This window comes from Peromyscus eremicus, chromosome 8b (assembly GCF_949786415.1).
Source record: "Peromyscus eremicus chromosome 8b, PerEre_H2_v1, whole genome shotgun sequence".
NCBI classification, from domain to species: domain Eukaryota; kingdom Metazoa; phylum Chordata; class Mammalia; order Rodentia; family Cricetidae; genus Peromyscus; species Peromyscus eremicus.
Genome location: NC_081424.1, coordinates 21425052 through 21497140, shown reverse-complemented (window position 1 = coordinate 21497140; position 72089 = coordinate 21425052). Strand labels below are relative to the sequence as shown.

Here is a 72089-nt window from a genome sequence, read left to right as displayed (position 1 = left end):
TTAAATATTGAACATTGTTAGGACATTGGGATGGCAATTTCCCCATGATTAAAAATGTTCCCTCCATTCTTAACACTTTAATTTCAATCCCTATCCCTCAGTTTTCACTTCACTCTTTAAGGAACAGCTCAAGGTTAGTGCATGTCTTTGGCAAAGCTCATTTGTGATCTGGTCTTTGTTTAATCAGTGCTCACAGTCTTCAGTGTTTTCCTGTAGGTGAAAAATATTCTAAATGTAACAGCATGAGTTCCCCATGAAATCCATCAAGGCAAAGAGTACCTAGAAGTGTGGCAGATATGTGGATTTATTTGAAAACCAAATGAATGATTTCATTGTGAGTCAAAAGCAGGGCCACTTGACAATGTTGGTGATGATCAATATATCCTCAGCCCAGGGGAGGTTTGAAGATAAGCATGTATGCAAACAAATATGCATTTTTCATTTTTTGCCTCAGCTTTTGCTTAAGCTATTTGGAAGCAATCAGTTTTTCTTACTTTATTTCTTAATTTTCTTAGTAATAGTTCTCTTCTCTCAGCTTACTTTGCCAACACCTCTGTACATTTCTCGTACTGTGTAGGGTGCTGATACATCCTAAAATGTGAGGGTACCCCAGAGCGGCCTGGAGTGAGGCAGTCCTTCCGACATAGGGCAGGTGCCAAGACCTTTAAGTGCCAAGGCTCTGTTCCATTTCTTTCAATCCCTTGAGAACCTCTTAACAATCGGGGCAGTCTTTTCTTACACAATAAGACATGGCAGTGTAAATACAGCTATCTTAAGAGAGTCAAACTTTGAAGATTAAATTTAAGCTAAAGCATTCATGACTGATAACGCCTGCGTCTTTGAGAAGGAACAATGTGTTCACTTATCAGGGTGACCCGAGCCTACTCTAATAACAACGGCCCCCAACTACAGTGTTCAAAACAATAATGATTTCCTCTGTGTTTTTCATTAAAAGTCTGTCCGGAAATTTCAGCATCTTCTTATGGACCATTTGACTTAGGTCGAATTATCTAAATGGGAAAACAGACAGCAAAGCCATGTTTTCATTACAGGGAAGGAAGGAAGAACATGTGAGGTATGAGTCACCATCAGGCAGTGTTGCAGGCTTTCTTTTGCAGTGAGAGTGGTCCTTTAGCTGAGACCCTGAGACAGCCCCATGAGCATTAGAAGCACTGGAAATCTGATATGCTAAGCTCCAATCTTTTGGAAGCTCAGTTTCTTTGTTTTAACTCAGAGGTAATAACACTCACTTGCTTACTTTACAGACTTGATTTTCATCATTCCATAATGTTCATGAGAAGGCAACCTGAAATATTAAAAGTTACTGAAGGAAAGAAACAGTTTCTTCATTTAGAAAGCAGTGGATTCATTCGTGTTGCTGTAACAACAGCCTGGGTTAAGAAGGCCGGTAACCTGCTCCCATTTTTTTGCCCACAGGACCTCTGGGTAAAAGGCCTAATGATGTTTGCTGGAAGCAAGAGATCTTGTTTCCAAAATGCCCATAGCAGAAGTCCCTAGATAAGAATTACCTCCTGTAAATAGAACACTACCTCTCTGAGGCACAGGTCCCTGCAGAATTCCACCAAGACTATAGATCTCTGGGAATAGGGAAATAACACTATTACACACACTGACTGTCCCACAGTGTCAGCAATCTTGCAACCATCACTTAGAAGCCTCATCTATCCTGGCTGGGGGACTGGAAGAGTCTGATGGTCCAGACTGTTTTCCACCTCTTCGGAGTCATTAGACCAAACATTTCCTTAGAGTTATACAGCTTGAGGGCAAACATCAATAATTTGTGATTTGATTTAATAATATTTTCCCAGTAGTAAGTTTGCTTACAGTACAACATTGTTGGAGAAGCCCTATCTGTCTGTCTGTCATTTATGCTCATAAGAATTTAAAATTTTGCATAGCATTTGAGAAAAGTGGAAATGAGACTCAGAGTTCCAGATGTGCTCCTATCCTTCTAAGAAGGCATTTTGTCACCTTTGTTGATTTCTCTCTCCTACATCTTACAGAAACTCGGTGGGCCCTTTGCATGTACAAGATGTGGCTCTTGATTCAGGTGAGTTCCTTTAATTCCTGTCAATTTATTAGTGGGTAGGTGTGCACATGCCACAGTGTAGAAGAGGAAGTCAGAGGTCAGCTCCCTGGAGGCTGCTCACTGCCTTTGGTTTCCTGTGGGTTCCAAGAATCGGCTCCTCAAGCTTACAAAGCAAGACCCTTTACTTACAGAGACATTTTACCAGTCTAGTGTAGACTATTAGATTACTTCTACTTTTATATTTTATTGCCTACAGAAAGAAATGTGAGCAGTTAAACATACAACCTTAGACAACCACTTTTAATTAAATATTACAGTTCTACATTATTTTCCAGAAAAGAATCTTTTTGATTCTTAATTAACCAGGTAATACATCGGAGTAAAAGAGTTTGATGAACTGAAACAAGGAAAGGTTATATTAGAAAGACTATTTAGCAAACAATATGAATAAAAGTTAGTAAGATTAATATTTTCAGAGAAATGTAAGAGCTATTATATGGTTGTTCTTACAGGCTGTGACCCATCTTAATATCATTTAAAATTTTTTATTTAAGTGTTTGTGTGTCTCTGTGAGTATATGCCACCATGGGTATAGGTGCCCATGGAAGCCAGAAGAGAATGTTAGATCCCCTGGATTTATAGACAGTTGTGATCTGCTCTGTGGGTGCTGGGAATCAAGCCAGTGCTCTGAGTCATCCATCTCTCCAGCCTCACTATCCTAGTCTCTTACCTGCATTATTTCATTTAGTCTTGACAACTACCTGAGGGTGAGGGTGCAGATGAGGAATTGTGGCAATAAGCAGCTATTGACACAAATCAACATGCCTAGAACAGCAGAGAAAGAGTTAAAGTCCAGCCTTATTTGTAGGTAGTATAGGTTCAAAGCATGGGTGTCTTACCAGCCATGCTCTACTTTCCATTTAAAGAAGCTTTATATATATTTGTGAATGGAATGCTTATGCCTGGGTATGAGTGTGGAGAGTCAGAGGAAACACAAGTAGAAATGAACTCCTCTGATCCACTGCCATGAATGCAAACTCCTCTGTCCATGTCAATATATCCACATGTGTACAGCTGTGAGAGGTACAGGCAGCATCGCAAGGGATTAAGCTGGAAAGAGCTTTAAATGGAAGAACATGGTTCGCTATGTGTGACTGGTAGGCTTCAACTACTGATAGCCCACTCCTGTGTTGGAGCTTTTGGACGTGGAAGAGAGTGTGGGAAGCACTTAGAGATGGCACGAATGTCAGGAAGCAGAAAAACTCTCTCCCTATTATCTTTGACATTTACATTGATTGACTAACAGGATGATCATCCTGCCCAGTCCCAGTCCCTGGCAACCCTGTTAATAAAAGAAAGAAGACCTGTATGAAAACAACCAGCTTATATTTTTGGCATAGAGAACATCACAAACAGTAGGCATTGCTTTTAACTTTTCTCCTACCCTCCACTGCTGTAGGATGGTCTGTATGTCAAATTACTCTGATTGGTCAATAAATAAAACACTGATTGGCCAGTGGCTAGGCGGGAAGTATATGCGGGACTGACAGAGAGGAGAAAAGAAAGAACAGGAAGGCAGAAGGAGTCACTGCCAGCTACCACCAGGACAAGCAGCATGTGAAGATGCCGGTAAGCCACGAACCACATGGCAAGGTATAGATTTATGGAAATGAATTAATTTAAGCTATAAGAACAGTTAGCAAGAAGCCTGCCATGGCCATACAGTTTGTAAGCAATATAAGTCTCAGTGTTTACTTGGTTGGGTCTGAGCGGTTGTGGGACTGGCTGGTGACAGATATTTGTCCTGACTGTGGGCCAGGCAGGAAAACTCTAGCTACACTCCACCTTTTCTGTCAAATCTGATAAAGGAAATAATGAAATAGGAGAGGGAAGGAGGGAAGTCAGGATAATGGTAGATATTATTTGTTTGCTTGCTTGATTTTTGTCATGTTAGCAAAGCATCGAGTGAATGAAACCTGTGTTATTCTAAGTTGGTATTAACCATGAGATCACTGTTGGTTTTAAAAAATGATAAGCAGGTGAAAAGATCATGAGACATGACAAAACCCAGTGTCAGAGCTTTATTAAGAGGAAGGGGGGACGATGACAAAAGAACCAGGCTTGGGGAAGAAGCACGTGCAGAGAGAGAGAGATAGACACACACACACACACACACACACACACACACACACACACAGAGAGAGAGAGAGAGAGAGAGAGAGACAGAGACAGAGACAGAGAGAGAGACAGAAAGAGAGACAGAGAGAGACAGAGACAGAGAGACAGAGAGACAGAGAAGAGATAGTGGGGTATGGAGAACAAAGAAGGGAGGAGGGGGATCTGTGTCTGGCTTTTTAAGCATTTCTGTGAACATGCACAGGCGGGCTTACAGAACTACACCAGGCATGCACTGATTGTGTGACCACACTGCATGCATGTAGTCACCAGTGCACACTGATGATGTAAGACACAAGACCCCTTGCTTAGCTCCTGAACTGCGCATGTGCGATCATGCAGTTGGAGTGGGAGCAGAATTCTAACAGTCAAGGCAGTACTCTAATGTAAGGCTGATATATGCCACTGTGGTACTCTAAGCTGATGCTGATCCTGTGGTCATGGTGGTACTCTAATGTAATACTGGCATGATGTCCCAGTGGCATTCTAGCCTAATGCTGGTCAGAATGTTACTATGGTACTCCAACATGAAACTGACATGATGTTCCTGCGGTACTCTGATCCTGATCAGAATGTTACTGTGGGGGCCCCAAAACAGTTTGACTACACAGCTACCATGACAGGCTTAGGGGCCCAGACATAGCTGTCATTACAGGCTTACTGGCAGGCATCACCTGGTAGTTCTAGGAAAAGCCTTAAGCTGATACCACCCAGAGGCAGGCTAGCATCTAAGGGGAAGTACCTGACATTTCAAACATTCCAACCATTAGATAAGATTAGCTAAGATCACCAGATACCCCTGAGCCCAGCACACACCTATTTTCCTTTTACCAACTCACCCCTAGAAATGTCAGAAAATCCGAGTCCTGAACCCTGGAAATTCCCTTACCTCCAACCTCTACTATGATAAAAACCCTACCCTGCTTGGGCTCAGCACTCTCCAATCCTACTGATGCATCAGACATACAGAGGGTCCAAGCTCAAGCTTGAATGAAGGCTCTTTGCTTTTGCATGTAGATTCGGACTTCTTGGTCCTCTTGGTCCTTGCACTTTTTTGGGGGGTCCTCAAAATTTGGGCATAACATTAATTTAGTTATTTCTAGTCTGATACTGATATGATGTTCTGGTGGTACTCAAGTTTGATATGATCAGAATGTCATAGAGTCATGTCATGTAAGGTTTGATAACCTCATCTCCTTGAGGGTTCACTGAACAGCATGTCAGTTTGAAGGAAACAGAAACTTTCTGAGAAACACCATCCATGAAAATCCATTTAGTAACAAAAGATGAAGACACAGTTGAAGCTTGTAACTCCTGAGAATATATTTGAAAAGGATCATTGAAAACAGAAAAAAAAAGTTACAGGCTAGACAGAGAAAATGGTGTGTGTGTGTGTGTGTGTGTGTGTGTGTGTGTGTGTGTGTGTGTGTTTCTGGGTCACTTAGCCATAACCATTGCATTGGAACACTAAAGGCATAAGTAGCAGGTAACACAGAAGACTTTTGTTTTTGCTTTACTCTGCATTCAAACCTGGCCACTCTAGAACTATAAGCTGTACTCTTAAGATATTGATTGAGTGGATGACTGATGAATTATTAAACCCATGGGATCTTTGATATTTTGTTTGTTCCTTGAGGACTTTTTTTTTTTTCTATCACAGAGGAAAGCACTTCCAGCAGCAGAATGTTCAACCTCAGTTTTGGAGCAATAAATAGCATTCTAGGTACTAAGCTTACGCAAGCACCAATTATTCTTGTACTATCCTGGATGACCTGAGGGGCCTACAGCCTCCTCATATAGCATTTTACAAGTCAAGTTTTCCAGAGAAGAGAATGGAGCTGAGAGCTTTGGAACGTGTGAGCTGATTAAGGACTGCAATGGACACTTCCATGGGGAATGTCTGCTCCATATAATCCTTTCACTTCCCCTTCCTCATGATTTGTCTTAATCCTGTCATTTCCATAAATTCTCCTGTAGAAATCTGGCCATTATTTGTTAAGTTGATGCAGAAGACACCATCCTCTTTCTCTGATATGCTCTTTGAGTTGTTCATGTATGGTATGAGCACAAATAACGTACATCATGGGTAGGGAGATGACTCAGTTGTTGAAATATGCGTGGTGCAAGCTTGGGGACCAAAGTTCAGGTCTCCAGCATCCACAAACAGAACCAGCAGAGATGGCACACATCTAAAAACCCAACACTGTGGAGGCAGAGAAAGGAGGATCGTGGAGTCTCACTGGTCCACAAGTCTGGCCAATCTGTGAACCCCAGATGAATGGAGAGATCTTGACTTACTTCAAAACAAAAAAACAAAGGGGGAAGACAACAGACATTGACCTCTAGTCTTCACACGCAGTATGTGTGTGTTTGTGCTCACGTGCATGCACACACACATGCGCACACAGCACAAAACAAAGACGTTAGCCTTTTTATGACTTGTAAATAAAATTGTGTCTATTTCCTAATACTTTGTAGCACCAGGATTTTAAACAAAAGTTGCTTATGTATTTTGGTTAACCCTGGTCGAGTACTTATGAGTCAATCAATTCACCACTTTACAGTTAAAATTTAAAATGTATTGTTAGTTATGTATTCAAGGTGTAAAACACATTTCACATTTAATAATTAATAATATTATTGAGTGGTAATATGAATCATTGACCAATGGGTATGGTGGTATTGTGTTCCCCAAAATATTGTGTACCTTAATAAACTTATCTGGGGTCAGAGAACAGAAAAGCCACAAGATACTTAGGCTAGAAAATGTTAGCACACGCCTTTAATCCTAGCATTCCAGAGACAGAAATCCCTCTGGATCTCTGTGAGTTCAAGGCCGCATTGGAAACAGCCAGGCATGGTGACTCACGCCTTTAATCCCAGAAAGCAGCCTTTAATCCCAGGGAGTGGTGGTAGAAAGCAGAAAGGTTTATAAGGCATGAGGACCAGAAAACCAGAGGCTTTTGGCTGGTTAAGCATTTTGACTGGTAAAGCTTTCAGGCTTTTGAGAAGCACAGTTCAGCTGAGAGCCATTGGGATGAGGACACAGAAGCTTCCAGTCTGAGGAAACAAGACCAGCTGAGAAGTTGGCCAGGTGAGGTAGCTGTGGCTTGTTCTGTCTCTCTGATCATCCAGTGTTCACCGCAATAACTGGCTTCAGGTTTGATTTTATTAATAAGAATTTTTAAGATTCATGCTACAAATGGGCCATCACTTCTCAGTGGCTCTGCCTCAATTGAGAAAAGACATTACAAACAATGAAAATGATAGATGATTCAAAGTGAAAGGGATTCTGTTCATATCAAGGACATTGTTGGTTTCTTGGCAAAACTATAAACCTTATTTCTGGTGACTTCTTACTAAACCTGCAAAGTAAATGGTTTTGTAGAATAATTTTTAAAGTTTTCTGTTAAGGCCAGTTTGGTTTCTTTGGAAGGACTGGAAATGCATTTATTATTAATTGGCCTCTATAGCTCAAGGGATAAGCCTGCAGAGATTAGAACTCAGTTGGGCCAGAGAACAATAAATAATAATAACAACAATAATAATTTGCATATCTCCAATCTCCTCTAGCTGTGGAAGTCAGGGTAGTTCATGGTCATTAATTAAGCTTCACAAGGGTCCAGCAAGGGAGGTAAATAATGCCTTCCAGATGGGACAAGTCAGGAAGTTAAGTACCCAGGTGAAGGTCATACAGAAGTTAATAACAACAGAATCAGAAACCATCCCTGTGCTCTTGGTTGTCATCCAAAGTCCTTTTGCTAATTTTACTAACTGGTGCTTCTATGTTTATTATGCTCTACAAATATTAAAATACACACTTTGTAGAAAACACTTGTCCTAGTACATCTTGTTGTCAGCACCAATGAGCTACAAATTACTCCTCACTTTTTATTATGTATCTGGTGTGCGTGCTATATGCCAGTTTCCATGGCTATTGAAATGTCTGAAGCAACTTTTCTCTGTACCTTCTATGGTGGTCTCTGAACTCAGAAAGAAACTAACTCGAGAAAAAGTAGCATTTCAGCAGTTTTGAAGGCACTGATATGGATATGAAACCAATCAAGTTAAAATTTTAAAAACCGTAAACTAGATGTGGTATATACACCACCATAGAAAGTGGTGGTGAGAGTAGGCAGCATAAGGGCCTCAAGGTCATCCTTGATTATATGTGGGTCTAAAAAACAAGGAAAAAGGCAAGAAAACTCTTAGTGATATAATCTTCACGTATCAGTAGTATGGCCTAATAGCACATGGATCATATGCTGCAGGCATTACGTGTTCTAAAAGTAGGCACTAATGAGTATGATGAAACATGTTTAGCAATTCATTTATAGAGATCAGAATATCATTTTCATGAGGTGGAGAGGACACTAGCTTAGTAGTATTTCAAAATAAATTATATAGTGGTTCTGGGGGTCTTCTTTAAACAGTGTGCTTAAAGGGGGACTGTTGTTAGGGACATGAGAAATGTGGGCATTCTGCATGCTGCCATTTGTTTCTGGATAGTACATTCTATGATGTCAAGTGAGCACATACATGAAACAATAAACCCTAAATCTGTCAGTTTCATAGTAAAACAGTAAATGCCTCAGGGATCCTGAGTTTTCGTGTGTGAGCTAGCTCCTCTAGAACATGGCTGCTTATGCCACTTCCTTTAACTCTGATTCTTCTGGGAAAGCCAGGTCTCTGTCACCAGCTGCTCTCAAGACATGTTCTCAGCCTGAACAAATACATGTGAGATGTTAAAAAAGGCATTGCCTGCAGTTTGGGTCAGAACAGCCCCATCCTGAGTATTAAAGGCCTCTGAATTTATCAAGGTAGAACATTGTGAAAACATGTTACCCCTCCTAAGTGTTTCTCCTGCAGTCAAAGAAATTAAAGTTGAGCAGCTTGAACAAAATGGATAGTATTTGTTATCGACAGCCGAGGCAGAAGGATGCAAAGTCTCAGGCAGTGGAATGTTTGAGAGGCGGAAGTGAAACAGATTAGCGCAGTCAGAACTGAGACAGAATTCAAGCAAGGGGTCACATGTCTTCACTGCATATTCAAGCAATTGGCTAAAGACAGGTCTTTAGATTTTAGATTTAAAAAGGTACACTTTTTCTGAACTTTTTTTTTCCCCAAGACAAGGTTTCTCTGCGTAGTTTTGGTGCCTGTCCTGGATCTTGCTCTGTAGACCAGGCTGGCCTCGAACTCACAGAGATCTGTCTGGCTCTGCCTCCCAAGTGCTGGGATTAAAGGTGTGTGCCACCACTGCCCGGCCTGAAGTTTTTGTAAATGACTAAAAAAAAAATATGAACTAAAACAAGAGCTGTCTTAACCTATTTATTTGTTTGCTGTTTAGTTTATTATCTTTGGCTGCATGGGGGTTTGAACTCAGCGCCTCTCACATGTTAGACAATTACTCCATCCAGGAGCTACATCCCAGGCCTTTTCTTACTTCATGTTTTGAGATAATCTCTCACTAAGTGGTTCAGGCTGACCTTGAACTCATTTTTCAGGTCAGGGGAGCCTTTGACCTTAAAGCCCGCCTGTCTTAGCTGGGGTTACTGGCCCATTGCTACCTGTCTAGGCAAAACACAAGATTCTATGTTTCTCAAAGGTTTAATAGGGGAGAATAGACATGAATTTTTGCAGTCTCATTTTTTTTTCCAGTGTTGAAAATGTAACAGAAGGTTCTCTCACCCTTTCCTAGATTTTTTAACAAGAGCGCTCAGAAGTGCCTTTGACAAAGAATGCCTTTATACACAAACAGGGACATCTCATAGCTCAAGCAATTATTGTCCATCCCACTAAGGAGAATTGGAATAACCAAATAAATACTTGTCACACAAGACTGTGAATGGATCTATAATTGTATTTCATATTTTCTAAAGAATGTCACAAAGTTTTTTAAAGGGAGTTTGGCACATCTAGTATTTCTCAGAACAGAAATTTCAGCTGCTGCGGAGATTGCTGAATGAAGTTTCCAAGTCCATTCAGTTGAAGCAGAAAAGGATGAGTTCCTTGAGAGACACCATCTCTTCCCACAGTTCTTAGACTTGATTCTAACATGTACAGCCTCACACACTTGGTAAACCCTAGCAAAGAAAACCACTCAAGGACACAGAAGGCCTTGGCTCACACCATGTGATTTAAACCAGCAAGCTAGTCGATTATTGTTGAAGTTTGAGAAATTTTGCTAATCAAACACAATTTCAATTAACATAATAACTGAACTTAAGGTGTACAATGTGATAATTGCACATATGTATAGCATTACACAATGTAGTCATTCATCCATCAGTTCATAGAGTTAGTAATGTGTGTGTGTGTGTGTGTGTGTGTGTGTGTGTGTGCGCGTGCGCGCGCACGTGCGTGCGCGCCAGTCTACTGAATGCATTTAAATTCTAATGTCTGAGCCAATTCATCATACAATACAATAGCATTAACATGGCCACCAGGCTGTGCACTGAGTCCCAAGAACTCATTCACCTCATTACTGAACATTTATACCTTGTGATCCACCTCTCCTCATTTCCATAGCCCACAGCCTCTGGCAAACACTATTTATTCTACTCTGCTTCTACGACTTCAAGTTGTTGATATTCATTATTATATAAGTAAAATAATATAGTACTTGCCTTTCTGTATCTAGCCTACTTACTGCCCCTTAGGCTTATTCATGTAGTCACAAATAGCAGGTCATTTTCTTTTTATGGTTGACTAATCACCCCTCCCTCTGTCCCTCCCTCCTTCCCTGACACCTTTCTCTCCCTCTGTCTCCCTTACTCCTCCCCTCCTCCTCCCTCCCTTCCCCCGTGTGTGTGTGTATGAGTGTGTATAGATAGGTGTGTGTTCCACGTTGTAACTTTTCCCCACACATCCTTGGTCTGGTTGGTTTCTTTAGGTTGTTTCTACACCTTAGCGGCTGTGAGTAATCCTGTAGAGAACAAAGAAGTTCAGACACCCTGGGAAGTGCTGATCTAATTTCCATTGGCTGAGTGCTCAGCACTGAGGTTGCTCAATCCCAAGGCAGTTCTACTTTAACTCTTTGAAGAACTCACTTGTCAAGTTCTGTACAGTTGCATGAATTTATGTTTCTACCCACAGTGAAAGAAGTCTCCAGTTTCTCCACATCCTTGCAGTAATTTTTCTCCTGTATTTTTTCATCATAGACATCTTCACAAGTATAAGTCACATTTAACAGTTTCCTAGCATTTATTTATTTATTCATTTTTATGTGCACCTCACCCTATGTTGTGCGCACATGCCACAGTGTGTGTGTAGTGTTCAAAAGATAATTTGTGGAAGTCACTTCTCACTGTCCACCTTGCATGTCCCAGCATTGAAATCACATCATCAGGCTTGGTAGCAAGCACCTTTACCCACTGAACCATCTCACCAACCCCATATCACATGCAGTTTTGGATTTGTAGACCCTTATTGAGTGATGATGAACAATTTTTCATAAACTTGTTAAATACACATTAAAAACAACTTTAATCAAATTTTCCATCCTGTTTTCTTGTGAATTGTCTTGTTTTTGATGCATGAGTGAGCAGAGTATAGGACCTGCTTAATATGCTAACTCTTTATCAGATTTGTGCTTTGTAAATGCTCCCTTTCTGTTCTATTGACTGCCTTTTCATTGGAGTAATTTTGGTTTTGCTGTTCTGGGAATGTTTTTATTTAATAATTTGTTTTTGTTAGACTATTCCCAGATTTCTTTAGAAGATCAATACATCAAGAAGCATTCATCCTATCCTTCTTCTAAAGGCTTTCCTCCACATTTTCATGGTTTCAGTTCTTATACATAAGTCCAAAATCAAATTTGAATCTTATTTGTGTATGTATAAAGTTATAGCATAATTTCCTTTTTTTTTGTTATAAAAACTCAGTTTCCCTAGCAGCATTTATCAAAAAGAGTATTATTTATACACTTTATGTTTGTTGCACCCTTGTCAAAGAGCAATCAACAATTTAGAAATACAATTTTTAGCAGTTCTTTGTGGATTCTTGGACGATGTATTTTCATCATATTTATAGTGCTCTTAGCTATTCCCAGAGCTACCCCCTTTGACACCCACCCATCTTTGTATCTTATTTTTTTTTAAATACATCAAGTTCAACTTGTGCTAATCATATACCTTCGGGTGTGAGGCTTTCTTGGTCAAACGGTAGTCAGCTCACTAGGGATAACACCCTTAACTGACTCCATCTCTCCCAGAAATCACCCATTGTCAAGAGTTCTTCAGTTAGGGGTCATACCCAATTGCTCTCTCAAATTGGGAGTTTTGTAGGCTTGTTCCTGTACAGGGCTTGTGTATGCCTTCATAACTGCTGTGAGTTATGAGTTACTATGTCCACTGCCCAGCTCTGTCTGGAAAGTACTGTTTGTGGTTATTCCCTCCCTACCTCTGGCTCTTATAATATTTCTGTGTCCATTTCCCCAATGATCCTCCACAGTCTCTTGTCTGCACCTTGTCAAGATGTGGGCCCCTCTGTTTTCACCATTGGAGAGAGATACTTTGATGAGGGTTGAGAGTGCAGTTTGTGGGTGTAGCAATAATTCATTAGAAGATGGTTTAACACGATCGTCATTTAGTATAGTGATCATAGTAAGTTCCTTCCTAGGGTCTATGACCTATCCAGGCACAAATTCTTAGCATAGGAAATGGTGCCAGGTATGGATTTCATCTTGTGGAACTGACCTTAAATCCAGTCAGAAAGTGGTTAGTTACTCCCATGACATCCATACTACTAGTAAACCAGTGGGCATGACTTACCAGGCTAGTCACTAATGTAACTTCCAGTCTTTACAGCTGGGGGAGACTGATTACTAATTTTCGTTACCAGTAGTGTGCATAGCATCTTCCAGAACTATGAATGTTAGCTCATAGGGATGAAGCACCCAGGTGAGTACTAACTTGATTTCTCCATGTTCTATGAGTCTAGCATGTAGTGGCTTCAGCAATAGGTTCTTAGTGTCAAGTTATAAAGAGGGACTAAAGAGCATTGACAAGAGTGTCTAATGCTTGGAGATCTATTGAACCCCACTGGCCAACAACTCTAAAGGTGACAAGACATTCTAGGCACTAAACTGTTTGGTTTTAGACCATGATGTCTAGTAGGGGCTTTGTCACTCCATTATAGGGTAATTAAACTTAAACTCTCTCTCTCTCTGTCTCTGTCTCTGTCTCTCTCTCTTTCCTCTCTCCATATATATATATATGTATATACATACCTTAGGAAGCTTCTATAGTAGTTGGTTTCCATATGACTTTTTTTTTTTAAAAGGTCCTTAGTGTTGATCATTCTTGTCCCCATTTTTTTCCTCTACTGCACCTTAATGGGAGAGCAAATTTAACCCTTCCCATTTGTCCCATCATTTCCCTTTAACCTTTTATATCACGGTGTCCTGTTGCATCTGCCTTGAAAGCCCCCTTACATAGACTTCTACTAATTCTCAGAGCTCTATGGGTATTCCAAATGAAATACATACATCTGTAGATTCTAACCTAACATCCAGAAGTATGAGAAAACATCTGATTCTCATTTCTCTTTCTGGATCTGAGTTACTTTACTCAGGATGATTGTTTCTAGTTCTATCTGTTTACCTAAAACTTCCCCCATTTTTCTTAATAGCTGAATACTATTCCATTACAGAAATGTAATTTTTCTTTATCTATTTTTGTACCTATTCATATTTATCATTTTCATTATCTATGTATTAGTTGATGCATCAAGGTTGTTTGAATTTCTGGTAATGAGAACAAAGCAACAATGATGATTTGTTTTTTTCTGATATAGGCATGACCACCTTTGCTGCCTTTAGATTTCATTTTGCATTGGAGTTATTATTCTTTTCTAAATCTATATGTACCTTTAGCTGTTCTATATTTTATTGGATTTTTAAACATATTAATATTTAAAACAATTGCAGATAGGTCAGAAATTAGATAAATTAGACAGATTACTGATAAACTAGGAAATGGTGCTGTCATGCTGTCACTTTTTTGTTTGCTGTAGTCCTCCTCCTTTCTTCTCTTGTCTTCTTTTGTTATTTGTTGGATTTTAATGACATTGAATTCCTTTTTCTCTATTTTTAATATAAATACAAAGATTTTTATTTAGCATTACCATAAGTACATAATACATTTATAGATATAACTGTGTTTTAAACTAATAGTATCATGAGGATATTAAAGGCCATGCCATTTCCTCCTTGTCCCCTTCCATCTTACTACTGTCACACTTTACAGATGTTTTACATTGTCTACCTACTAAAAATGATCACTGCTATAATATTTTGAATATTATTTCAAAATATTTTGAAATATTTTCAAAATATTTCAAAATATTTTAATATTTTGAAATTTATACTAAATTGAAAGTGATTTCTCTACCAACGTTCGAATTTTCTGAATTTGATTATAAATTTATACCTTCATATATTTGCACATTATTACTCAACACATTCCCATTTCAAGTTGCTGAAGTTTCATGTGTGAAGTACAATATTTACTTGTTAATGCATCATATTTGGAAGTAATTATTTACTTGTACTACATTGATTACATCATCCTGTTCATTGATGACTTATGCAATGTCTACTAAAGGTTGCACAGAGTGTCCTATGCAACTGATAAGTTTTTGTTGTTGCCTAAATAATGCTTTTTTATTTTAAAAGAACATATTTTATTATATTGCATTTTGTAGATGTCGTCTTTGAAATGATCTTCCTCAGCTCCTTTAAACTGTGTGAGTCTGGCCCTCCACATTTCTCCCAGTATTTAGCAAGTTTTCTTTCATTATACAAGCTTTCCTCTCCTTTCTCTTAAAGTTCTCACTAAGACTCTATAAGATGATCATTTTAATTCTTTATTTGAAGCAGTCATCCCCAGCCTTTGAGATTCCCCTGCTAATGCTGCTTTCTTAGTTTCCTTTGACTTGTGTAATTGGTGCTGTTCTTTATGATCTTTGCTGCTTTGCACTCACATCTGGACATTTAAAAGAGCAACATCTTCTCAAGTGTTTTCAGACAAGTTTCAACACTTAGAGACTTCCTTTGACAGGTCCTTGGCCAATGAGAACAGTTACTGCCATTGAATGCCATCTAATCTAGGCAATGTGCCTATCATAGGCTTATAGAAGTGGTGGAGGATGCCTGTCAGTGACTTTGGTGGACGTATTTCCTATTCTTTCCCTGTACAGATGGTATTGACTTTAATAACTTGTTCTTTAGAACTGATACTGGGACTAGGGTCCTCTTCCAGGTTTGAATTTGGATCTAAAAATGGTGAAACTATTGTGAAGTGCATGGAGAAATTCCTGCTGTGTCCCTGGGAAAGCTTTAGCCAGACTATTAGGTACATCCCTGAGAAGGGAAGACCTGCCCCATCTCAGTGTTCCATCATAGAGTTTTCTCAGAGTTGTGGCTGTGAGCAAGTCTGCTAGTCTGCCTCTGGTAGCACACATGGAGATGCCCACCTACAAGTCCTTAATTAGACAGGACCTCTTTTGTCCCATGGTTGAGAGGGTCTGCAGTCTGAGCATAAGACCAGTTGTATATTTTGAACTGGTCCACAGTAGTATGTCTGCTTTGGTGGGATAGGTAATAATCTATGCCGTAAATCTTTGGTCAGGAAGGAATCTCATGGAGTGATTGGAATCGACAGGCATGTGTCGACTTGATCTTTGGTCAGACAAGGCTGATTGTAGGACCTAGAATAGGGTCTAGGTTTCTTAAGACATCAAAGGACCAAGGCTTGTCTTTGGGAAAATACGTGGATATAAATGCAGTACTGTATTTTATATGTTTTTTGAACTTAGCTGGCACAATTCCTAATTTAGTCTATTAAATGCATTTCACATTTTTTCTATATTTATTCTTCAAATTCTTAACACTAGGAATGTTTTATTTGTTGTATAAAGCATCCTCTTTTCTCTGGACATAGTATCACAGTGATGACCACTGTAGCTACTCCCTACCGTCATCACTCCAGCCCTATTATCTCCAGTACACAGTGTCCAATTAATTCCACAACAGGCAAGTCAATTTTCAAACTATTATGATATTTCAGAAACCCTTCTTTATTGTTTTCAACTATATGGAATTTGGAATCCAATTGCTTTAAGTGTCTTTTCATTATCTCTGACCAAACTGCTTTTACTGAATGTATATAAACCACCATGACATCTTATTTTCCAAAACTAAAACAATCTACATTCAGGGAAATATTGATTGACTTCTTTAGGAAATGAATTTAATTGAATTTCCATCAGACTAACAATAAGCACTCTTAGTAGTCAGCTTCTGCTCACTACCTAGGAGAGTTTTATCTCCCTTTTAAGGTTTCTAACAGTTTCCTTTTTTTTATTGTAAAGTACAAACAACTTAATAAAGCTTTAATATTTAAAATACTAATTTGTCATTCAACAAACTTTTCATAGATTTGCATATATATCCAGTGAAAGAATATCTTGTTTTTTTTGGGGGGGCAGATCTTATTCTGCTTATCATCAGCTTATCGATGTCTTTGAGAGACAGCCTCACCCATTTGCCACTCTGCTTTGAACCTAAGGAAATAAATCTTGTGCCATAATAGAATAATAATTAAAAAGTAAATACAATTAAAAAGAAGTAAGAGGCATGGGAAGCTGATGCAGGAGGAATAGTGAAATTTTGAGGCCATCCTGAGCCTCATAATGAGGTCCAGGCCATTCTGGGATGTAGAGGGAGACCCTGTTTCAACTCTCCCTCCCACAAAGGAAGAAAAGCAATTTACCTTTAATATAGACTCTGTTACTAATAGAAAGTTAATATCTCATTATCAAATATAAGAGCACAATGATTCTACATAAAGAGAAACAATTATATTGACAATTAGCTTTAAGATAATAAGCTCAATAATCTATAACAATTATCTTATACATTACCAATAGCAAGATCATTAAAGTTCAATGAATACTGTGTGAACATCTTTAAAACATCATAGAAGAAAAACTGTGTCTAGAATTGCATGTGTTTCTAAATTATTATTTAATGGTAAAAATTAAATCAACTTATTTAAGTCAGTATAATAATAGCTATTTTATCAAACTACTTAACAATGAATAACTAATATATAAGTACAGAACAAGAGGACCCAGAAAGTAAAAAAGAGATGTAAAAGGGACAATGAACAAGGGAATTGGTGAATGTGAGTAAATTTGTATTGAAATGCTTTGAAAAAAACAAAATTATGACGTTTATTATGGGCACTTCCATATACACAAAAGTAAAAATAAATGGAAATATTGACAATAACATAAAAGCTAGGAGGATAGTGATTGTCATTAATGTATTCTAAGACTTGTTATTATTCTGAAAGTAGGTGAATTGATAAGCAAATAGTTGATAGTAAACTGTGAAAGCAAACGCTGTGATCTTAACTACCCACAATATTTAAGTCGGTATGGTTGACTGAGCTTCAGTTGCTGAGTTACCAGGGTGTATACTTCAGTAAGGTTGTAGTTGGTTTGTACTTTAAGCTATGTTGTAATGTATTGTACACAGAGATGTAGCTTGAGTTTTCCTGCCTGGCCCACAGTCAGGACAAATCTCTCTCACCTGCCAGTCCCACAGCCACTCAGACCCGACCAAGTAAACACAGAGACTTATATTGGTTACAAACTGTATGGCCGTGGCAGGCTTCTTGCTAACTGTTCTTACAGCTTAAATTAATCCATTTCTACTAATCTATACCTTGCCACATGGCTCGTGGCTTACCGGCATCTTCACATGCTGTTTGTCATCGTGGCGACTGGCAGTGTCTCTCTGACTCAGCCTTCCACTTCCCAGCTTTATTCTCCTCCTTGCCCCGCCTATACTTCCTGCCTAGCCAACGGCCAATCAGTGTTTTATTGATTAATCAGCAACACATTTGCCATACATCCCACAGCACAGAGACTACATTGAGCCAAATTTATCTTACATATAATATGAAAGTCAACTTATGCGACACTTTTTTTTTCTTTTTTCTGAACATAGGAGGAATCAAAGGAATTACTATAACTTGGATCAAGCATGCAAGAAAAGGAGCTTTTGTCTTGTTTCCAGAGAGGCAACCACTAAACCTTAGGATTTGAAAAGTCTTCTCAATGCTAACTTAGCAAGAGATTGAATGAAGCACTACTCCAACGGCATTCTTTCTAGAAATAGAACAATAATACTGAAATTGACATGGAAATATAAAAAACCTTAACTAGACAAATCAATCCTAACCAAAAAATAGTAAGACCTGAGATATTGGAACCCTTAACTTCAAGCTATACTACCATAGTCATAGTAAATAAAACACATGATAATGTTATAAGAACACCCAACCCAATGGAATAGAATAGGTGAGCAAAAAATAGGTGCCCTCAGCTAAAGCCATATGATTTTTGCAAAGGCACTTAAAAAATGTTGGAGGATGTATAGATTTTTTTTCAAAATACAGTGCTGGAAAAACTGTATAGCTATGTGTAGAAGAATAAAACTATATCACTCACTCTTGCTCAGTACAAAAATGAAAATCAACCAGAGACCCTAATGTTAGTCCATCAACTTTGAAACTTTTAAAAGAAAACAAGAAAAAACACTTCAAGATCTAGGCATAGACATGACTATTTGAATATGATTCCAATAGCCCAGAAAACAATAAGAAAGATTACTTAGTGGGACTGCATTTAACTAAAAAAGCTTCTCGGTGACAAGGGAAAAAACTACCAGATAGAATATGCAGCCTACAGATAGCATTAATATTTGGCACATATAAACAACTTAATTATTAGTCACCAGAAAACTAATAATCCAATCAATAAATGGGCAAATGAACAAAACAGACACTTTTCAAGTGAAGAAGTACAAAAGACCAATAAATGCATAAAGATGTTAATATCCTTAGCTAACAGAATACTGCAAATTAAAGATACAATGAGATTTTACCTTACTCAAGTCAGAATGACTACTATCAAGGAAACAATAAAAAACAAATGTTGGTAAGGACAGCAATGGGGAAGTCTTATATTGTGAGTAAGAGAGAGGCAAACAAGGAATAAAAGACCATGATAAATGAAGACCATATGAGAATAGGAAGAAGCAAAGTGCTAGAGAGGCCCCCAGAAATCCACAAAGATACCCCCACAATAGACTACTGGCAATGGTTGAGAGAAAGCCTGAACTGACCTACTCTGGTGATAGGCTGGCCAAACACCCTAATTGTCGTGCTAGAAACCCCATCCAATGACTGAGGGAACTGGATGCAGAGATCCACGGCCAGGCCCCAGTGGAGCTCCAGGAGTCCAATTAGCGAGAAAGAGGAGGGTTTGTATGAGCGAGAATTGTTGAGACCAAGGTTGGATAAAGCACAGGGACAAATAGCCAAACGAATGGAAACACATGAACTATGAACCAATAGCTGAGGGGCCCCCAACTGCATCAGGCCCTCTGGATAAGTGAGACAGTTGATTAGCTCGATCTGTTTGGGAGGCATCCAGGCAGTGGGACCAGGACCTGTCCTCAGTGCATGAGCTGACTGTTTGGAACCTGGGGCTTAGACAGGGACACTTGGCTCAGCCTGGGAGGAGGGGACTGGACCTGCCTGGACTGAATCTACCAGATTGAACTCAATCCTCAGGGGAGTCCTTGCCCTGGAGGAGATGGGAATGGGGGATGGGCTGGGGGGAGGTGGGGGTCGGGGGGGAGAGAACAAGGGAATCTGTGGCTGATATGTAAAATTAAATTAAATTATAAAATAATAAAAAAGAAGCTGAAGTCATAAGACATACAGTTTGTAATCAAAAAAAAAAAAGAAAGAAAGAATGCAAATTAGTACAGCCACCATGGAAATCAATACAGTAAAATCTCAAGAAATTAAAAAGAAAACTATCATACGACACACCTATACTATTTCTGGGTTTATACTAAAAATATTAAAAGTCACCTAACTATAGAAATCCTTGAACTCTTATATTTACCATGGCATTACACACAAAAGTCTAGTTGTGAAATCGGTCTACATTCCCATTATTGGGTGAATAAAAATTGTGGTTTCTAGTTTGCCTTCTGTTACTGTGACAAAACACCCTGGTCAAAAGCAGCTTGTGGAGGAGTGGATTTATTTGGCTTACACCTCTGGGTCACAACCTTTGACTGAGTAAAGTCAAGGCAGGAACTCGAGACACAAACCTGGAGACAGAAACAATAGAAGAATTGCTGTCTCACTCTATAGATCATTCACTAAGTGCCTTAGAAAGCTCAGAGATATCTGCTCATTGCTGGTGCCTCCCATAGTGGGCTTAATCCTCCTACATAAATCAATAATCAAAACAATCTACCACAGACACACTGACAGTCCAACTTGATAAAGACAATGATTCACTTGAATCCCGTTCCACCTAGGTGATGATTCTAAGCTGTGTCAAACTGACTGTTGATGCTAACAATAGATATCTTCAATTATATATACAATGGAGTTTTTTTTCTCGACAATAAAGAAAAATGAAATTATGCCATTTATAGGAAAGTGGATGGAACTGGAGTTTACTAAGTGAAATAAGCTATCATATCATAAATAAAGGTATCAATAGTACCACCTACAGATGGTGATGGGAGTATTACAGTAAAGGAGACTTTTAGAAATATAGAAGGGAAGGAAAGGCCAAGACAAATGAGAGTAGCAGAGGGATGAATGTGACAAGGCACATTATATGTATATATGAGAGATAGTGTTATAACTATATATATTACCTTGTACAATAAGTTAAAAAAACAAATCAAAATACATATAAAATAAAAAGGAGGTAAGGTTATGAATTTTTTGATTCATTATTTACAATGCAAACACGTATTAGAATATCATATAATATCCATACATACATTTAAATATTATTTGTTACGTTAAATATTTAAAAAGAGAAAGCTTTTCTGTGTGATTAAGCAAGTGCTTCTTAAATATTATGTCTCTAAGTGTTCCAAGTACCCATAATATTAAAAAAAAAGTTAGGCAATAAGAGATTTCTGTGAACAGAGTGAAGGCTACATTTTAAATTTCTGAAGTGATTTTCTGATGAGTCCCGTAAATTTTTTTTTTGCAATAAAAATCTTTCGAGCACTAAAATTGAGAAAATTGAAAGCATCATAAGGGGAGCTGATAGACACCAGATGATGTCAAGGTGGAGATGGCTGGCTTTCCTATGTTACAAAACAATTTCTATCAGAGACAAAATAAGCAAGACTCCTTGCCATTCCGTGTCATACAACTGTAAATGTGAAAGATGAAAAACCCAACAACTATGAAACAAGGCTTTTCAGACACTGAAAATCAAACAGCCCCGGGGCGTCCTTACTCTAACTTGTCAAGGATGCGATGGCTCAGTAGAAAGCAGCTCACATGAGTGACCCTTCCGGAGAGCTTTATTAGACTTGCACTGTCGTTGTAAAAGAGAGCAACAATGACGTCATGAAAGGGGGGAGCAAAACTTCAGGGCTAAAGAACAACCTCATCAGGAGAGATAGCATGATGCTGTCCATTTTGAGGGAAAAGGGGGAATTCCTTGTTTTTAGAGGTTTCTGGGTGGGGTGGGGTGGGGCTGGAAAGTTCCATATCATGTGACTTTGCCTAAGTGCTTAGAGTCAGAGGCAGGAAGGCACTATATAGAAAAGTTGAGATTCAAGGTTGTCTCGGGCTGGGCTGGGCTGGGCTTACAGCTGCACTGAGGATGGGCACTGCAAGGCCAGTGGAGGCTTGCTTTCATGCCTCTGCAGAGAACAGGCTGCAGAGGGTATGGCCTGGTTTCGGGAAGAGAGGAGATAGAGTCTATTATCTGATGGTGATCACCAAGGGCAGACACAAATCCAAAGCCTTCTAACAGCTCCATCTCACTGCCCGCATGTTGACAGAGGAGATAGAGCAGTAGGAAGCAATCCAGGGTCCAGGGTTCTGCCTGGGTGAAGCAGAGCTTAGGGTGTGGGTAGGATAAAGTAGCTAGACTGCAGGAGTAAGTATCAGAGAGGAGAGAGCTTTGCAGCAGAGAATGTCTTAGATCTACAGAGGTTCTTCCTATTTTAACTATGAACTTCAAAACATTGATTTGATATAAAGAAGTGTCTGAGGCTGGGGAAACATCAGTCATTGAAGCACATGAGGTTTTTGTTTTCATAGTTTGTGTTGGAAAACCTAACCATCTCTGGTGGCACTTATGCAGGCTATTGGCTCGCGGAGAACAGCATATGATGTTTTGTCTAGCTTCGTGTGGTAAATACTACATTTTTGAGATTCATCCATTTTATTTTAGAAAGACTTCTACTGCACATTAATTTATTTAATAAAAATGCTATAGTTTCTGAAGGGATCAGCATTTGGTCTGGTTCCTTGTTTTGTCAATTATTAAATACAGCTCCGGGGATGTTCTTGCTTATTCTTTTTTGTATTTTTTTTTTTAGTAAAAATATTTATGCAGTTCTGTTGGTAATCTTCCAGGTGGTAGCATTTCTGGCTTTCATATTAATGGGTGTGTGTGTGTGTGTGTGTGTGTGTGTGTGTGTGTGTGTGTGTATTTGTGTGTATGTACATATGTATGTGATTTTTTAAAAAAAAAATACATGATATAGTTTTTCCCCAGCATGTATATTCCTCAAAGAATGAACTGGAGTCTCTGATGCTACCCTTCATTACTGCTTTTGTTACTTCAGGAAGACAAAGTGTATATAATCATCACATTTTAGCTTTAAATTCCACCTTCAATGTGCTGAACAGACTTTCACATGCATGTTTATCGTATAGATATCCTCCACGTGATGGACTCGTCAAAGCCTTTCCCTGTTGTCCTCCTCCTGCCTATATCAGCTTATCACTCGCTTGCACTCTCTGTATGTCCTGAATATTTGCTTATTTTGTGATACTGAATCCCTTTTTTTTCTCCTCCAGTCTTTATCACCTCACAAAATATATTGATGAACTTTTAATTTCCAAGCCATTCAGCCAACCCGTTTTTCTGTTCAGTTGCTGGCTTTGAAAAGTTCAGGAACACTGAGAGCACTCTGCGAGAAGGTCTAAGCATAGGAAGCTCACTGGCTGCATCTTCCTCCTTCTCCATACAGTCTTGGCCCTTGGAATTTTTGGTTTGTGGGCACAACTCTGAAATGCAATTTTTATCCTTTTTAAAATTTTTATTTATTCTTTGAAATTTTTTTATGAAATTATGCAATGTTGTTTGATCAAATCCACCCACCTTTACCTCCCTGCAACTCCCCCTATTGTTTTCTACCCCACCCTCCCAAATTCATGTGGTCCCCTTTTATTGTTACTAATAACCCTCTGGATACAAGTAGTACTGCTCATATGCTCCTAAGGGTGGAGCCACCTACTGAGGCAAAAGTCACCTACCAGCCACCCATCTCCAAAGAAAAGTGTCCCTCCTGCCTTCTGCAATCATCAACTGTCAATAGCTTTTATTCTAGAAGTGGGGCCTCACCTTCCCATGTGTCTGGTCATTTTTAATGGTGACAGGCATTGTATATTCCAGGCATCAGGGAGCAGAAACAGCTCTGAAGGTTGTCTGCCTTTAGAAAAAAACCATGATGTTAATTCTTCATGAAGTGCACAATCGAACTAAGTTAAACTCACTCCCATTTCCAAGATTAATGTGTAGTTTTGACTTTAACTGTGGTCCTTCTAAGGGAAAGTTTATCCTAAATTCATTTTCACTTCATGAGTTTAGATTGTTTTGGGAGTTCCAAACATATTCATGTCTTTATAAAATCTCTAGGCTTTGTATTTCTTTCCTTATAGTTTTTTAAGCTGTATAATGTACTGTTAGGATGTTTGCCTGCCTTAGTAAACCTTAGAATGTTTGTTTTTATCTTGGATGTTTACCAGCCTTAGTTGAACTGGAAAATCTCCATGTGGAAATGCCTTTTCACTTTTAGAAAATGCTCTGCTCCAATATTTATTAGTGTAACTATGGAAGCAAAAACAAACTAAATAAATAAATAAATAAATAATTCAGCGGGAAGGATACTGGATGATCTCACACTGTCTCCAACTGTACTTGCACGCATGTGCACATATATACACAGACACATACATGTGCAAAAATAAAAAGATGATTCTTAAAAAAGAAACCACCTTCTCTTTAACTCAGAATTTTTTTAAGGATTATTTTGTCTGCTTTTCTGTGACAGACTTGTTCATCTGAATTTCTCACGTTGTAATACTGTTAATGGAGTTCTAAAGTATTTGTATTAATTATCATGTATGCAAAATATGTTCATGGGTCTGGAGAGATAGTCCAGTGGTTAAGAGTACTTCCTGTTGTTGCAAAAGATCTGTGTTCAGTTCTTGATACCCACATGGTGGCTTACATCCATCTGTAACTTCACTTGTAGATGGTCGGATTCCCTCTTCCAGCCTCTGTTGGCACTGAGCAAGTATATGGTGCACAGACAAACATTCATTCACATGAAATAAAAATAAATAAATAAAACTTTTAAAACTGTATTTCATTCAAACCTAAAGGAAAAAGCAACTTCTCACTTGGACCATTGAATAGAAAAGTTATGAACATTCATATCATGAATAATTTTACAATGAAATTTTTATTGATGTTGTATAGGTATAAAAAGTATATGTTCCTGCAAAGAGAAATTATGTATATAATATTTTTTGTTCTTATCATTAGTTGTAAGAGAACATAAAAGTATGTATTATTTCAATTGAATCAACCTATTCATATTACCAATTAGAAGAATAGTTGTATCATTTATATGGGAATGTGTTTATAAATACTGTGGAATTATAAATACTATAAACATTTTAAATGTTCATGAGAAATGTATGTGAATAACTGGTTTCATATGTCTCTAGTATTACACTTATTTTAATAAGACTTTTTAATTCTAAGAAGTTCATTAATATCCTCCCTTACAATTTTCATTTTATTTGTATATATATATCATTTAAAAATATTTAGAATCTATGCTATTTTGCATGTAAGTTTACAAATGGACACATGCAAAATATATTCTCTTGGGCCAGTTTATTTCACTTAGAACAAATTTGAAATTCATAAGAGATGATATGTATATCAGTGGCTCATTGTTTTTAATTGTCGCACTGTGTTCGATTGTGTGACTATGATGAAGACCATTTTCTCATTCAGATAACTATAGAAATGATCAATATGTACAATTACTAACCAGTATGAAGACAGTGGCTCTGAACCTTTATGGTTTCTCTTGGATAAGAACAGTTGTAATGGTTGAGCTTATGGATAATGTATATTTACTCCCCCAAATTTTTCTGAAGTGGGATTCTAACAAGCTTATAATAATTTTGATAGGTCTATGTCCTTATCAATCATCAATGTAGTCAAAATTTTAAAATTAGTTCATTTAAGATTACTAATTTTAAAATTGTGTACATAAGTGGGACTTCATTGTGACATATTTGCATTATCTTGAAGGATGTTGAGCATATCAGATATTAAATTTGTAAATTTTTGGTGATATGTACTTAATTTCTCCATTATTGGAGTTAATAATTTTATTACATTTTTGTTATTGAATTTCATGAATTCTAGACATATCTTGAATGTAAGTCTTTTATCAGGACCACATACTGTGAATATTTTATCACATTTTATATTTCATGTTTTTTTAGCCTGATTACTTGTGACTTTTAAAGACTATCTTTAAATTTGGTGACTGCTAATTTATTGCTTTTTACTTTTATTGTGAATGGTTTTTATATGTTACATAGGAGTTTTTTCTACTTCTAATTCAGAAATAAATTTCTCCATTAGCTTCTTCTAGGAGATTTATAATTTAGATTTTACACTTAATACTATGATTAATTTTCAATTATTGTTGCCAGTTACACAAGGGTTGCATTACCATTAATTTCCCTATGTACTTAGCCAAATATTGTTTGGCTTTTGTACCTTTGTTTGAGATAATTTCCTTTCAAGTAGATACACTTGGAATGAATAAATTTATTTGTAATAAATGTACTTGCAATTTTTATGAATAAGTTATTGACCATATACATGTAAATCTGTTTTTATTTCTACCCTGTTTCTTTGTCCTATAGTTTTGTGTTTTCAGTAATAGTATGATGTTTGATTATTGCATAATAAGATTATGGTGTCTAAAATTCTCACATACAATTTAAATTTTACAGTAGTGTTCTGATTGTATTTTTTATCACTAGATTATATACAACTATATATATTTCATTGATTGCCATTATATACCCTGCCCCAATTCTTCCTAAATCCACTTCTCCTTCCTACCCACTCAACCTTGTTTCCTTTTCTTCTTTTGAACCTTTCATGATCAACCAATTTGCTGTTCTGAAATATTCTTAGATATGCAGTCTACTAGTGCAGCGTGATCAGCATATCCAATGATACATTCTTACGGAAAACGGATGCCCTATTGTGGTGGTGGAATAGGAATGGTCCCCATAGACTCATGTATTTGGATGCCTGACCCATACGGAGTGGCACTATTAGGAAGTGTGGCCTTGTTGGAGTATGTGTGGCCTTGCTGGAGGAAATGTGTTACTGTGGGGTGGGCTTCAATGTCTCATATGCTTAAGCTATACCAAGTATGGCACACTTTCTCCTTCTGCTGCCTGTTGATAAAGGTATAGAATTCTCAGCTACCTCTCCAGCACTCTAACACCACGTCTGCCTGCATGTCACCATGTGTCCTGCCATGATGATAATGGATTAAGCCTCTAAATGGTAAGTCAGCCCCAATTAAATGTTTTCCTTTATAAGATTTGTCATGGTAATGGTGTCTCTTCCCAGCAATAGAAAAAAAGCTAGCCTACAGTTCAAGGTTCCTCTCTCCCTTCCTTTCTTGTTTCCCTGCTTCCTTAAGCTTCTGGATACTGCATTTCCTCAGCTACTTTAAAACAAGAATTTAAATATTTGCTGTGTGCATATGTCATAAATTTATCTGTCTATAAAATGGAGAGGAGCTATTTAGTGGGTTAATATTTAACCTGGATCAAATTTGGAAAACTTATTAACCTTCTGACTAACACATTTTATCCTATTGCCTTCTCACATTCTTAATGATTTCAGCATGTAATTCTGAAGCATGGTCAACTCAATTTTCAATTCTTTACATTTTGTCTGTGGAATAATCTTCCTTATCTTAATAATTTACTCAGCAATATCTGTAACTTGATTAAATACCTCTTTATTCTCAGGAGAAAAACTGCAATATTAAACGATTTTGTTCACTTTAGAATATAAATGATCCACACAAACCTTATTTCCCCATCAATGAGTAATAAGAACTTTTATAATATTAATATGAAATATACAGCTTGGGTAAAATTATTTTAAAATATTTAACAGTATGATGAAGAATTTTATTGTACAGCTTTTATTAATTAAATTTCTGTTTCAAAACTTTCCCCTATCACAGCTCATAGCTTCAGCTTACTTATCTACCTTCCACTTTTATCTACATTATGCTCCACTGCAAATCAGTTGCTGACAAGTTCCATTCTTTTCAATACTAGCCAAGCAAAATCTGTTTCATAAAACACCTATGAGTATAACATTTACAATTAGCATATGTATAAGAAAATCCATACACGAAGAAATATAAATTTACAATATTTTGAAAATCTTTTTTTAATAGAAAAATAGGGATACTTCATTTATACAACATGTTTTTCTGTATTGGAGTAGTCAGAAGTTCATGTCATTTGAGCATGAAGTAGTTAAGCCTCTATTCTGATATCAAAATCAATGCTAGACCTGTGATGGAGAAGTTTGTACAGGATGCTCAGATTTGTTCTCATTGGTCTATGAAGATTTCAAGACCATGCTTTGGAAAAACCATGCTTAGAAATCATGGGATCAATTTATGAATATGATTTCAGCTGTGGTTTTCAACTGAACATACAATGTCTGCTTATGTTCCCAGAGTAGCTACTCTTCATAGTGAAACAATCCATTTAACATTTTTGGTCCCAATTCACTTAATGTATTGTATTTGCCTAAAATAATATTTAAGGTATTCAGCGTAAAGATAGACATATTTTTGAACAGCTGAGGATGTCTATAGACACATGTTAGTTTTATCTTGGGTAATAGATTGTCTGGCAATTTTTTAAAAATAGTATTTAAGATTGCCATATTTGGAATAACACCATACAGTGTATTTAGACTTAATGGGAATACACTCAAAAGCTTTAAATGCCATCTAGCTAAATAAACATTGAAGATGACCAGATGATACAAACAGGACCTGCCAGGAAAAATTTCAATGTCACTTATTTGAATCACCTCCTCATAATGTACTCAATACTACTACAATGAATGTCCAATATGACAATGAGAAATAATTACCTCATGTTTAAGTCATATAATTCAAACACAACACTCTATTTTTTTAGTTACTAATCTTCCTATCACTAAATATTTCTCACAAACCATAATGAGGTCTTAGAGTAGGAACCATTAAATGGATTTAAGTTAGGAAGCTCTTCAGTAGTAAAATACCCAGGCAATGAAATCTCTACACAGCACTGTTGACCTGTTTTTCTGCAAAGAACTGTTATGAAGCATCACTGGTCTCTCACAATTCTCTCAAATTCTCTACGAAGTCATGGGATTTTTCTCATTGTATCTTCTTACTTTGCCCTTTAAATTTTAATATACTCTGTTATACATATTTGCTCTCTCTACACTACCTGGTCATTCATACTCTCTGTACCAAATTTCAACTACAGTTGAAAGGCTTCAGTTACTGACAATGGAATGCTATTACTTACTCATTTTGTCGTAATAGATGGCATTTCTGATCGCCTTGGACTGTAGATACTGAAAAATCACCAAATTGACCTCATTTCTCTCCTGTTTACACCTTCAAACCTAGTTCCCTTTCCTCCTAGTTATCCTATTTTAGTGAACGTTGTCAAATTCTCCATCTCAATTAGTATCCACCTGGGAGCTATCCCCAACTCCACCAGCTTCCTGACAGTTTAAAGAATAACAAGTTCAGCTCTTTATCATTTAAGGATAAAGAGAAATTCTTTATTTTTCTTACTTCTAGTAACCTGATCTTGATCCAGTTCTTTTTCCCCATCATGTGGATACCTGGAATTAAAAAGAGACCCTATCTGTTCAATATATTCATTTATTAAGTCACTATTCACTGAATTCTTTCTGTTTTAGATTCTGGACAAAGTCTGAGAAAAAGAGGAGAAAACACCTCTATCCACTTTGAAAAGTGCAGTTCTCTAGGTGGAAACAGCAATAGAAACCAGAAATTTCCCTGGAGTAAATCACAACAAAGTTTCTATAAGCCAGCTTTATCATTTGCTTTCTAAAAGGAGATTAAATAAACTCTCTTCTTCAAACTCAACATTCAAGGCCTGGGCTTGGCTCCAATGCCTTTTGTCTTTTTACTATATGTTTCAAGTTTAATTTGAATGCTTCCTTATGCCTTTATACATTTAAATAAAGGATTCAGACACACCAGGGTAGTTCCCATACTGCTTCTGGTCCCTTCAGGACATCTGATTTCTTTCCAGTTTGATCCTGTGTTTCAGCTGCTTTGACTTATCCATCTATGAGAGCCTCAAGAAGTCTGCCACACATTCTGACTGTGTCCTTGGACATCCAATTCATACACAGAAGGAAACAGTGCTTTGTAGGCAGTCCAATGACACTCTTGTATCTTTCATTTACAGACCACAGAACCCCAGGAAAATAGGGGTTTATCCATTTAACCCCATATTCCCATCTCCTTCTATGGAGAAGATCCTTAGTGAATTCTTTCAACAACTTGACCCAAGAGAAAGAGTTCTAAAATGCCTACAATCTGCATTTGGCCCATGGCACTACATGTCTCTGAAACCATTCTCTGCCATTCTTCCTCACTCCATTTTGCTTAAGCATGCTGTCTAAGGGTTTCTATTGCTCAGATTAAAATGCCAAGATCAAAGCAGCCTGGATAAGAAAGAGTTTATTTCAGCTTACAGTTAGTTCTACACCACAGTCCAGTAGATTCAGTATAGGAACTCAAAAGGGCCAGAACTTATGCAGATACCATGGAGGACTGAGGCTTACGGGCTTGCTTCCTAAGCCTTGCCCAACCCATATTCTTGAAGTACACAGGAACTCCAGTCCAGGGATGGCACTGCCAACTGTGAGCTGGGTCCTCCCACATAAATTATCAATCAAGAAAATGCACCACAGACTTGATCACAGGCCAATCTGATGGGGGCATTTTCTCAGTTGAGGTTCCTTCTTCAAAAATGACTGCAGCTTGTGTCAAGGTTAGGGAGAATATACGCCAAATTCACTCCTCCTCACTTACAAAGGCAGCACACTTATCTCACTGCATTTTCTCTCCTCCCCTCCCCACATTTTCCATTTTTATTTGCTCAAATCTTTTCATGTGATATTAGCTGAAAATTTCTCAAAATCCTATATACAGCATCACACTCAGGTCTGTCTGTTTTATTCTTGTCTGGCTTTGGGATCTTACTCTATCACCATGTTAGCCAGCTATTACAGAGAATGAAAAGGGAACAGAGGAGAAAGAAGACGTGGGAAAACACACAAACAAACTATGCTTTGCACGAACTTCTGGTCCTTAAAATACTGTGCTTCAAAGCCCTTTAAAGTGCAAACCTTCTGAAATTCTAAAAACCTCAGCAGTACTATTTTTCATTTTGTATATGATTGGAGCTTTGACAAAGCCTGTCATTGAGAACCACATAGCTTTAAATGCTATAATATTTATTATCTGTGACTGCACTACTATAATTGCATATAACCATTGTGCCTTTTTTGTTAAACCTTAGCACACATTTCATTTGCTTTATTTACTTTGTAAAGTTCATTTGGAAAAACATATGTGCCTTTGATTTTTTTTATATTGCAACAAATACAAAAGAACCCACATATTTGCTGGTTTTAAATTCTCCTTCTCATGTTAAAAAAAATAAAACAAAATAGACAAAAAACAGTGGGCAGAAAAATTTATGATTAAAACTGGTTTCATGATATATTCATGGAAACGCATAAGTTGATTTTAAGGGACAGACTTATAACAAATATCTATTAGTTAATTTATTCATCACCCTTGACACTAAATCTCAGTGAAAACTAGTCTTAGCCTGGACTAGTCACAAACCATGTCTTCAGGCACAGCAATATCTCCCATTGAACAATGTGTGGTCCCTAATCCATTTCCAGGTACAGGCTTCTAAATGCGGTCAACACAATTGCTTACATTGTATACATCGAATTGTATAGTCTTTAGATCTAGTTAATTTTAGTTTGTGATTTTTTTATTTTCTGCTTTTAATACTAAAATGTGAAATAAATTAAAAGCACATGGCTTCCTATAATTCTCTTTCCATTGACTGTTGTGGCAACTTAAGAGATGAGTTGTGACCTGGTACACCATTTCATTTATTGCTGCATCACAATGACTTTGCAGGTGACAATCTCATTGTAGTTATAAAATAGTGAACTTAGAAGGGTCTGAAGACTATTTCTTAAAATAAAATGAATCCAAAAGTAAAAATGAAAGGCTCACAGCTGTTTATTCTATCCCAAATACATCTCATGCTACAACACTGTATCATGATGAAGGAATTTGACTTCCGGTAAGAGAAACAGAAGATATGGGTGTGAGCAAGGGCCACTTTTGTACATGGTAACTTTTGGAATATAGTTCACAGATCAAGGCTTTTTTCTAATGTATACCACTTCCACTTTGTAGCCAGAGCTAGTGAAACTGCTCCTGCTGGGCTGAAAAGCATTCACACTGGTTGCTTTCTGCATATTCTTTTAAGTGCTATTCATTTTGCTCTTCATAAGCAATGAATTCCCTCAACTTGATTTATAAAGAATATGTGAGTGGTTGAAAATGCATGAGTACTAAAAAAGAATTGAGTAAAACTAACTTCTTCTTTCTGATTTCAAAAAACCTTTTAACTTGGTACCAAAAAAGCACTTTGGAAATCTATTTTGTTTGTCAAGGGTGGATGCAGTTTTAAATGTTTCAAAACAGCTGTTTCCTATCTTCTTTGTCTTTTAAAGAAGCATAATCATGGAGCCCTGCTGAAACAGAGGCAGAGCAGGTGGGAGCTATCATCACTCCTGTCCCTCCATTTACCCTTTCTGTTGTTCAAGCACACCTGGGGACACCGAGGGAGCGATTAGAGATGTCAAAAATGGTCTCGGTTGCAAATAATATATGCAAATTGACTTCTCTAATTTCTTGCCTGTCACTACCCAATCACCCAAGGATCTGGAAACTGACATTTTTATGTAACTAATTTTATGGGTATTTAGGTGAAAATAGAATCAGGAAATGTACCCTACACTTCCTGGCTTGCTCAGCATTCTTTGCATGATGTTGGATCATCCTTGTAGAAGGTTCATGAACCTTACTAGCAATTTTCTATCCATAAAAAATAATTTTTTCATTATATAGAAAAGAGCATTACAAATGAAAACCACTTAGAAGTAAACATATTGTCAATAGTGACATGTCAGGTTTGAATTAGTAAATTATTCTGCTGTAAACTCAGCGTTATGAGAATGGATTTCAAGTATTAAGTATAAAAACAGCACAGTTGATAATGTCACTATTATTTATTATGAACATGTAACAACTATTGCAAACAGTAACTGATGGAAGGGAAGCCCCCTTTCTCCAAATAATTAGGAGATAATGGTATTCTAGGTTCCAACCAAGGCTTTCATTGAGAATAGCCTGTTGCCACTGCCCACTCCTGTCTAGAGTCCTCTTGCAGACCATATCACAAAACATTGTTACTGGGTTTTTAATTTTCAAACTTTCATTGATTGAGGATGGCATTTTTTAAAGTTTAATATGCATGTGTACATTGTCCTTGTCCACTGTTGTTATCCACTGTTGATACACAATTATTATTCAGTTAAGGAATTGAGAACAAGCTTCTACAATCCTAATAAGCTTCTAGTTGGTGCCTCTGTTCCTAAGGATCTAGAAAACATCCACTAGGAATGTTAGTGGAATGATTACATAAAATATTGAAAGTGCAAGAAAAAAATAAAGATTCTAATATTTTCAAGTTCTTCACAATTTAAACAGAAATGTGTTTCTTGCTAGGTCTCATAAATCAGGATATTGATCTAATATTGTGCATTGGATTTTGCTGGATTCTAAGGTTGTCTTTTCCCTTTGAGTTGTTTTTAATCATGTGTTTTAATTTCTTACAGAGCAAACCAAATTTATTGATGTTCTGCTGTGATCCCTACATGATTGTGGATTTTGGCATGACAGGTGTGCCTCAGAGAAATCTTAATACCTGTCTTTACTAAACTGAAATGCACCTGTGTCTTACTATTGCCCTCTTTTCTAGACTTTGGACTTTAGAATCTAGAACTCTCTTCTTTCCCTCACAATAGTCCCTTTCTGCTTTCCTGGGTATGTATTTAAGCTTACATATTTAAATCTAAAGATTCAGATGCTATGAAGGGGAGAAGATGAAATGAAGGAGGAGCAGAGGAAAAGGAAGAAGAGATAAGTAACATTAAGGATGTTCAAAGCCATAGAAAAACGTATTATATTATGAACTTACTTAAAAATACAGGGGTAAGATGTATTTGTGTATACACATATATAATTTAAATATAATTATGCCACAGTGGGAGATAATGCTCCTTCCCAAGAGTACATAAACTAACAAAAGTCCCAGTGCCAACCATAGGAAATATCTCTTTGAATTGTTGGTCATATGGGTCCAAGAGACTCTCAAAACAATACAAGCTGTTGTAATTGCCGTCATTTGGCCCATAGAACTTGAAGAAAAGACCTGATTGCTGAAGGTGTCACACAATTCAGATACTGTATTTGTAAGAATCTAGCTGGAGATGAGCTGGAAGCCTCCTTCCTGAGGAATAGCTCTCATAGTATCAGAAGGTGCTATGAAAACTACTAAGGATGAAATACAATCAATAGCTCTGACCCACTGTAAATCATACAAACTTCAACAATGACCAGCCTGGTAAGATATCTCCAAGAAAGCAACAATGGCACTTATATCTTGGGAGTTATACTCTTGGGAGTAAACAACAGCTGTCTAACTGGACTTAATATGAGGAAATTCATGCTTAGTATTGCAAACCTTACCAACTACCTAAAGCTGGAGAAGCCATAGACCCTAGAGACAGCCTATTATTTTCCTAAGCCAATATAATTTATAACTTTTCTAAATACTTAGTCCTTATTCCCACAGAAAAATGTGTTTTTTACTGGTCCTCAAAGAAGCTTCTTTCTGTAACAAATGGAGGCCACTACAGAGGTCTTCAACTGGTCAAAATGCTTATAATCAGTGTTAAGTTTCCATCCCTAGTTGGTTGACCTACAAGCAGTTTGGACAGTGAAAACTCAGAACATATCAGAAAAGAGGTCAGAAAGATTGTAGGAGTCAGAGGGCCAAGACACCTACTATTATGTAGTTTGTTCTAGACAAGGCAGGGATGGTGTACCCCTGAAATATTAACAATATGGTTTCCTAAACGAGCCCTACATAACAACCTAGGTCAACATGCTGATATGGATTTTTTTTTTTTTTACAAGATCCCACCCTTAGATGAAGAGCTACATGGAAATCAATGGCTAATGAGAGAGGGAGAATCAAGAGTTTCTCCAAGACTAGTCATGCTGATAGATTATCCAATCTCAAGTAAACAGCCCTAAACACATGTACATAAAGCAACACTAAATAGGCTCAGTACATATGTATAACAATAATAACCATAGCAAAAGAAATCATGGATCTGAGAAGGATTTGTGGAGAGCATGAAAAGAGTTGGCAGGTGAGAGCGGGAAGGAATATGAGGTAAATACAATATGTATGAATGAAATTCTCAAAATAAATAAAAAATACTGAAATCGAGAAGAATAGATATAAACAGTAAGCAAAACAAAACAAAACAAAAAATTCAAACCAAAAACACTATGTAGAGAACATTTTATCACACTGACATAGACAAGAAATACCATGTAATTTATGATAATATATGTTTTAATGTTTCTAACAGCAAAGATGTTAAGAAGTTAAATATATTTTGTTGCACCCAATAATATATAATTGAATAACACATCATTAAAGCTTGCATATCTACCAATAAGAATAAAAATTTCAAAACTAGAATGCTTCTTAAAATGATGCTAGGTAAATATTGGAGCTATGAAAGAATAATGTTATTAAATATAAAACCTTTAGCAACCTCTTCAACAAATGATGGATGCTTCTGAGAGAAGTTAAGAGAGCATTTTATATACTCCTTTGTAGAATGTAAGGAACTATTTGTGTGACAGAGAAAATATGCAAAATAAAACTACAAGTTTAGTTTTTAATTTTTAATTTTACCATTATGTGCAAGATTCATCTACTCTTGGTACCTAATCTGACCCATGAGTAGAATGGCACTGGTGTTACCTATACCTCTGCATGAAGATTCCATATTAACAAACTAGGAGCAGATGTAAGCTTACTCTGAGAATTTTATATAGGTGTTTGAAAAGTACATTGCTGATACAGTAATCGATAATGTACATTGTTATAATCAATTTCAACTTACTTCTCCATTCAGTTTTTCCATTTATTGGGCATCTGATATATGTTATTCATTTCACTGTATATACAGAAATAAAATATAATAATTAAGATGGTAAAGACAGACTGCATAACACCAACTCATAATACAGTGCTAATGATAATAGTGATATAGGACTGAAAGACCAGTAGATGTGACACCAGTGTTTAGTCAATGTGATGCATCAAGGAAAATGTATTGTCAAAAGATGCAAAGGATCCAATCAGAGCATTGACTGAGAATGAGGTACAGAATAGAGATGATTGGGGCATTTGTTCAGCTGCCTTTGCAAATGGAAGAGGATATACACACTGAAGTTGGGTGGAAGAGCTTTTTGACAAGAATGAACCTAGGAGTTGGAAAGACCACTTGAATGGTTATTCTTTGCTGGAACAGTCTTGGGCTTCCTACCAAAAATAATCTGAATAGACAAGATGTAAGAGTAAACTGATTTGTGTATAAATTACAGACAAGGAGGCCAGCAGGGTTTCTAACAATTTAAAACTATTAAGAGCAATTGCCTGCACCAGTGTATTGTGAGGAAGGTAGAGCAGGAGCCACAGTGAACAGCAGCAGCATTGACAGGAATTATAAAAGGGAAGGAACCAAGCATTCCAGAATATTTTTGTCTGCAAATAACAGAAAATCTGACCAACTGTTTCTAAGAGAAATAAAGGGTTTTTTCTCCCTCTAATGTGCCTGGAGATAAGGATTGCTGAAGCTCAGCCATGCCATTAGGGATCCAATTTTCTCCAGCCTTCTGCCTTATGATCCTTGGCAGGCTTCCTTCTTGCTCTTGCTGATGGCTCATAATCACACATTGACTATTCTAGGCGTCACAACCATGCTTTATGCTAGAGGAGAAGAGAAATGCGGTACATAATACATTATTTTCTATGTCATTGGCTCCTGCTGTGTCACATGATTAAATGTTGTAAAGGAGGCTGGGAAATCAGGCATTTTAAAAGAGAAACAAATAAGAAAGCCAAGAACTGAGTAGGAAATAATACTTAGCAACCTATGGTATCTACCCCATAGACATTCAAGGGAATGTTTAATCAGAGAAAATCCAATTTTGAGTATATGACAATGGCATGAATAGCATTACAAACAATTAGTGTTAACATTCCAAAGCCCATGTACATCAACAAAGATGAGCACCAAACAGATACAACATAAAACCAATAAAGATACCTAAAGGGTGTATTCCAATCTAAAAATATGGCTCTGTCATCAGTTAGGCAAAAGACTGTTCCATCCTTGTGTTTTTTATTTTCTGCCTCTCTGTCTGTGCTTAGAGTGAATATGTGCTATGGTGGACTCTGAAATCAAACACAGTGCAATCTGTTTTCATCTCATTATGCAGGTAGAGCCTTTTCCTTCTAATACACAGCACTTGAGTCATATAAACCCAACTGTATGCAGTTGTTGCATAAAGCATGGGAAATAGATTTAGAGATGAGGGGGAAAAATCGCATTATGTAAAGAAAACAAAGTCACAAAAGAACTCAAGTCGAATGCATCGTGAATGATATTCCCTGGTGAGAGACAGTGTGGCGTTTCTAAGCACAATATGCACAGCAGCCCTCCAGAGGGAAAAGACCCTGGCTTCTAAATTCAACAATTCTTGTATTTCCTGTTTCTCAGCTCACCCACTTGGATGCCATTTGTGCTGTTCACTTTTTTTTTGCATGATAATTAGTACTAGGAATCTGTACAAGGACAAAAACAAAAGGAAACAAAAAATCAAAAATCAAAACACCACAGTCTGAATACAAATGGCTGTGCATGACTGAGGTTTATTCTAAAGGTTTGCAGCTTGTGCTAATCTTTGGAGGAAGAACACGCACAGCGATGTTGCCTATGCTGGTGTGTGCAGAGAAGGCATGCTTCTAAAGGACACATTGTGATAATGTTTTTAGTTCCTTTCACATTATACATTTGTTTCTGTTCAAGCACCATGGAATAGTTAGGAAAGTTGATTTGATTCTAGGCTGTTGAGAAATGAAAAAACTTTAAAAAGGCTGAAAATGAAGAAAACATAGCCTCCATACAATAGCATTTAAACACAAACTAAAATGGACCGTACATGCGCTGTGACCACCAAAGAAGAAACAAAACATAAAATCGGAGTTATAAACATTGGTTTTTAAATGCAAACTAAAATGGGCCATACATGTACTGTGACCACCAAAGAGGAAACAAAATATATAGTCAGAGCTGTAAACATTATGAAGGGCAGACATTTAAAAAGAATAAAATGTCAAAAGCATTAGAACGATTATTCCTTTTGCAGTGATTTAGAGATAGTCTTGTTATATGACTGTCCTGGTTATGGTTGAACTTACAATCCTCCTGCTTCATGTCACTGGGATTGCACATGAGCAATCATATTTGACGTCCATTCTTATTTTACATTAGTGCTATTAATGTTCTCAGGCTGACTTATATTATTAGCGTTAAATTGATGTCCTTACTGCAGTTATAAAACCTTCATCTTTATAGTTAATAGCTTTGTTTGGCTACAGATTTGAACCTATAAGGGCAACCAAAAATCAGAGTTGCTATTTTATATCATTTTAATTTTTTAATTGTATTGACGAATTAATGTCTGTTTCTATGTATGAGTATGAGTACATGTTATGGTGTGCATATGGAGATCAAAAGATAAGAGTTTGGTATCAGCCCCCACATTTTCTACTTGGTTGCATATTAAAACTGCAGCTTGCTTGCCTTAGTAATTATTGTATTACATTGGGAGAGTGTAGATTTTTGACTTGCTACTTTCATGTTTTTATTTATTTTGGTCACCAGGTAGAATGTGATTTTTTAACACAGTACCATATATATATATATATATATATATATATATATATATATATATTATAGCTTAATTCATATTTTTATTTGAGAAGACAATGTATTGTACATGGTTTTACTTATTTTGTTTACCTTTTGTGTTTTGCTGATATATATATATATATTTATTTATTTATCTGTATTTATCAATCTGTGAGAACAGGGAGGTCAAAACCCTCTTCTGGATTCCATCTGTAATTGTCATTAAATATATTAATGTAATATTTGAGCATATGCTTCCCTTTTTGTAAGAGAACAGAACATGAATTAGGATTTGCATTCTCATTGCTTTTCTTCACCTGCATTTCCAGTCTTTGCTAAATCATATAGGTTGATAGACTACTTTTTATGCTATATTAAAAGTAAATATCTGATTTTGAATAATTTATATTAAATTCTACTTTTTAACTATATTTCCAATTATTCAACTTCAATGCAAACAGTTTTGTATGGTTTCATTTTATTAGTGTTTCCTCTCTGCTGTACTCTGTGTCTATACTGAAGAAAATAATGAAGCAATTGGCAAAAGAATCCAATAGTCCACTGTCATTTAAAGACTAATTGCCTTTATTTCTCACTTCTGGTCTTTTTTATGTATTAGCTTTGTTTAACAGAATTTATAATTTTAACTTAACTTTGGTGACAGATGAATATTTACTTACCTAATATTCTTAAGAATTAGAGGGCTGAAGAGGCTGCTCAGTAGCGAAGAACACTTGCTGAGTTATTGGAAGACCAGTGTTTGTTTCCCAGTTCCCACACCAGTAAACTCACAACTGTCTTTATCCCCAGGTCCAAGGGACACCCTCTTCTGCCAACCTGATGCATGTACACATACACAGAAACTACACAAACACATGAATAAATAATAAAATTAATCTTTCAAAAAGATCTTTGAAAATGCCACATATAAACCTACTATTGTAGACGCTTTCTAAATATGTACATATACATACAAAAGGTGTTTACATGGATTAACCCTGTAACAGGGGGCAACTTCTCACAAAGATATTACAGGCTATCAAATAAAAGACTCAGTATCAGGTGTCTGTTGCCTCTTTTGGAGTGGTTGGGTAGGGTGGACCCATCAATCCTCAAATAGTACAGTTTATTGGCATTGCGCTTGGTTACCCTCCAGAACTTGATGGTGAGATCCTATTGGTATAGACACCACATACCCAATACAAAAGACATGAGAAAATGAAGCTTATACTAGTATGAAAAATTCATCCTTACTGCTTAGTTTTCATAGTGCATGTTACCAGGGGAGAAAAGTCACTATCAGTCTTACCCAGCTGTAAGCTCTGTAAACTTCAGTAACGGCTTGTAAAGATATACCTACTGGTGCAGTAATGCCATAAATTTTATGGGAGTGGCCAATCAAGTTTTTCATTGGATTTAAATACCATTCCACATGATGGAACACATGCCTGGTACCATTAACTGGGCCCTCCAAACTATGACTGGCTATATGATAGCCCATAGTGGTGAAACTATTACTATTTAGCTAAATGGACACAGTTATTATTATTATACACAAAGATTAATACATCTCTTATAGAAACTCCTTTTTTGTAGTGGATAGTGAATGATACAGAGATATATAACCAGTCAACATCCACAGAATAGGAGATGGTAGAGTACTTAGTTCTAAATGGAGTATCTATATCACACCCTCTAATTTCAAGCTTCATGGATCATTATATAAGAAAGGTGGGATGATTTTAAGAGCTAGAGGGAGCACATGTCTGTCATAAAACAGTATTTACCATCTATAACGGTACGTTTACCCATATGAACCCACAGCAGCTGAGACCACATGCAAAGGACTTGTACAGGATCAAAACTACCAAAATCCCAGCATAGATGGGGATAGGGCAGGAAAGCCCACCTCTGGCTGGGGAGCTATTGGCAATAGATGTCTTCTGGGAGAGGGAGAGTCAGTTTTCTTTTGGGATGTGGATCCTGAGAGGCTACCCGTGCTCCAGTCAGTGATCTCACATGCACGCACATATAAGTGGCAGTAAATGGACTCAGTGATTAATTAAGAAAATAGAGAGATAGCATTGGAAAATGGGAGGAAAAGTGAAGATGTGTAGAACAGGGGATGAATAGGAGGGAAGGGAGTAAAGGGTGGATTTGATCCAAATACATTATACTTATGTCTGGGTGTTAAGTAAACTATTTTAAAAGATTAACTAATGGGAATCACACTGGAAAGAATATAAAGAATGTAAAAATCTTATTTGGAAAAACAATTGAAAATGTATTAACTAAGGAAAGCCTGAAGGCACAAGTCCCAAGCAGAATAGACAAATAATAGTGTATACCTAATAAACTGAGGACATAAAAGACAAAAGCATGACTTATGCCTATCGATCTGTGCTACTTTCAACCTTGCTTAGGCATGCTTAATTTTTGCTGCAGTTAATGCAGAAAGTCATAACTGGGAGCAGGTTACTGTGGATGCTCAGCCATGTATGGGGCATCAAATATCTATCACGCTCTCAGGCTCTTGGGACATTATAGAATAGGGGAAGAAAAAGATGCAGGATCCTGAGGATAGAGGAGTTCTGTGAAATGTTCTTCTGGACATGACATGGCCATTGCACTCACAAAGCCACAACAGAATAAGATCAAATCAGTCAAAATTCCAACACGAATAAGAGAGGTACTTGTGAGGCCCCACCAGTGGCTGAGGAGCTACAGGCATTTGATGGCTGATGGGTGAGGGATAATCGTATTTCTTTGGGAGTACAGCCATGGGAAGGCTGCCCATGCTCCAGGGAATGCAGCCATAAGGGCAGAACTAACGGGGACTGTTAATGTCATCCTTAGCTGCACAGTGAGTATGAGGCTAGCTAGAGCTACATTGCCCATTGTAGGATTTAAAAGAGAAAGAAAAAGGAAGGAAGGAAGGAAGGAAGGAAGGGAGGAAGGAAGAAGGAAGGAAGGGAGGAAGGAAGGAAAGAAAGAATTAAGAGGACATAGAGTTAGGACTGGGATATGTTGCTAGGGGAACCTGGAGTATAGAAGAATTAGAAGGCTGTGTGGGGGATTGATATCCTCAACAATCATTGCACACATACACAAATAAAATAAAATAAAACAAAACAAATGTTACAGAAAAGGATTAGAGATTTAAAAACTCATTTTTCTTTCCTGGAACTTCTTCGTTGCTTTATTCATTAATGACTAGAAGCACATCACCAAAAATGTTAAATTATCATGTTTTATTAATGATGCTCTGTAGGAATTGTTCTAAAGTTAGAATTACAGAGGAAACAGCTCACAGTAGCTTGGTATTGGCTTCTTTGTGTTTCTTCCAACAGTTATAAGGCGTCCCTTGCATTTGAAGTGACATGTTACTATAAGAGAACAATATATTTGATATACAAGAATAAATAAATATTGATGTTATGGGATTACTGTTCCATTTGGGAAATGTGTTAAAATTACAACTTTCCTTTTAATTTTCATTCCTCCCATTCTAATTTCCTTCCCTGTGACTCTCACTGTCACTTAGTGAGTTTTTTAAATTTTTTGTCATTTTCTATGGGATTTTGGATTCCCTCCCCAATTTTATAGTTAAGCCTCTTCCTCGCTATTACAAATACAAAGCTTTATTTAGATTTTAGTATTTTTATCAAAAACATTTTTTTCATTTTTGCCTACTAGCCTTTGCACTAATAATAGCTCCCATCACCTTTTAGGGTGTTTTGTCTGTGTTTATTTAAATCTCTACTAAATTTCTTAATCGTCAACAGAAATTTGCTAGTGCCTCTTACAGAAGAAAGTCACATGACATGCTCTTTATGAATCCACGTGCTGCTGTCACTTACTATGACAGCCACTTGATCAGAGACAGAGCTGTTAAAATTGGATGACTTCAATTTCCAATGTCCAATTGCCATTCATCTCTGTTGGTTGATTATTTTTTTTGGCTTCATGATTGAATTACTAATCACACAGCCTTTAGTTCTCTATGAAGATAAAGTATGTTTTCTCTTTATATTTATGTTGATATCAGTAAATTTCTTCAGGCAAGTTGCTGTTCCAGGCTGCCAGGCTTGAGTCATCATGAATTGGTTAGATGAAAAATTAGAGAGAGATGACAAAAGTGCACTTTCATCTGTGCTCACCAAGACAGACGTCTCTCATAGGCCATCACATGCCGTCAACCCCATCCTTTTCCCAGCATTACTTATTTTGTTTCCATCCAGTATGTAGGGAACATTTTAAATACACACTATAAATGAGTGTGATTAATGAAAATTTCATATAGACTTTACCATGAGGTTTGAAATATTGATTTAGAAGTTGTGAATAAAAATTTCCCCAACTTGGCTGTGTGGACTTTAAAGCCCTCAAGGAAATAAACACATTGTTTCCATCTTCATTCCCCACCCCCCACCCCCTACTGGAAGCAAAGAGGAACTTGGCTAAAACAAGAAAAGGTTTTTAAGGAAATTGAGTCCCCAAACTTATTTGTTGTATATGTTTCTTTGGACATAGTTTTAAATACTACAATATACTTTAATAACTTAAAAAAAAAAGAAAAAAGAAAAAAAAAGACTGTGTGGGCATGTGTGTATGTGCATGCAGGTACTGCAAAGGCCAGCAGAGGGCACTATATCCTCTGAATCTAGAGTTAAAAGGGGTTCTTAGCTCCTTGACAGAAGTGCTGGGAACCAAATTCAGGTCTCTGAAGAGCATCAAGGGCCCTTAGCTGTTGTGTGGTCTCCCCAGCCTCAACAAAGCCTCCTAAATCATCTCCAATCTGTTTGTTAAACAAAGGCATTGTGGAAGAGGAAATGGAAACAGGTTCAGTGATTTTGCAAGGACCACGAACTAAAAGAAGCAAGCTACACCTCTGAAGATACTGAATGGACATAGGTTGTGTTACTTAAGTTGCAAATTAAAAGACTTAGGTAGTATTTTTCATATAGAGGGACAGACAGCCCTTAAGTCAAGTGTGCTTTGGTTGAGCACCATGACTAATTCATCACCTCTTCCAAAGGATCATATTACATAAGTGTCCAACACGAGTATCTTTTTAAATATCCATGTCTCATATTGCATATAATTTTTATTCCAGAAAACCATGGCATAGTAGCTAGCAGAAGCCAATCAAGTTTTCTCTGTTTTCATAGGATATATGCTTCTGGATGCCTTCATTGAATTTCACTCTGCCTTCAAATTCTTTGCCCCCCTAGTGGATGATCTCAGTGTCCATTTCCATTTAAGAGTTTGCTGTGAAAATTGTTATCCAGTAGACTTAGTCGCTTTCTAGGATAGCACGATCTCAGGGATAAAAGCAAATGCTCATGACTGTTGCTGTTTTTTATAGTTTCTAATTTCTAATGAGCACATAGAGCTTAAGAGAGGAAAATTAATGCAGAAAAATAGAGGAAACATTTTGTATGCATAGGGAATTGTTAGGGAATATTCTAACACGCTGTGAACCCCGAGTTTGCATTTGTGTTAATTAAATAAAATTAACCTTGTGTCAGGAGTCTTTGTTAGCAAAACAAAAACAAAAACAAAACAAAAAAACAACTAGTTGACAGAAAATAATCGTAGAGCTTCGGAGGGCATCTGGGAGAGATAGAAAGTCTCAGGAAATAGTAGGGTGGGGTTTTGAGGAATGCAGGTTTTTCTGGTTTGGCAGAGAGGAAATCTTCCATGGATGCCAGCAAGGAGAGAGGGATAGCTAGCTGCTACTCAGACTCTCTGAGTTCACAGGTTTTCACCCCAGTCTTTGAATCTCAAGTCTTATTCATGATTAGAAAAGTAGAGATTCAGTTATAGCTATACCTTTAGCGACAGTGACATGGCCAGTGCCTGCAGGAACAGAATTCTCACCAGACTGTGGCCTGAGTGGCCAGGCTTCTGCTAGAAGCCAATTGGTAACTGCAGAGCTGCAATTGTTGGCTGAGATAGCAGTAGATTAAGGCACAGCCACTGGGCCAAAGATAAAACAACAGGGAATATGGTAGATAAAATTTTGTCCAAAGTTGGCATTAAAATCTGAGACTGCTCATCTTCAAATGAGAGGCAATAATGAAGTGGTAAGGAGCAGAGTCCCAAAGCAAACTATGTGGATAAGTATCAAGAGACTGGAACAATACAAGCTAGGCCTATAAAAGCTGGACATTGGGTGGTTCATCTAGTTTAAGTATTTTTTTTTCTATGACTTTGTTATAAACTACCCAAAGATTGCTGACAATGATGTCAATAGAAATATATCGTATGGTAGTTTTTACTAAAATGTTGAGATTTGTCTTTAATTGCTACTAATGGGACCATAAGATATTTTCCAATTTCCTTACCCAAAATGTGTTTTCTCATTAGACAGACATTTGTCATAATACAGAGCATATGTCCATACAAAATGGAATTTCTGGACAGTTGATGCTGAAATAATTATCTTTAATTGGTGTATTTTACACATTGTTAATAAATGAGGAATAACAATGTCATTACAGTAAACACCATTCTTAATAAGCAAATAACTGTGGAAGTGTTCCCATGTGCATTTATTTAATTGTTTGGTTCACAAGATTCTTAATTATCACTTATCATATTCTAGAATTATAGAAACATTGACATGCAATAGATAAGGCAAAAATTAAAATTTGACTACAGATTTATAATTATTTTAGCAGCTTTTTGCTTAATTTAGGGTAGTAAAAATATGGCTGATGATTTTTCCCCAATTCTAATTAATCCTTCTTGAAATCTACTTTTTTTGTCAAAATACCTTGCAAAATAAAGTTATATCTGTTTAATATAACAACAACAACATTAAGAACAAAAAATGTGCCAGTTTACAGATGCCATGTAGTAACTTTCATTCAAGTTCTCGAGTTTCTCACGACTTTAACTCTGTAGTCTCTCTTTACCAAAAAATTCACTTTCTTAAGAACATTAGAATGTAATCTGTCTTGCTCAAAGCCTTCAGCTACATTCCTTTCTTGTACTGAGAGAAGTTCCTTCAGTCTGTTGTTGGTCACTGCTGATGCCGAAGTATCTTGACTTTTTCTAATCTGACTCTTTCTGATTTTCTCCAACACTTCAGCCAGTTCCTGGCCCTTCACTTCTGCTCCTGGGAATACTCTATCCACTTCCCTGAAAGGAAAGTAAGCATTATTTTCCTGTTTAATTATTGGCTCATCAAAATAGCTTCCCGATTTTCTCTCCTCACAAGCTGCCATGTACTGAACTTGCTATTCATATGTGAGCTGCCTGTAGGTGCTGGGAATTGCACCCAGGGCCTCTGCTAGAGCAACAAGCATTCTTAACCACTGAGCCACCTGTCCAGTCTCCCTACCATTTATATGTGACCATCTTCCCCCTTCCTTTTAAAAATGCTTTATTGATAATGTAATTTGTCATCATTTTCATGTTATGTTAAACTGAATTGGATAGCTGTTTTGTCCTTAAGCAGAATAAGGGCATAACTGACAAGGATTATAAGTGTCATTATTTAAATCATCCAGTCTTAAACATTAGGTCTTACATAGTAGTTTTCTTAATATATGTAGAAACATGAAATTATAGGTTAGTGTGTTCTGTGCTTTCTTCTGTACTTTATAAGTATATAATCATTACAAAATGATAAGAAGGATAACATTCAGGTAAGGACTCAATAAATTTGTGCATTAAAAATATTAAAAATAACATATGAGGCTCTTATTGCTTCCATGTTTGTTAGCACAATATGGGCTGCTAAAACAGACTCTTTTAATTTTTTGTGTATTATTACTTTATTAAAGCTAAAACATATTTGTGAGTCCCTGAAAATATCACAGGTCCTTGATCTTCCTCATGCCCAATGGGGCCAGTCCATGGTTGAAATGATTCCGTATCATTGCAGAGGTGAATGATATGTCGTACTTTGGACAAGACTCCAGACCTGCCCTGGCTGGTGTACAATGTCTCCCTTCTTTTGTCAGCTGCTTCAAGCCCTCAGGAAGGTGCCGTTCAAGACTCCTGATGGAAGTGAAATTATATTTGACGCTAATGGAGATTTGGTGACAAAATTTGACATTCTCCAAGGGTAGAAGACCCCTGAGGGTGTATTTCACTTGGTCCATGTAGGCATGATAGACCCTCAAGTCTCTTTGGGGAACAAAATGATGTTCCATTTGATAGAGAATCTTCATGTGAGTTGCCTGAATGCAGAGATGACTCTTATCTGAGTGTGTTAAAATCACAGGGAAAATCCAAGTCCAGGATTCTTCATCTCCATTTGTGCATGAAGTAGATGTAGCCCTAGACTGGATAGCTGAGGAGCCCCCATGGTACTGAACTGGGCCTTCTGGACAGGCGAGACAACTGTTTGGCTGGAACTGCTTAGTGGCCCCTCAGGCAGTGGGATCAGAACCTGTCCCTAGTGCATGAGCCGGCTTTTTGGAGCCTAGTGCCTATGGTGGGACACTTTGCGCAGCCTTGGTGCAGGAAGGAGGGGCTTGGATCTGCCTCAACTGAATGTAACAGGCTCTGCTGACCTCCCATGGGAGACCTTGCCTTGGAGGAGGTGGGAATGGGGGGTGTTTTGGGGGAAAGGCTGAGGGGCGGAGGAGGGAGAAGAGGGAGATCTGTGGTTGGTATGTAAAATGAATAGAAAAATCTCTTAATAAAAAAAGTTATTTATAAAAAAAAAAGAGTGAAATTACAGGTGGGCCACACTGTGCACTCATCATATACAAGTGTTCTGGAGATCCAAAGTCTGGTTCTTGTACTTGCATACAAAATACTTTAACTACTGAGCCATCTCCTGATCCCAGCTTTTATATTTTCATTTTTGCTCGTGAATCAAGACCATCCAGAGAAAGATCTCTTATGAGGTAAACAGCATAGCCAGTTCTACCTGACTGGCCCAATCTAGGGCGACGTAAAACAGACTCAATATCGAATATTTGAAATTAAACTATATATTATAGTACATCTTTATTTTTTGCTCATATAAGATTCCACTGTAGCATTACTCATAATTTGGGGTGGAACTAAAAGGAAGAGGTCTTATCTTCAGATAGTTAAGCAGTGACCCATGAATAAAATGTCATTTTGGACACAGGGCTGCTCAAGTTTACTTGGACATTGATGAGGATTATAGGAGAAGGAAGAGAATGGAACAGGAAAATGTGAAGGTGTTTCTTGTAGGGTGAGCTTCATAGTGTTACAGAGAAATTCTGTTCAAGTTCCCTCACTTCAGACTCAGTCATATGACTGTACCTCTTCATAACACTGGGAAATGCAATTTCTTGCTGCACATTTACCTCTAGGAAAACATAAATCTGTACACGTAAGCTATAAGGAACCCAGCTTTTTGACAACTCTGTCTGTGGCATTCATCTCACAAGCACATAAAAATATTTGCTATTCAAATACCTGCAAATAATAAGCTATTTCAAAATTCAGATGTTTTTAAAATGATGCTGGAGATGCAAATACATTAACTGTGTTATCAGATTCACATTAAGCTCAGACTTTCTTCTGCTTTGTTACAAGAAACCTTGAGATCACTATTCAGTGTTTTGTTTTGGCTGTTTCGCCAACTCTACAGGGATGTAGACCTTTGGTTTATGGAATATTTTGTTTAAAACAGGATAGAAAAGTTCTCTGGATTTTTTGCTAAAATAGATTTATTTTTAAAGGTGTTTGGTTACTGAAGGGCACAGAATGCATAAAATCCCTCTAGAATTTAGATTACCTTTTGTTAAGGATCAACTCCAAAGCTCTGTAAACAGTGAATTCTTTTCTGTACTCAGTAGGGTCTCATTCCTCAGCCCCTTGGGAAATCACTTTCTTGCCCTTCCTTGGCTTCTTAAGTTATGGCAAAGTTAAAATTGGGGGAAAATACTTGAAAATAGGAATGGAACTAACTCATAAGACATAATTCGTCTTTTTAGAAGTGATTTGATGTTCTTGGCAAAGAGTGAGATAACTTTTCTTTTTAAGGCTTTTGAGTAATGAAAAGCCTGACAATTCATTGGCCTCAAAGGATGATGGGAATATCTTCCATGATATGCAACTGTGTTCACAAACAAGTAAACTGATGGGCAAGCTTAGGGACCACAGGACTATAATTATGTGTACATTGTTTAAATCTTCTAAATAAGTGAGGTTCACAAATTCTAGATTGAGAATTTCTAAAAGGGAATAGAGATTCATCTGAGGAACATTGAGATTGAGAGTAGCTGTGTGCAGTCTGTCCATAGTCAGGACACTGACTATCAGAGGATGTTTTGAGATACCACCACACATATTTTTATAAAGTTAGAGTACGGCCTATAATAGGCTCCAGTTCTAAAAGTCTCATTATATTCAGAGAGGGATCATAATATCCTTACTGCCCATGTCTAAAATGTACCAAGTCAGTTTACATGCATGGTCCAATAGCATCAGGTACATTGGTCAACACCTGGATCTACAAAAACACAATTACTTTGACAAATTAAGTTTTTTTTTTCACTCCTATTTTCTAATCTGGACAGAAAAAAGAGCAGTGGCATTCTTTATAGCAGTTGTTCTCACCCTAGTGATTGCAACCCCTTAGGGGTCATCAACCCTTTCACAGGGATTGCCTAAGACTATTGGAAAGCATAGACATTCACATTATAATTCATAACTGCATCAAAATTACAGTTATGAAGTAGCAACATCAAAAAAACTATGATTGGAAGTCACCATAACATGAGGAACTGTATTAAGGTGTTTGAGCATTAGGAAGGTTAAGAACCACTGATTCACAGGCTAATGTGTGGACAAAATGAATCAGAATGCCACCTGTTTCACAATGCAAGCTCTGTGGATGTTTAAAGGACGCTAGCAACTTTGTTCCAGCCGATTCCCTGCAAGGGATTTAGTGTCCCCCTCCATGACTGGATGTCTTGCCTTTGTCTTTCATTTACAGGTACTAGATCCTAGCAGGACTGATGGGGACAATGAGACAATCACACAATTCTGTCCTTGCTATTATTATTACTTTACATGCAACTCCTCTTTTCATGAAGTATCAGAAATAAGGGGTTCTAAGTTGCAATTGTCTTATCTTTGAAAGAGAAGCTTAAACTAATGAAGTGAACTTTGCCAAGCACACTGGCTGAGGGCAGTCAGATTTGTTGAGCTAGAAGACTGTGCAATTTCTCAGTGTAAACCACAGGAAAATGAAGAAAGAAAATTTCCCTACTCTTTGGATCATTACTGTCCATATACCAAATTTAACATATAAAGTTCTATCTCCCCTCCTTTTTTCCTACATAATTGGGCTTTAAACATTGTTTCCTGTAATTTGCAAATTTAGATAGCCCTCTGACTATGCTGCATTATCTAATAAAGATAAAAGTATGGGTTAGATGAGGAGTAGAAAGGTATTCAACAGTCTTTAATAATCTATTTCATAAACCTCGAAGAGGCTCTTTCAGTCTGTTCAAAACATAACTTCGCATGAGTTTTATTTTCTGTTTCCCAGAACATCTCCAAAGGAGCCACAGTCCTGTGCATGCCCTCAGTTAACATTTCTATAAAAGAATGTGTCTGTGACATTTCTCAGAGGCATGACTCTGAGAACAATTAGGAACTGGGTAGACCATTTGTAGAATGCCTGCTATGCCTTGTGGGTAAATCTTACTCTAATCCATCCTCTGAGCCTAAGCACTAATGTGTTGTATCTCATGATGGCAACATAACTGCTATCTAAACAGGGCCTCACATTGAGTCTCTGTCTGTACCAATGCAAGAATGGAACTGGCATTCAAGCATCCTGGAACTCAAAATTAGAAACTGTCCATTCAATTGTGATAGGGTAATACAAAAAACTGAATATGCTCTGGGAAAGAGTCACAGCCATTGGTGGTATGACACGCTATATATAACTCCATGCTTTTCTGCATAATCCCTCTGCCCGCCTTCCCAAGGGGACAGTTTTAGGTACCCTGTACTGTGCCAGAACAACTTGCCAAATAGTCACAGTTACTTTCTCCTGTCAGAATTAGAACCAAAAGGCAGATTAGGGGCATTTGAGCATAGATTCTTAAGAACCCTGGCATATTTCATCTTGCAGAAAAGAAAAATTAGGAAATTGCCTACACGGAGAAAAAGATGAACAAAGAAAACACATCATAAGATGCAAATGACTATTCAAGCAAAGCACTCCTGTTTCCCTTCTTGAACGTCAGCTTTTACTGACTGACGGTCCTTTAAGGCAAGCTACCGTCATTCTGCAGAGTTCAGCTGCACCCTTCCCTTTCAAAAGACTTTCTCAGCTGTGCTCATTGATGGCTTACACTCCAGCAGAGAGGGGCTACCGCCTGTTCAAGGAGGAGAAGCCAGACGCCTGTAATTAACCCATCTATGCTCTCTAAGGAAGCCTAATAAATTTACTGGTTCTCCAGCGTGACCTTTGGAAGAATTGTGACTAGATTTGTTGTTGGGACCTATGGGAAGGGATTTTAGTAACCCAGCTACATATCTTCCCTTGGGAGTCCCGTTGTATGTGTCTTAAAATTCATGTTTCCCTTCATCTTAAACTGTCTATAGTTGGCTCTTGTGTGCAAGCAAGAATCCCAAAATAACACAGGGGTTCTTTTTCTTTTTTTTTCCTTTCATCTTTTTAAAGAACAGAAGCTATTAGAAAAAAAAGCAAAATAAAATAATAAGAGTGGGGTGTGGGTAAAAATTATCAATATCTATAAAGGAATAGACCAGTCCCAAGAAGACAAAGAGAAAGTGAAAACCAACCCATGAACTAGTGTATAGAACTCTACTCTCCTGTTCCAACTCAGCCAAGAGAATGTTTAAAAAATACTTTAGACATTTTTCTTAAGGTCATGTTAAAGAGAACAGTTTTCACCAAGGCGAAGAAATGAGAAGTTTTCAGACACAAAATGATGAAAACAGAAGAGCTTTGTTCACACATACTTTTGTCTATGTATTTGACTCAGTCTGCCAATCTAATTGGTTATGTAAACCACAATAGCATGCATATCCAATTAGCAATCTCCAAGTGATTATTATGTTTAGTCTCCACGCACAGTGTGTCACAAAATATGAAGATGCTCATATGAAGAAATACCTCCAGGTTAAGAAAGCAGAAACAAACTTTCTTTCAAATCTAGCTGATGAGGGTTCATTTTGTGTATTTTCTTCCCAGTTCCTGATGACTGCAAAAACTGAATAATAGTGTCATCTTCCTTTCGGTTATATGAGAGAATTCACAATAGAATTCTTCAAAGTAATCTAAATTCCTCTACCAAGAGTGTCTATATTAATAAGTAAAAATATGAATCTTAATGAGTTGTATCTGTTTCTCTTAATGAAGTTTAGCATTTTAAAATGTCACTTGTCTGACAAGAGAAGACTGTTTCATATCCGAGGGCACAGATAATCACATCCAATTGTATTAAAACACACAGCTAATTAGATGTCTAATTGCTATAGTATCTATTTCTTTCTTCTCTCTGAAGTCTTCGGCACACCCACCACCCCACCACCTTACATTGTGAACTTCAAGTATGGAAAGGAAGAAGCTTACATTTGCTGGTGGAATTACTTGGAATCACAGATGTACATTGAAGCTGGACCCATGTGAGTTCAAGATTTTACACATAATTCAATTTTTTTATTCAAGTGTAAGGCACACATTTGACTGAATAGATTTTTATAAATTGCATAATAATATCACAGTGTGAATACCCCCTCTAAAACTCATGTGAACTTTAACTGATAATGTAGCAGTCTTGCGAGATCAGGCTATTTGGAGATACCAGGTCAGGAGGGCTCTGTACTGAAGATAGATTACAGTTATTATTACCAGGGTGGGACAGCTGTCAAGTGTAGATATTACAAACAAGTTCAGCATCTGGGACTTTCACTTAATCTTATCCTTTCTCCTTCATATGGTCTCTCATTGAGAGACCCTCTGCCTTGTTTGGTTGTTGTAAAAAGTTCTGAGCAGATATCTGTACCTTGACATTGGACTGTTTAGAACAGTGAGAAATATTTATTTATCAAAAGACAATCTACGGTTACTTGTTTTAGTACCAGAAACTAGACTATGACATCATGTAACCACAGTGTAGACAGACAACTGCTTCTGAACCCCTCAGTTTGTCCATTTTTGAGAACAGTTTACCCAACTGCTTAGAGTTGACTAGTATTCTGGCAAAACTTCATATATTGTTTTAACTTGTGTAGATTTTAGGAAAACCAACTCCATAGTACCTTCTTTCTTATGTCTGGATTTTGTCCAATCAGTGTCATGTGCATCCTCCATGCTTTTGTGTCTGTTAGTAACTCGATCATTTTCATTACAGCATAGTAACCTATCACATGAATATTCTACATTTTATCCATCTACATCTTTTTTTCTTGTTTTAATCCCTATGACTGAACAATAACATTCATATTTCCCATGACTCAGAACATCACATTTCAGCACTATCTAGAACTTGAATTTTCTGAGTGGCTAAAATATTGAGCACTAATCACCTTGTAGGATTTTTGATACAGATAGATATCTCAGTGATCTGGACTATCCTATCAACCACCTCCCTCTGAATGTTTCATCAAAGTATTTCTAAAACAAATCAAGAAAAATATCTTTGGGCAAACAAAAGTATTTTAATATGAAAATTGTACTGAAAAATTTTGCCTCACATTCTGACATTAAACATTTTATCTGTCTTGACTCCGTGTATTTTGCTTTGTTTCCTAAGCAGCACGATCTCCCTGCTCTGTACTCAGTCTCATGCACTGCTCTCCTGGTCGGTGGTCATTAATATCACTGATGACCCAGCCCTTGAAACTACTGCCAACTCTAATGTGTGAGATGATTGGCTAAAATTGGAGTACTCTGTCATATTGCTTCTTTATCAGTTCTACCCACAGATGATGATATTGCACTTGCAACCACAAGCAGAGAACTTTCACAGAGAAATTACAATGCCTAAACAAAAGACATAGCAAGAAGAGGAAAACCTGGATTACAAAATTATTTTTACGGCATCAGTTTATTTCTTCAATAAAAAAAATGTAGTCCAAGACTGTGGGAAAACTCCATCACCCTCAGGTAAGCAAAACATAACTCACAAAGAGGGTCTTTTATTTCCTGAGTCCCTTTAGGGGTCGTGATATGTTGTTTTCATTTATGATTCACATTTTCTAGGTGAAATTAGCCTTCTGAGGAGTTTACCTTTAGAAATTACCTGGAAGGCCAGTGAAGTACCAGAAAGGGTTGTAGCTTCCAAGTCCAGTCTTCAGTTCCTGGAAAAGAGTGGCTATGGCTTCTTCTTGGAGTTTACTGTTGGTGTGCACTGGTGATCATGAGCTCTTCTCGCTGGTTGTCATTCTGTACAATTAAGCAAGTGCAGACAAATATCACATTCATCATGGGTGTAGGGTGTATCATTTCAATACATTACAAACCTGGCTGTGTCCTCTTCCCACAGGTGAACTCTACTTAATGCATCATCAGTGATTCAACTTCTGTTTTGTTTAAGGTGTCTATCAGTATCATAAATACACCAAATTTTCCCCTACTGATTCTTCTTGAGGAAGAGCATCAGGTTTTGACTTCAAAATTCTATCTTTAGTTTTCCTTTTTCTTGTGACTTTTAAGCAATATTATTATTAGTCTCCCAAATGTTATATTTAATATTTATAAAATTTCAAAGTTGTGTAGGCTATCCTGTGACTTTTGTAAACAAACACATAACTTCAAAATCTTTCTTTGTAACAATCTCATTTAATGGTTATTAGAAGAAATCACATATGATTGAATGAGCTTTTACTCACAAAGAAGTTTCCCATCTGTATTTAGAGATAAAACTATTTCCATAGATCATTCTTAGCAAGAACCACTTTGTTTTGAGAATATATTGTACTGATGCATCATTCCTGATGTTAGCATGGGATACAGTTAGAAGAGAAATATTTAGTCTAATTGATTAAATTAATCTATATGTTTGGCATTGGCAACAGAACATTTGAAATGTCTTGAAGTAAACAGAGAATGAGTTGAGAATCAGGGGTGAAATCTAGGTGAAATGGCAGAAGAGTGCATCTCAGGCTTATCAATGTTCATAGGAAGCAATAGAATCTAGAGATAACATGTATTCTCAGTGAACTATGTGTATTGGTCAACATTTATAATCACTGTTTCAGATGCCACCTTGTTAGGTCTCAAAGAAACCAAGGACAATTAGCTAACTGAGGTCCCTATTTAATGTATCAGAGTGGACTCTGACTCCCAGGTTCTCCCAGCATCTCTCAGCATCTCAAGTACCTGTAACAGAGTCATCCTGACTGGCATAGCTTGCCCCTTACCCTAAATCTCACCCGCTCCTGAGCCTCGCTTCTCTCCCCTGAGCTTCACTGATTCCTATATAGCCCAGCCATTTTGTCTACCCATCCTCTTGATTCTCACACGCTCTCTTGATCCCTTTGTTCCTCTTCCTTCCTCTCTTACCTCTCATTGCCTGATTCACTCTGGACTTTTTGTAATGCCTTTGGCTGTTTTCTCCCTCATATCTGCAATAAAAAACTTTCTCCTCCACCATATTTAGGAGCAGTCATGTCCTCATTTTTCATTCAATCCCCTGATACTCATTACCCAGCTCCTAGGACTTGCAGAGTCCAATAACACATTATGATGGGAACATAAAGCTTTAGTTTGGTTTCATTCTTAGAATACCCAGAATGGAATCTTATTCAATGTATTTGCTTAGAATTTTAGTATCTTTGGGGTTATAGGATTTTTAATTTATAGATAAAATAATTGCTAGAAAAATCATTGAACAAGAAAATTGTCTTTATTTTCCACATATAAGAATTGTGGTGAAACAATAAATTGTTGGCGAGATATAGGTACTATGAGAACAAAACAAATCAACAACAACAATTGGTTTACTGTTGGTGTGCACTGGTGATCATGAGCTCTTCTCGCTGGTTGTCATTCTGTACAATTAAGCAACACCAATCTGGACTAGCTACATTCCTGAGACACAGTAATTTTGCAGAAATTGTCTGTTCCTAGATTCATTTGCTGGTGATTAAAGACAGACTCTCTATCTCAAGGATCTCCTTCTCATTGCATAGTTAAGAATAGTGAAGCCATGAGAGCTGAGATGCATTAATACCTGATGCATTTACCCCAGCTGTGGCTAGTTATATTTTATGTGCAACTCTAATCCTGTGGGAGCCCTCAGAGGTTTCCTAGTGAGAGCTGAGCTTGCTTTACCCAGCAGGACTGCATAAGAGGATGATTGGACCACGAGCCTGGGTACCAGGTGTTTGGAAGGGTCTACACTTGGCTGTATCTAGCAAGGGGGAGGTCTTTTGCCTAGACCCTTGGTATTGTTATAAAAAGCCCTTTTGAACAAGTTCTAGGCCACTGAGTATTGACTCGGGTCCTCCTGAAGCTATTCTGTGTTTCTGTGTTTCTTCTTGTCTGCTAGGTCTCTCTTTCAACTTAATATCTCTTATCCTTCTCTCCTCAAAAGTACCCAGGGAAAAATGGGGCAGGTCCCCCACATAATCACAAGATTTTTTCATTCATGGTGGTAAAGACCAATATTGGTTCTAAACAGATTTTAGTACAACTCTGTTAGCTTCTGAAATATATCTCAATTCTTGGATATCTCCATCTTACTTATATAATCTTATTGTTGTAGTGTTTTTCTTTTTTTTTTCTGAAATAGCATCTCATCTTGTAGCTGAGGTTGATCTATAACTCACTATGTAGTCTAGGTTGGCCTCAACTATATGTTGATCCTCCTCTCTCAGACTCTTGAATGCTGACATTATAGGCATGCACCACCACATCTGCCTCTTCCTTGTATATCCTTGTAACTTCAAGAAGCCAATACAATAAATGTAGCCAAATTTCATTTATAAATAATTGAGGTTGTTTCCATTTGAGGACATACTTTTGTGCTGAGAGGCAAGGCCTAGCAAGGTAGTTACTGTACCACACATTTGAGAAATAAGAAGTCTAAGGTTTGATGAGGTTATATGACTCACTTACAGACTTTGGATTAAAACATGGGAGAAAGAGCAGGGACTCTTTTCTGTGGTCTGTTGGGCATTAATATTGGTTGTCATCTTTTAAGCCTCTAGTACTGTGTTTAGTACTGCTATTGCTTTACATTATTGTTGTTATTATAGGAAAATTATTATTAAATTATGGATCCCTTGTAATGTACCAGAAACAGTGTTTGATATACTTTGTTTTAATTATTGCAAAAAAAAATCACAAGGTAATGGCTGCACAAGATGCTAAGAATAATAGTTGAGGGCTCAACCCTCAATAAGACCTGTATACCATACTGTCTAAGGTTCAGGGACTACTTCAGAAGAGGGGGCAGAAATAATGCAAGAGTTAGAGGATAGGAAGAAGGGCTGGGAACTGTCATTTTCTAGGCACGGCAAGGTCATTGCAGACATGAACTCACAGTAGCTAGAGTGGTTGGCTCTGAGCTATTTGCTACTAGTGGATTCTGGGAGAGGGGAGTCCTTGTCTTCAGCTGTGTATCCACTGGGACACCCACTGACTCCAAAGGATAATTCTAATCCCCTTGCCACCAGCAGTCCTGGTTAAATTTGGTGGGCCACAAAACAAAAAGTCATGAATGTGGGAAACAGATTTGTAGGATGGAAAGGGGAACTAGCAGAGACAGGAAGGGGATGAAAGAGTGGGAGGCATAATTAGAATGCCTTACATGCACAGGGGAAATTGTCACAGAAACAAATTAATAATTAAAAACTCATGAGGTAAGATGGTATTAGATGTTTCTCTTTCTATTTTAGATTATGTGCCATATGCTTTTGGTAGGTAAATGAAAATATTTAAAATTTGTACTTCTAATTAAAATTGCTTATTTTTATAGTTTCCTCCACAGCTTTATGTTTTAGAAAAATACCACATTGTGACAATTTTTTCAGATACGATATTGAACATTTTAGCAAACATACACCTAGCTTATTAGACATTCTTTCCAGTTATTTTGGGATCCTCAAGAACAAAACTGTATTAATGATGTGGCTTTTATATCCCCTTTTCCCAAAGGTAATGAAAGCAGTAATCCATCATCGACTCTCATTTGCTGCCCTCAGTAACTTAATTTCCCACTCCAACTTAGAATGGTTTAATTTCTTTCTCCATTGATCCTTTGTTCTTAAGGAAAATGGATTTTGCATCACTGGGAGATAGTTTTGTGTATTTCAATAGCTGCTTATTAGCTATTTACAATTTTTCTCTCATTTTGAACTCAAAGTATGTTCACATATATCTTGTGTGTTTTTTAAATAGAACTCATTATTTTTATTACATTTTTTCTCCCTTTTCCTTGCTAAGCACAAACGTCCAGAAATACGCACCAGCACAAAACAGATACAGGAAATGTGATATTTGCTTTGCGTCCTCTTGAAAGAAGCCATTTTCCCTTTAAATTAAAGTAGCTTTTGTTCTTACCAGTGCAGATGCTCAATTCTCCAACATGACTTTACTTATCTTCAAGGTTGGTCATTCCAAAATTATAAGGTTTATTTTGGTACTAAGTAGTTTGCGATTTTGATTTCTAGATTACTGTATGTCAAATTTAATCATAATACTGTCAGCTAGTCGAACGGCTCAAATACATTTTTCTGCTTCACTGGTTTTTTCCCTCCATTCCAGTTTAAGCCATCATTCCCTGTGGGGGATTTGACAGACAAATTCCCACAGCATTGGACAGAGTCATCATTCTCGTATCTGTTTTAAGATGTGGTTTTAAACTGATATAAAGATGATTTCAGTTTCTTATATTTTTGTGTTTCTGTCTTTATTGTTTTAACTATACAGAACTATTTAGGAAATAATTGAGAAATTAATTGATAATGTTAAAATCCTCCTCTGACATGTGGATGTAGAGAAAGTGATTTGGAAAACAAATCAAGGGAAATTTAGTTTTTAAGTAAATGGTATTTGCTTTTGCTTTTTTAAAAATAAGGACTATTGAGAGGAGCACAATCATATATTTGTTTTAATTATACATATCTAATTAAATATTGACAAGTAATTCTGGCTACTGAATTACGAAGAAAATCTTTCCAACACAGACGGCATCCATTAGATTTTTCTCTCTTGTAGTTTCTTTGAAATGGAAGGGAGGGAAGTTCTCAATTATTCACTTTTTTTGAATATGTGTTTGTATGTACTTGGTACATGTGGGCAGTTGCATCAGAATATACTGAAGAAGCCAGAACAGGCCTGGAACCTCCATTTTTCTGGGCTCATTCAGTACACTCAGACACTCAGTGTGTGTGGATGCTTATCCAACTCCATATTCATGCTAGGAGGAATGTCGAGAGCCATACAGAGTAAGTGATTTGGGAGACTGAGTAGCTGCTGAGGCTGGAGTCTTTTGGCCTTGCAGCTTATATCTCCTGGTGAAAAACTCATGCTAGAGACCATATAATTATTATGGTCCTGAGAAATATTCTGGAATATGCTGACCTGTTCAGCTTCTCTGAACTCCTGGCAATTGTCTTTAGCCTGTGTGTTAGTTTTATGACATTCTCAGTGCTTTCTAATAGATTCCATGTTGTTTTAGGTTGTTTCCAATTAGAACTCTGACAAGCAATGCTCTCACCCTGCTCCCTACCTCTGTAAATACCTTCTGAATGTCTCTTGTTCCTTCCTTGTATTGGTTTGCTTACATTATTTCAGCCTGTTTCTCTATTTTAATTGCCTGCACCAGATGTTCTAATCAAACAGCCTGTTGTGTTTTGTTTTTAAATTCTTTCTCATAGCTGAAGGAACTTGGTTCAATCCAGAACTCAAGAGATACCCAACAAAGAGCAAATGGTTTTGGATTAGGTAAGAGTGATATTGTAAATTAGACGCATCCAAGGGTATATGAGTGAAAGTCATATATATAAATTATAGTTCCTTCCCCTGAATGGAAAGCATTGAACTTCATTTCCTCTTCTTATACCTTTTTTCACTTGCTGAAATGTATGTAGGACAATGAGTCCATATGTAAAAGTATGTGAGTCTAGCATCCTAAGGTCAGCAGATTGGGTTTAGTGTAGGTCAGGGCCTTTGAAAATTAGAACAGAGTTATTGTATTTCTTTAGTTATGAGGTGATGGGAGCATTCCTTTGAGTTAGAAGGACACAATACAAATGGTATGCTACTTCAGCAAAATCTTAATCATGACCAGCCATCTCTGGCAGGTTTTACAGAGATATTTCAGTGGTTACTCTTTATTGTCAATGAGAGTAGTTTTAGAATTCCCTAGGACACATACTTATGGGCATGTCTGTGAGGGTGTTTACATAGAGAAATAACTAAGGACCTGTTCTGAACATAGACAACATAGGCTCACGATCTTGCAACTCATACTGAACAAAGTAGGGGAAAAGGCCAGCACTCCTGTCTGTTTCTTGTCTTAGTTAGGGTTTCTATTGCTGTGAAGAGACACTATGACTACAGCAACTCAAATAAAGTAAAACATTTAATTGGGGTAGCTTACAGTTCAGAGGTTTAGTCCACTATCATTATGGCAGGACATGGAGGTATGCAGGCAGACATGGTGCTGGAGAAGGAGCTGAGAGTTCTACATCTTGATCCACAGGCAACAGAAAGTGAACCGTCCTCCATGCTGGGCATAGCTTGAGCATAGGAAGCCTCAAAGCCCACCCCCACAATGGCACACTTACTACAATAAGGCCGCACCAACTCTAACAAAGCCACACCTACTAGTGCTACTCCCTTTGGGGGCCATTTTCTTTCAAACATTCACACTTTCTGATCCCCTGAGATGTAAGCAAACACCTGCTGTACTCTCTCTCTCTCCCTGATTAATGTAGACAGATTTTTCTTTGGGCTGCTAGCTCACAAAAAACTGCATGGAGACTTATCTTAAATTGTGAAAGCTCAGTCTATAGCTTAGGCTTGTCACACTACCTCTTTCACTTAAAGTAACCCATTTACATGGATCTACAATTTTGCCTCATGGCTTTTTACCTCTCTTCCACCTTGCACCTCCTGTTTCCTTTTTGTGTTCTTTAACATCTCTCTCCACCTAGATTCATCTCCTCTTCTCTCTTTGTCTGGAAGTCCCACCTAACCTTCCTGCCTAGCTATTGTCCATTCAACTCTTTATTAAACCAATCAGAAGGTGTCTTGGCAAAGACACTTCTTGACTGTGTACAAAGAGATGATTCCACAACACGTGAACATACCATGCCTTTCCTGCCATGGTAGGATTATATGTCCTTTCTCCCTCAAGTTGGTTCTCCTCAGGTATTTTGTCACAACAACATGAAAAGCAACTAATACACATACAATTTTCCTTCATTCTGATCAAATGAGTATCTTTTGCAAGAAACTGTAGTCTCCTATATCATTCCCTAATTTCCGACCATTCCTAATTCCCCTCTATACTTTTGAATGGTGGTGAGCACACCTTTTCAGTGTGCCTTTTACATTATATTTTACTTCTATTTACCTCCATTTGCCTTGCCCTCCCCTGGGAAAACTTCACACAATTATTTTATTTTGGAAATTACACTGTTCTACATACACCGTTTGTTCTCCTTCCCTTCTTGGGTTGGCTTGGCCTTTTATCTCTAGCCCATCTCCCTGTTTTCTTTGTGCTTGGTTTTCTAATCATACAGAATATCTGAACATTCACTGCATTTGTAGTTCTTCATATGCAATTTCTTAGCCTTTTGGCTTTATTGTGTCCCTTAGTGTGTGTGTGTGTGTGTGTGTGTGTGTGTGTGTGTTATTTTGCTACTACCAATATCCACCTTTGAAACTTGGAGTAAAGTGATCCAAATGGAAGTGAGGCAGGGCCAAAAGATACAGAAAATATGGTGACATGAGAAAAGAAAGGAATGTTCTGAAGTTTGATAAAAGCCTCTCACAAACAAGGGCCCCAATACCATTGACACTTGCTGGAATGACAGCTGACATAGAGCTAGTATTCCATTCATGTATAGATATTGCATGTTAAAGTAGCAACAAGGGGCTGGAGAGATGGCTCAGCAGTTAAGGACACTGGCTGCTCTTCAAGAGGACCTGTGTTCAACTCCCAGCACCCACATAGTGGCTCACAACCATCTTTAACTCTAGTTTCCATTCTGGCCTCTCTGGGAATTGAACATACACACATGTAGGCAAAACACCCATACATATTAAATTAAATTAGTAGTGACATGTGTGTAAAGCCTGATATATATGACCTTAGATGGGGTCTCATTCCTCTAATCGATATTGCCTGAGAACCCGAAACAAAACTTGACATTGTTTGCACCGGGATGTCCTGAATTCCTGTGGGTTAGACTTTTACCTAATCAACCACAACCCTGTCCATGGCTACTTAGGAACCACCCTGTTAGATGTAGCCTCAAACCTTACTAAATCATATATATATATATATATATATATATATATATATATATATATATATATATCAGTGTCTGCACATTCCCATGAGTAGTTAAAACTATACTACCACTGACAGAAGGAGTCCCAGATTTTGTAAAGTATCAAAAATATCATAGCATGCTAATGAGCTGTAACAAACACACGTATACCACCAATGCCATTCATTGTCTCTTTCAACTAAAATTTGGCGTATTCTGTAGGCTCCATTTCCTAGGATATGGAACAGAATCACCACAAGAGCAACCTAAATGCCGGCTATAAAGAGGGGACAGTGGGTTCACTGTTACTTAAAGTTCTCTGAGCATGTCTCAAACTTGTCTCAGAATGACTAGCAGATATTTCCCCCAGGTGACACATGTCCTGTGTGGAGTTGTTGGCCAGCTTACTGGTATCAATCATCCCTAGGTTGAAGAGGTTGAGGTGCTTAATTATGAGGTATAGTGATTATTAATATAATCTAGTACCAGTGATTATTTTAATATTGTCTATATAAATTTAAATGCCTCTTGTTACCTCTATCCACATAGTGAAAATTGTTGGTATATGCAAATGTGTTCCACTGTAAAAAAATTCACTAATAACAAAAAATAATCTTATTTAAATAATATAAAAACATTTCTTGAATATTTAAAGACCATTAGCTAATGAACATTTAAAAATAAAAAGGCTCTGACACTTTTAGAAAAAAAAGTTATTTGGTGACAGTCTCTGATGAAGTTTGAATTGAGTGGAGAGGTTTAATTTTTCAAAATAATGGTGAGCATGGCTAATTCATAATAAGTTTAACAATGCTGGGCTCTAAGCTGTTAAATAATTGTAGCTGGATTGCTGATTGGCTTTACTGGATCTGAGAAGGACCTTTAATGTACTTAATATTTTGCTGGAACATAACTCAGTCTCAATGACTTTGAAAGGAACATTAATAGTTTTCTGAAAATATAACCTTGAAAATTAAATCCATTATATATTTCCAAGATTATGGATGAAACTGCTCTGTCAAATAAGTCATTACATTAGCATAATGAGGTGTGAGGGGAGGTATAAGTGGGAAACAGCAAGCAAAGGTACTTTGTACCACAATTTGTCTACATTTAACCAAAATGACCTTTAAAAGCAGAGCTGAAGGGTCAGGTTTATCATCACTTTTGCAGCCTTCAGGTAATATATTTCTATTTAGCAGAACAATTTACTGAAAATTGCTGTAGTAAGAATTATGCTTCATCCAGCTCCCTACCTGTAATACATGAGGTCTGAGGAGAAGCAACTTCCAATAACAGAGGTTTGAGGCCATTGCTTCCCTGAAGCAAAACTCTTAACGTAACAGAAGGCTATATTGCTGCACTCCCCAAATAGGTATGCATCCTGGAGCATGCATACACTGAAAAAGAGAAGATAAAGATACTAAAGGAAGCAGCATGTTGTCAGTGTTGGCTTTACTGAGGCTACCAAATGTCAACTTGCCTGGACATCCTGCTTTGAATGTATTTTTTAAGCCTGTGTAAAGACTAACATATACACAAAATCACATAAAATATTCAACTGAAGATACTGAAGTTATTGAGTAAATTTTTTTTTCATTTTTGGTATTTAAAGGAGCATTTCCCCCTGGTAGTCTGGATATTTTTTGACTTAAAAAATTTCTCTCAACTTTAAGGATAGCAAAAGGAAATAACTCCCACCAGTATCTGACAATGACAGTCATCATTAAATATTTGTCGAGTGAATACTGAATGTATGGGCATTGATTACCTTAAAGACAAAACATAGACATTGGTGTTCACAGATGATGTTAGTTAAACAAATGACAGAAAATCATTTTGGGCAATGAATTATAATCATTTTTAAGATTTTACCATTCTGTGAAACTGATATGAGGAGTATCTTCCCTTCTATGAGTTATACTCATAAAACATCAGTTTCTTTGGTTCATCAGAGACTTTTAAAAGAGGACATCATTGAAACTGGTATAGTACACTGTAATGGTGCTGATGATGGGGATACAGAAGATATGGAAAGGTGGTTCTCCTAGACCTTATTGGCAGGTTTTCCAGGTAAGAGTTAACTTATTATTATGGATGACAAGGCTGTGTTGGTCACAGGTACGTTGCACCAACATGTTCCTGAAATGAAACATCTTGAAGCACTTGAAGTACAGTAAAAATTTTACTGTGAAACGTAAAAATATAATACAAACCAGAGAACAGAAGGAAAGCCAAATATAATTGGTATATAATTCAAAGAAATTGTCACCAGACACTACCCTTCTTACTGGGTGGTATAGCTTGGAAGTCAAGGTGGTATCAGGTAAAGTAGATTTGTAATTTCACAAGCTATAGAAACACCATGGTGTGTATAGCAACAAGAAAAAATAATTATAAAAAATAAGGCATTAACATTTACAATTACATGACACAAAATGTCTTTTGTATTTTGCATACTGACATGAAACAGTGACACTCCATTGTGGGTTTGGGTTTTTTCAATTAATATAACAATGTCAGTAAAAATTATTAACTGTGTTAAAATTCATAAGTGAGTTTGTCAAAGATGTCTGAAATACCAACACTGTTTTCTCTCTTTATATTTCTATATACTTTCTTCATTAGAAGTGATAAAAGTAGAGAATAAGGGATTAAACAATGGTGACCAGTCGGCTCTTTTGCCTCTTAGACATCTTATAATCTGATGAAATAATGGGGTTATTTTATTTAAACCTGTAAATAATCTACATAAATATTTTCTCAATCCTAGATGATATATCAGTGATCTGAATCATTTTACATAGTCCTATGAAGGTTGCTTCCAGTCAGAGGATCTTAAACAGATTTTCCCAAGATCACAGGAAACAGACTTTGTGTTAGTATTAATTGTGACACAAACCACGGAAGCTCTTCCCAAGAGCCATAATGTCAAGAATAAAATGTTCTTTGAAATTTTCTTTCTGATTACTTCTTGGCAACTACAAGAGTATGACCAATGAGCACTTTCTGTTCATTAAGAGGACATAACAACAGGCAGAAAGTGAGAGTCATTATGACTTTCTTAAATAGCTTCCATTTGCACAAACATGTAATACATCCTACTAGATGGCATTGTTCGAATTGGCTGCTCCTTCATTTGAGAACAGTTGGTATTTCACTTTTATAATATTTTTTTATCTGATAATACAGAATTATGGTAAGAGAAGAAATAAATTATTTTCATGGTATTCAAATGATCTTCGAGCAAAACTAAAATTATAGTTTACTAACTCCCCCAGAGTGCAGTGGATCCAGTACTGTTCCTGCAGCATTTTGCAGAGGGTACCATTCGCTAGAAATCTAGAAACATTCATGGATGATCAATAGAAGCTCTTAAAAGAACTGAATAGCATTTTAGTTTTATTATCCTAAAGGTACAGACTTAGTAAAGATTTACTTCTTTTTCATAGTGGATGTAGCTGAAGTTTTCCTGTGCTTGCCTGGCACCAAGGTCCCACAGCCACTTATAAAATTCCTATGTCCCACCTGGTCCTGCAACTGCTCAGACACAGGTAAACACACAGAGGCTTATATTATTTATAACTGCTTGGACATTAGCTCAGGCTTATTATTGACTAGCTCTTACACTTAAATTAACCCATTTCTATAAAACTATACGTTGCCACTTGGTTTGTGGCTTACCAGTACTTTACATCTTGCTTCTCCTGGTGGTGGCTAGCAGCGTCTCCTCTGCTCTGTCTTTTTCCTTCCTCTGTCTAGTTAGAATGTCCCACCTAACTTTATTCTGCCTCATTATTGGCCAAAGAGCTTTATTTACCAACCAATCAGAGCAACACATATTCATAGCATACAGAACATCAAGTGGAGACGAGTACTGAAAAAATGCAATTTATAATTTTCAAAATGAACCTGAGAAAATCCTGTATTAGTGGTAACTAGTCTACTGGAAAGAGTTGTATGTCTAGAATCTAGAGATTATTCTACTAAGAAGTAACACAAAGCCGGGCAGTGGTGGCGCACGCCTTTAATCCCAGCACTCGGGAGGCAGAGCCAGGCGGATCTCTGTGAGTTCGAGGCCAGCCTGGGCTACCAAGTGAGTCCCAGGAAAGGCGCAAAGCTACACAGAGAAACCCTGTCTCGAAAAACCAAAAAGAACCCCCCCCACAAAAAAAGAAGTAACACAAAGATGGTTGCTTATGTTGTAATAACTTGCATTGCACCATTTTCATAACTTGTCAAATGAATATGACATAATCACCCTTTTGTATACTAATTCACCCAAATAAGATTTTCCAATTACTACATAAATGTTAGGCAATAACTTTGTCTCCACACAAAGCTCATGACTAAATTCTCTTTAGAACAGAGCGATTTGTTTTAGATTTAATTTTCAGTTCTTATTTCATTTTATGACGTTTTATTGAAAATAAAACAAAATTTAAATTAAATGCATTAAAAAGTCATTAATATCTATATTACTTATATTTAAGTTGCATTTTAGTTCTCTATCTTGTTTATCTTTATAGCAAAACAAACAGTCATGGACCTTAATTCTACATGATAACTACAGGCAATTGAGTAAAGCAGGGAGCAGGTGGTCTTCCTCAGGGAAAAGCACAACAATTGGTTGTGTAATGCCAAATGATCAGCCTTGCAACCTACATACTTGAGACCTTATGTAGATTGAACAGGTTATATTTAAGAATATATTTGTATATATGTATATGCATGTAATAACAATTAATGAAGAAAAAAGTTCATGAATTTAAACGAGAGCAGAGAGGGGCCTATGGAAGGGGTTGGAGAGAGAAATACTGTAATTAAATTATAACCTCAAAAAAAAAAACCCTGAAAATTTGAGGGCTAGAGAGATGGCTCAGTGGTTAAGATTCCTGGCTTCTCTTTCAGAAAACCCAAATTCCACTCTTAGCACTTGCAAGAAAAACACCTAAAATAGAAAATATATACATATAAAAATACAAACAAATGTGAAAATTTCTTGCTTCTTATATAGAATTTCTCATTAACTAAGAATAAGGAAATTACATTGTAAACTGCTAATTATTTGTAGTTACTGGTTTATTGGTGTTAAGGAATACCATGACCAAGGCAACTGTTTGCTTACAGTTTTAGAAGGTTAGTCCATGATTCTCAAGGTCAGGAAGCAAACAGGCATGGTGTTGGAGCAGTAGGTAAGACATTTATATCCTGACCTTTGTTGTAGTAGAGAGAAACACTGGGCCTAGCTTGAGCTTTTGAAACCTCTAAGACCACTTACCAGTGACACACTTCTTCCAACAAGGACACACCTATTCCAACAAGGCCATACCTCTTAATCCTTCTCAAACAATTCCACTCTTTGGTGACTAAGCATTCAAATATATGAGTCTATGGGGGACACTATCATGGAAATCACCACATTCCACCCCTTATTCCATATAGGCTTTAGCCATATTAATGTAAAATGCATCTAATTAAGCTTCAAAAGTTTTTATAGCTTTCTAGTGTCAACATTATTTAAAAGTCCAAGGTCTTTTCTTCTACCCCAAGGCATTCTCTTAACTATAATGCCCTGTAAAATCAAAACCAAAAAGAAGATCACGTAGGGCCAACCTACAATGGCCCAGAATATACATTACTATTCCAAAAGGGATGCAAGGTGTCATAAAGAGGAAATACTGGACCAAAGGAAGCCCAAAACCCACAGGGCAAACTCAGCATTCTGCATCTCCGTGTCCAATGTCAAAGTGCTCTTCAGATCTCTAATTCCTTCTAGCTTTGCTGTAAAACACTTCTCTTAGGCTGTTTCCATATCCTGTTAGCAGTTCTCCTTGGCAGGTATCCCATGACTCTGGCATCTCCAATATCTTAGGGGTCTCCAGCAAAATCCAGGCTTTCCCTTCACAGCTTCATGCAATACTTCTCTGTGCATCCATGCAGGGACTGCTCTGCCAAACTCCTGGCTTCAGCAGCTTTCATTAACCATGGAAGAACATTCCATAACTGCTTTTCTGTATCCTTGACTCTAGGGCTAGAACTACATGGCTGGAGGTGCCAAATTCTTCTGTTTGCTTGGTTGGGAACTTGGCCCCTTCCATAACTTGTGTTTGCATAAGCTTTGACCTGTTGATTGCTTTGTAGGGCAAGGAAATTCCTCAGGCTTGTTCCTTTCACAGGTTGCTGAATTATCTGGCTGGTATTTTGCCACTGTCTTTATTCCATTTAGCATCAGGATTTTCTTTAAACTTTTTATCCCCTTGAGCATAAGACTTGGCTCAAACGTTACATTTTTTGATGCTCTTTTTCTCCCCAAACTGTATATTTTGTATTTCTCTTTGCCCCATCTGCTTCTTTTCATTGTAGACCTATATAACAGTGATCACTACTAACCATGTGACAGAGCCATTACTAGACTGTCTTGAAATCCCATTTGCCATCGACATTCATCTAAAACTCTCCAATTTAACCTCTGGAAAATTTTAAGGACATGGACAAAAAGGAGGCCACACTCTTTACCAAAATATAGCATAAATGATCTCCAATATTTTTCTTTTCTGATGTCTTTTGAGCCAATTTATCATAATCTAAATTGCTTTCAGCACTATTGTCTTCTATACTCCTACTAGTGTGGCCTATTAAGCCCTACTTAAAGCATTCAGTACCTTTCGAATGTGGAAGCCTGTCACAGCAATACCCCAGTCCCTGGTACCAACTTCTGTCTTAATAACTGTTCTATTGCTATTAAGAAAGAACATGACCAAGACAACCCTTTAATAGAAAGCATTTAATTGGGAGTTACTTACAGTTTCAGAGGGTTTCATGATCCTCATGGCAGGAATCAGACAGGCATGGTGCTCAAGCAGTAGCTGAGAGCTTCACATCTGATCCAAAGACAATAGGCAGAGAAAAAGACACTGGGCCTGGTGTGAGCTATTGAAACATTAAATCCCACCTTCCAGTGGTATATTTCCTCCAATAAGTACACATATTCTAATCCTTCTCAAACAATTCCACTCTCTGGTGCCTAAAAATTCAAATATATAAACTTATAGGAGACATTCTCATTCCAACCACCACAGTCCTCTTCTAAGATCCATGAGACCTCATTAGCCAGGTGTCCAGTACCTGGCATGGCTTCCCTCCTTTTGAGTGGGTCTTATGTCCAGTTTGAGAACTGTTGGTTACTGTCAAGATATGAACACCATGATTGCATCCTTAGGGTTACCATGTTATGTCATTATTGTGGTTCATAAACATCACAGCTGAGTAGAACTAATTCCTTGCCGCTCTTTAATATTTAGTTGTATATCCACAGATAAGTATAGATCTCAACCTTCATCAAAGAAACTTCTCTTTGTGCAGGCAAAGACCAATTTAAAAAAACTATAAGAGAACAAGTGATTGTGGTGCCCAACTCCAAAATTATGTTCATATAATTTTGTATAATATGTATGCAACACAATTCCTCCATCCAAGACACAAAGAACATCACAGAAAGATTATTGGATCCAGAGGGTCAGGAAATCTTCTAAGAGATTCTGTCTCTCAAAAATTCCAGGGAAGCTTTACCTATGATAACATTTACTCTGTGCCTTCCTAAACAAGACCTGAACCGGAACACCACCAACAAACATGCTGGTGTGGAAGAGAAATATCAAGAGGTCTCTAGACGAAGGACTACAGATAACTAAGGACTGCTGAGATAGAGAGAATTGGTCCCTTCCAGAAAGGAGCCCCCTAATTAGTTATTCAGTACCAAGTGGTTACAGGGAGCAAGGGGCTAGGGGTATGTGGGAGGAGTTGGAAAGAGGAAAAGAAAGGAGAAAAAAGATGTAAATATATTTTAATTTAAAAAGTTAAAAATAGCACTTTAAAATCATTTGATTTTAACCTCACCTTAGAAACATAATGTTTTATCTTAACAGGTCCCACATGTTTCAAACATTCAAAAACATCCTTACATCACAAAGAAACTATTACACTTTAAAAAGCAAAACTAATTTCATTGAGACAGAATTAAACAATAATAGGAAAAGAGTCAGCATGTTGGAAATTAATCAACATGATTCTGTGTAAGCCATAAGGTTAAAGAGAAAATCTCAAGAATAAGAAAATATTTTGCCAAAATATGTTTGCCAAAAGTAACCAAAAAAAAAATCCCATATATCAAACCCTGAGTGGTGAGAGCAAGGCATTGTACAAATGGATATTTATAGTACAAATACATATATTAGAAGAAAACATATAAAACCAACGATATACACATTTATATCAGATAAAAGGAGCAAAGAAAATTCAGACTCTATAGAAGAAAAGAAAAAAAAAAGAGAATGAAAGTAATTCATGACAAAACAGCTATGCAGTATGGGAGTAAACAATGAAATCTGCAGCTGCTTCTTTGAAACAATGTAGGTGATAAACCTCTCCAAGAATCAGGAAAAGTTAGTAATCAATGACTAATATGAGTGATGAAGAAAAACTATCAGCATAACTTCACAGCTATCTAAAGTTAATAGAGTAGTGTGGGCAACTTCAGCCTCATATTTCATCAATGGCGATAACAAGCTCATTTTCATATCAACAGTCAACCTAAGTGTATATGAATATAAGAGAAATTAGATAATCGATATAAGACTGTTCTAAAAATGTATCACTGACTCACATTATTTCATTATAAAAATTAAATAACCATTTGTGCTTTTATCAAGCCATAAGGTATTTTCTATAAATTATTCTTTAAAAATGGAAATTTAAACCATGATGAAATATACTGCATATATACCATAATTCATAAAATAAAGCATATTGGTCATTTGAAATAGTGGAAGGGATGCTGGCAAGCATATTCTTTGATTATTAAAATGTAACATGGTTGAATCTCCTTGAAAGCAACTGGGTGATTACTTAAGAATACACTTGCTATATGGCTCAGTCATGCAACTCATAGATATTTATAGGAATAAACACACACACACACACACACACACAGCATAGCAACTCCACACTTAGTTGGACAGACTCAAAATAACCCAATTGTTTCTTTCAAGGGGGAAATGCATAGACAAAGGATGATACAGTTGTTAAAGAGGATACAAGCCAATAATTAAAATACCATCAATAAAGCTAAAAAACAGTTGGCAAATGCAACATCTTTTGGTGAATATCAAGACATTATGCTAACTGTAGAGTCTGGGATGTTGACAATTTGTGACTTTATTTGATTTGACTTATTCAACTTTATAAAAAACTGTAGTGATGAAGGGGAGAAACTGTGACCAAAATGAGACAATAAATGATCGTGTGTGTGTGTGTGTGTGTGTGTGTGTGTGTGTTTGTATTACCTTTAATAGTGAGGGATATGAAGTCATTTGTTATTCTGATTTTGGAATTATAGTAAAAGAATAAGTTTTAATGTATCATAAATATGTAAAAGCAGAAGGTGATCTATCCCTGTAATACATAAAGAAAATATGCAAACAGAATAGATTACTTTTGTTACTTTAGAAAGATGACATAAACTATATGGTCATAGAAATTATTTCAGATAAATCCTGGAGTTATCTTTTAGAAAGGACAACTAGTTATCAACTACTTTCTGTCCAGTTTTAAGGAAAAGGACTCTGGCTTTCTTACCCATTCCTTATCAATAGGCTTGGAACATTGACTTCACTTCTTTTGTGGTTGGAAAGCACTTCTTCCCTAGGCCATGTAACAAATTGATTTGCTCTTTCTCAAAAGGTTGCACGCTAAATTAGCATCACTTAAGGACACAGTGAGGCAAGGAAGAATTGCAAATGTAAGCTTTGAGCTTGTGATAGGGCTTACTTTATTTTGTATTATATTGACCACTCAGTGGTCCTAATACTTATCTTAATTTTAATCAACTTGAAAACCAGTATTATACATTATATTTCTATGTTAAATAGCACAATCT

At 37.0% G+C, this 72089-nt stretch overlaps 1 long non-coding RNA gene across 2 annotated transcripts; it reads left to right on the top strand.

The window, feature by feature from the left end:
* The first annotated feature begins 33712 nt into the window (after window positions 1-33712).
* On the top strand, window positions 33713-64219 carry LOC131918828 (uncharacterized). Of its 2 annotated transcripts, none has more exons than XR_009381097.1 (4): window positions 33713-33863; window positions 53615-53807; window positions 59528-59594; window positions 64108-64219. It is a non-coding gene; the product is annotated as an uncharacterized LOC131918828 (long non-coding RNA). The 2 variants fall into 2 exon arrangements; XR_009381096.1 differs by lacking the exon at window positions 33713-33863 and adding an exon at window positions 51964-52324.
* Window positions 64220-72089: the final 7870 nt, after the last annotated feature.